The sequence below is a fragment of the Amia ocellicauda genome, chromosome 21 (genome assembly GCF_036373705.1).
Source record: "Amia ocellicauda isolate fAmiCal2 chromosome 21, fAmiCal2.hap1, whole genome shotgun sequence".
NCBI classification, from domain to species: domain Eukaryota; kingdom Metazoa; phylum Chordata; class Actinopteri; order Amiiformes; family Amiidae; genus Amia; species Amia ocellicauda.
The window spans coordinates 15,264,586-15,336,674 of NC_089870.1; the positions used below are offsets into that span (position 1 = coordinate 15,264,586).

Here is a 72,089-nt window from a genome sequence, read left to right on the forward strand (position 1 = left end):
ATGCCAATAGATGTATATTTTTATTCTTTTGGTTCATTGTAGGCCTGTCTCTTATCAGCAGTACTTCTACCTGTAGTATCTTGATTAAAACACAATAAATCTGTAGTGTGGTGTTTATAGTGCTTCAATGTAATATTGCCTGTTGTGTGTCTTTGGGATATGTGACCTCTGTAGAGTGTGCTGGGAAGGCTGGAGCAGGTGTTGAAGGCCGCTGGGTCTCTGTTCATGCAACAACACTTACTTGGAGACATACAGGTTTTGGTTTTAATCACGGTAACAGCTAGTGACAGAACTAGTCCAGGGGTTAACAACTGGTTGCGAATCAGCCACGTGGTCATCAAGAACGCAAGGTCGACGTGTACCTAACATATGCTGCATGTTTTATGAATCATTGCATCCACTCTGCTGTTGTCCAGAGTGGGTGAGTGCTTGGTGTGCCTTTATCTTTTTACACTGTTCTTGTGAAACAAACGGTTGTCGTAGTGGACAAAAGTGCAGCCTCATCTTTGGACCATATAGCATACTTGTTTTTATGTGTGCCTGTCTGTCTGTTTTCCATCTCCAGAAAGGGTATACATTAGTTGCCATGTCTTATTTTTAAAAGTTTCAAAGAAAACCTCAGGATCAAGAGTAGCACTGGGGCCATTAGCGACATCCGGTTCTTAGCATCTTTCGATCAGCCGATAATCACTTGGCTGTGCCCGTTTTGGACACTTTAGTCTCCAACGCGCTTCTGCGTGTCGGACATTTTATCATATCACCATTAGAGCCTTGTAATCCGCTATCAAAGTATTTCAATTTGACTATAAGGAGATTTTTTATTAATGGTCCATGAGCCTAAAGGGGTAGATGGTGAATATGTCGGCTCGCCCGCCTTGGGATGTCCCTTTAATCCCAGAGTTTAACGGTCCTGGGAGCAAATGGGCTCTTCACTGAGCTAACTAGGTATTAACTTCCCAAAGAGAAGCAACATTAAAATGTTATTTTATTTTAACATATGTTAAAAGCCAGTAATCAGCTTACAGCTTTGTGTTTTTCCTCCTTTAGACATAACACAGTATTTGTATTTCCCAGCAATGTGGAAAGGATGTTTTTGTGTATTGCTTCCCCTCCTCATTTTCTATAATTTATATATATATATATATATATATATATATATATATATATATATATATATATGAGATTGAGGTCGGCAAGGTGACCCCAGTTTCCTGCTAAGAGAGACACAGAAGACACACAGCTTTGCCCAAGTAAAGTTTTATGAAAGCATTTTATTGCATTATTACACATTTCCAGTAATGCACAATACACATGAAGCTGGATGGGTTATGTATATAACAAATAAAGTGTAACAGTCAGGGATGCATCAAATAGTGAGATCCAAATAAAGACGACTAATTAATCGTCTTTAAATGAGCTGTTATCTGAGCTAAGTTACTGAAGAAGTAGAAAACTTTGCAATATAGCTATTACTAAAAACAAAACAAAAAAAATATTGTGTTTTGTTAGATCTTTAAGTTAATTAATATGGTTTTGCTTTCACAGTTTAAATACTAATAGACTACTATTACATAAACTATATATTGATATTGTATGGCTAATATGTACGCAGAGGACAAGGCCTGGCCTGAATACATGGAAACCAATGAATCCTAACTTTAAAACATGTAATGCGTGAATACAATGAATTAAGCAACGAATTCAGTTACTATTGGTCAATATGTTGAATCTTAGTGAACTAGTACCTCTGAAAGCTGAAAATCTGGACAAAATCCGACATAAAATCCCTAAAATACATTATACTAGCATTATATTTAATTTAAACATAATTTATAATCGATTTAGAAGTCAAAATTGTATTACTTCACTATTGTTCATACGGCTGATTTGTGAGAAATGCAGTATATATCGTGTTTCTAACCATCTGAAAGAAAGAAAAGTACGATTCCACGTTCTTAATCGGCGACTGATGTTTAGCAGACATTAGCAGAGCCTTATTATGTTATTTATTTCTAGCTTTACAAGTCTAAGTATACTTATTGCACATAAGTAACAGCGTTAGTTGGCCTATTATAGTCAGCAAATAAGTGGAAGAAAAAAGGTTGTTATAGATCCGTCAAAAGTAAGTAAAAGAAAACATTAACATGTGTTAGTATTATTATTTCTTGTCTTTTAATATGCATTAATCGTATATGTATTATTTTAGCAAAAACGACAACAATAACAGCGACAACACAACCATGGCAGGGAATGGAGTATGAATGTTTGTGTGCCCTATCAGACCTAGAAGTTGTCAAGCTGTTGGTATTATTATCAGTTTCGGATCTCCCTAAATCCGTGGATTTGTGTGAGCAGTCGGAGAAATTAAAATCACATGCTTTTTAGTGCGCTTACCCCAATCCCTTTAGACTTCGTCTTTAAAACATTTAAATCTGTTATTATGGGCACAAAACCCTTTTAATTTAATCTTTGACAAGATTATCAAATTCATTGATGATGCCACAAACTTAAATAACTAATGCAGAAAATATACAGTTGGCTAAGCCTGGATAAGCAGAGCCAAAGTGATATTGCTGAATTTATGGAGCATTGAGTCAGACGAATTTTATTAGTAGTAGTAGTAATATAATAATAATAATAATAATAATAATAATAATAATAATAATAATAATAATAATAATATTTCCGATTTCCATGTGATTGCGTCATGGGTCGTGGTACCAGTGTATATTATTATTATTATTATTATTATTATTATTATTATTATTATTATTATTATTATTAATAATAATAATAATAATAATAATAATATTATCCTATTGCCATGGATGTATTAAATAATTGAATGTATTTTCTTATTTTGAGAACCATTTCCATCCCATTCATGCCATACCCATCGGCAGGCCTGCATACATTCTGTGCATAGCCTACTCTGGTAATTGAATTGGTGAAAAATTACGATTAAGACCGTCTTTCTTCAAATGGGACAGTTTGATTTAATCAGAGTTCAGAGTTCAGTCCTGTGTGGAAGGTCTATGGGGTTGGTATTGAAAATGGGCAAAAAGCCATAACATTTGAGTCAAGTGATTACCTACAATTTAACTATTTAATCAAAATACGTGTCTGTTAATTGTTTAATTGACATGATGCAAAATATGCAAATGGTGAAATCCGAGATTATTGGTCAGATCTTTGATAGTTCCATGATTGGGATTCGTGCATAATGAAATGCTTAGTTTGCTAATGTACCCCACTGACCTATTATTATTCCAAAATAGGCTCAGCGTGTCAATAACACACCTGGGTGTATTTTCTGTAAACAGGTGTATGGTGGTCGTGTTACAGTCACATCTGATTCTCGATGTCCTATGTCACGTCAAAGGCTATTCACCCAATAACATTCTTAATATAAAGACTTTTAAACGTGAAATCTTCGCAGCAATTGGCAGTGGTGAAGCAAAAGAAAGCGTGGAAGAGAGAGAGGGCTATACAGCTCGTATGAAATTGTCCCAGGACCCCCCAGACCCGTTTTTCTTTTCTTTGTTTTGACTGACAGCCCGACAGTATGGCACACATTTGCAGACACGCTGAATGAATATTGCAGTCGAAATTTACACTTGAAAATGGTGTGTAGAAATAGTACACAAAATGTTTGTAATATTAAAAAACCGTTTTGTAGCTGTTTATTGCACGGTTTGTCTACGGTCCCTAATAAATGTATGAATAAATAATTTGAAAGCACAGCGAGGTTATTCTTATCCTGTATTGTGATTTATTAGCATGGCAATCTATAGATGGGGCCTGTGAAGCAGAATGTAGGTGTTAGAAATCACGGCTGTGTTTATTTACATCTATGGATCTATACATTTTAGCGTCTTAAAGGATTTGTCCCCGTGGCCTAAAAATGCAGAAACGGACAAAAAGGAAAAAGGGGCGCAGATTGAGGCTTATGGGGCCGATAAAGGCTGCCGGCTTTATTAGTCTTTAAGTTACTTTCTTGCACAATGTGTGTTGCATTGTTATTTTAAGCCGGTGGTCTCCAACCTTTTTGGGAAATTGGGGCAGAAAAGAGCTCCTTAAAAAACACTTTCATTACCCAAGCCGTCTCTGTATCGTTCTTCGTAAAGTGTATTTTTATCTATGTGTGTATTTATTTATCTTAGATCCTAACTGCGCATCTAAATTATTCTATGCAAATGTTATTAGCTTCAAAATTAATACAATTAAACAACATTGGAAGTATTTTACACTTTTATTATTAAAAATGTTCAATTCCGGTCTGCAGTCGTCTAGACTTTGGCTCATTGTACGTATTAAACAAAATACCCAATTAGGAGTATATTAAGTATTAGGATTGCCTATGAAGAGTGGTGAATGTATCCATTTAATGTTCCATTAAGCATCTTTCCTTCCTTGTAGCAGTTACAGTGCTTTTCCTGGTATTTTATTTGTCATAATGACATTGTTATGGAGTACTGTTGCCAGCTACACAGTGCACATTGTAATGCACATCAGCCTGCGTGTTCAATAAACCGAGTGCGTGGTGTTTCACGTTTGTCATGTGGTACAATTGTATTTCTTTGTGCTTGGTGCGCTTTTGCGCGTTTGGGGAAGCCTGGTTTGTATAATCGAGAGAGCAGTGCCTGAACTGAAACAAGGAGCACTTTAACTCCAGTGCCCATTGTTTAACATGGACAAATGCGGAGAGGGGATTAATTTGGCGTCTGCCATTCCCATATGTCCCTTGGTGCTGCGTGGCGCTTGATTAAAACGGAAAGAGTCTCACTGCAGGAATGAGTTTTCGGGTTTGGACGTGTAATCCCTGCACAGTGACTTGTGCACTTTTAAAACAACATCAAATTCAACCAGATTACCCGTGGCAGGGATTTATTAAACAGCCCGAAAATACAGGGTTCGTAGTACATTCTGTACATGTAGGTTAACTATCATGTTTATATCATTTTTTAAACTCAAATACAGTTCTGGGGGAAAAAATGAGACCACTCCAATTTCAGAAATGAATGTTAAGTGGGCTCTTGTTTTTTTCCGCAGCTGTATATGCGTTCAAATGAATTTACCACACATTGATTCACATTGGTTAGATTGGTTAGAAATCGCACCGGTCTCAAACCAGTCTTCCCAAATCAGACTATGACACAACTGTGATGAAGATGGGCTAGGATTATATAATTATTTAGATAATTAAGTCAAATACATAAATGAACGAAAATAATGATAATTTCCATTCTATGGGTTGATACCGATCGTCTGCAAAATGTGTGGTGCGGGATTTAAAATATATTATTCCAAACACTAAATCACAATAATGAAGCTTTTCAATGCAGTAGAACTAAAACAAACTGACGTGCATGCATTCAAAACATTTGCCCACATGGATCTGTGAAATGAAGAAATGGGTGGGACAAAAACTGAAAGTATATATGCAAGACAAACACACAACCTGTAAAATAGTAAACAGTTATATATACAGGGACATATCATATTATACTGCTGGAGAGAGAAGGACACAATCGTGGAGTTGACGATTGGAGAATTGCCCCAACATCCAACATCAGATTGATATATATAATTATTATGTTGAGTGCTGCAGGTGGTGTAATGATAAAACTATAATGGGCCTTTCTGATGAGGATTATATGATGTTTCAACATTTAACTCAGCTGGCATGTGTGATTGGTGTTAGCTTCATAACCCCCACCGCCTCCTACCTGCGATTAAAAACTTCAAACGTTTCGGCTGTGGTCTTCTGAAAAAGTTTACTTTGGAACCGTCAATATTTTATTGTTATTTATTTTAATTTAAAAAAATCTAGCACGGTGGAAGAGTTTATCTACAATGTCCAGTCTTCCAGGATTTAATCTCTCTCTCTCTCTCTCTCTCTCTCTCTCTCTCTCTCTCTCTCTCTCTATATATATATATATATATATATATATATATATATATATATGCGCGCTGTAGATGAGCCTTAACCAGACTTGAACCAATGTGGACTGTACGGGCTTGAAGGCCTGCCTCGGAGTAAAAAGTCCTTAATGTTTAGCTCGTCTCTCAGAGATCGCTGGGCAATAAACAATCCGGAAAACAACTAATAATTACATACAATTTAGTTAAACACATTGCATTTCATCATGCATACATTCCTAGCATAGTAATAATATTATTAGTAGTAATTTTAATAATTAAATGTCATTTTTCCAGATTTAGCACGGGTTTGAATATATATATATATATTTTTTGCAAGCCACAGCATGATTTGTAATGCAACACTGTTATTCCTCTTTCAATGCTCTGGACTTTATGCATTAGTAAGAATCGTAAAGTGATATTTTGTACGTGTTTTAATCATTATTATATGTTGTATTTATAATTCTGTAAGGGAGAATTTTTTTTTTGTCGAAAATAAATGTTTTATAATTTATTTTTCCCAATATTAGTGTATATCAGTAATGTAATAGTTTAATACATTTCATCATTTCACTACCAGCAATCTGGGGTGACACAGTTACAGACACCTATTTGATACTATGTGTGAATAAACATGATGCCCTTCAATCAAAAATAACATTCAATTGTTGAAAGGGGGGAAAAAACGCAATGCAGGAATACACGTTTCCTTGTCCAGATTCTCCAAGAGGTGTGAAGTTGATCACAGACCAAGTTAAAAAGCTGTGTATTCTTTGCTTAAACAACCAGGGGTGTTTACTTTAACACTTAAACAAGTCTCACATATAAGTTTGTAAAGATATCGTCAAATATCGCTGTGAAGTCAAATTGATGGTAATACACTTTTTACGCACAATAACTATAATATAGATCTACATATGGCCTCTATATCTATGATTTTGTTAATTCTAATATAGTTATGTGGAAATAAGTTTTCCACTCGGCGCGCTCTGTAACTCCGTAGAAGCGTTGCAGCAAAACTATCTTTAGTTCATAAAATTGAACCGAATGGGGGGAAAAAGGCATTTCAATTGCGGTGGATTAACAGAAAACCCTTCTTTTCAATGGGATGCTCTCTTCCTTATCTCTGTTTAAACTGTAGTGTAACCAATGGAGAGTTTCATCTGCCCGTCATTGTGTACAGCGGGGAATGTTTAAACCTATTTAATTTGGCTAATGTGGAGTTTTACTGGAGGTAAACAAAGCAACCATTTTCTTTGAGAAAGCAAACAGTGGGCTGAAATGGAAAGACTGGAAATAAAACAATTAATAAAATAATACTACTCTCACAATGAAGTGACCGTCTCTTCTCTCACACAAACACAAGTACAACTACATCAGATGTGAAAATGAATGTAAAGCATACAATGATTTTGATTCTGTAAAATCCGTCTATCCAGCGCAAGGCTTTTAAACGCACGCTTTTTACACAGCTGATAATGTGTTCAAATATGAACTTCAGTGTAGGCTGCAATGAAATTGAGTCGACATATATCAAAATGAATAATAAAACATGAACAATGCATATGGAGAAAAATGTGTCTGGCCATTTAAATTGGTCGACGTTTCTAAATCCCCTTCCTGAACATTTAAAATATAATAATAATTATTATTATTATTATGACCAAGGCACTTTACCTAAATTGTTCCAGTAAAAAAGTTGTATATATGGGTAATTATATGTGATATATTGTAACAATTGTAAGTCGCCCTGAATAAAGCCGTCTGCTCAGAAAATGTGTATTATTTTTACTGTGTAATTTATTATTAAATATTGACTAAAATGATATCTGAATAGTTTTTAGTTTTCTCACTACTTTCAAGTTAAACTAAATTCACAATACAGTAAGGGTAGATTTTTACCGTGTTTACGTCATCTACAGACAACCTGTAGTTGTGTTATTAAGTATTGTTTGACTGGACAAAATCCACTTGTTTAATTGCACCCTGCACTTAAACCCCAAACCGAATTTCAAATCCTAAAGACTGAGACGGTGCCTTGGGAGAAAAATAGTGATCTCCTTGTATAAATATTGTGTGTGTGTGTGTGTGTGTGTGTGTGTGTGTGTGTGTGTGTGTGTGTGTGTGTGTGTGTGTGTGTGTGTGTGTGTGTGTGTGTGTGTGTGTGTGTGTGTGTGTAGCAGCCCTATTCCATTAACTGACCGGGAGACACAATCCCTGGTGTCGTGCGGGTGGCGTGTCCCCGCAGCAGCCCCCTGATCCAGATCTGTCCAAATCGATACAGCGCTTGGCTTCGGCTGACCTTGTCATCCAGTTTATAATCCTTACAGTGTATAGTACAGACAGGACGGGGCAGGTCTGAATATAGTTATTGTGATCATTTAAAGGTGATATCTCGACGGGATCCTTCAAAATACCTGTCAGAAACGTTTACAAGGAAAGCTAAATTATTATTATTACTAGTAGTAGTAGTAGTAGTAGTAGTGTGCAAGGTGCAAACTATCTTGAAATAAAATTATACAGGCATGTTATACATGTTCTATCAGTGTAATTCACGTTTTAAATGTATATATTACAAAGTAGCTCGAGTTTTTTCTTTGTCATTTTACTTTTTTCCATTTCTCTTGGGAAATAAATAGATTTTAAACGACACGATCTTACACGTCAGTCATGTAGTGAACTGTGTGTGTATTATTATTATTATTAATATTATTATTATTGTGCATAATATTATTAATAGTTGTAGTAATAGATAGTAGCAGAAGTGATGTTATTCACCTCTAGTACACTATTCACCCATTGTGGAAGCTTGAAAAACAAAATCGGTTAAATCACATCTTTAGGTGCGTTCGGGGGGGTACTTATTTTAAAAGTGCAATATTTTTTTTCTTCAACTTCCCTGCAATATTTCATCTTCTAAAAAGTGGGTTAAAATTCGCAAGCTGTTTTCCACATGCGTTTGGGTATATATATATATAAAAGATTTGTCAGCTGAAATCCTACCAGCCATTGCATCCTCGACATACTCAATGAAAAATTCTGACCCCCCCCCGCTTCCCACACACACCCTTCTCTGTCCAAAGGAAGAATATAAAATCAAAGTTAAAAGATTCTCATTAGCCAAGTTCTTTAAATGTTTCGATTATTTCAAGCCAGTGTTTTAATTAGTGTGTTTCCTTTAGTAAGGACCCGAGTGAAAGGCAGATTATTGGCAATGTCAAGGATGCTAATTGAAAGTCCGACTTCTAACAATTACAGGAGAAGCTTGGAAACTAATTAAAGATCCGACTGCCACTGACTTCGCTTCATTCAGACAACTCACAATTACTCGGAGTCAAACCTTTTGAAATAACCGAGGAGCCGACAGTAAACCTTTTTTTTTTTTTCCTTTTCCCCCTTTATTTTCCTTATCCGATTTTAGTTCTGTTAAGTTCCCCCTTTATGTGGAAGGAGGCTCCAGGGTGCCTATTGTTCTCATTAACAGGGTAGGTTTTCCCCTCTTACAAATCGGATTGTATCCAAAAGCATAAAAACAGCTTCAAACTTTTAATGATCAGGCGTCTTTTCGGCATATCCATGTACTTTTTTTTTTTTTTTATAGACGAGTCAATCTTCAGATCAATCAACATCTTTAAATAAATGGAAGATAACCCAGATTTTAAACGAAGCAAATGTGTATTTATGTATATGTGTGTATTTGAATTCATAAACAAATCTAAAAAAACAACAACAAACTAGAAGGTTGAGCTCTTTTCCTATCAGAGGTTGAGGTAAACTTGTAAATATGTTTATATAGTAAGAAATGCGCACTCTCCGTTGCTAAAATAATTGCAAAGGTCAAATCTTTATTTGAAATACTTGCGCCAGAAACCCTGGGCCCCGGAGTTTGTGATGTATGAATTGCCCCGAAGAAACCCTGCCAGTGAAATATTGGGATTAGCCTTTCTAGGCTGGGATTAATACTGCTTTCCCATGCCACACATTCCTATTGCAACTTCCAAGGAGGGAAAGCCGGGAATCTATTCTTCAAGTTATGGTCTTAGTTTTCACCACATTAATTGGTGAATTCTTACATCAATAATAATTATAATGAATGATAATAATCATACATGCATAATACCTGTTTTTTTCTTCATGTAGTTGCGTGTTATTTAATCTATAGGGCTAGACCAAATCAAAACTTTGAAACAACCCGCGGATAGCAAATTACAAAGTTTTACCCTATCGCGCTTTGATTTCTGAATGGTTTAGTGGCTTCTAACAATAAATTCAATCACGATAAGGTACAGATTTAAACGTTACACTTTTGATTGGGTCTAGTCCCTAATTAATCAATTATAATCAGTATTCCAAGAGCGCCCAAAATGTAGAGTCCGGAAACGAGAGACAAACTGGGAAAAGTGAATGCTTAGTATTCGTGCGTTTCAAATTCATATTTAACAAGGTCAAGACTGTTTTTGTGTTAAAAAAAGCAAACAATTTAGGTATTTAAATTATTTGTTTGAAGGAAATGTAATTTTAATAAAGCCGAAAATTGCAAATGGACTGCCTCCAGCCCCCGGGTCTCTCAGCGGGGATTTTCACCGGACTGTGTGCACTCCTTTATTTATTAGAGGAAAGTCTGTCCAGGCCATTCCATGAATATAACAAGATGTTGGTTAATAATTTCCCTGCTGCTGTACTCAATGGAAGCCCGCCTTAGAGGCGCATTTGAACTTTTCATTTATGTCCCATTTTTCTCCAAATTAGAGAGAAACGACATTAATTAAAATAAGATGCACGGAGCGGTGAGACAGTGGAAGACAAAGCCTACTGTAGGAAAAGTGCCTTAACTAGGCTATATAACTATTTACAAATCAAACTAACTTTTAAGTCACTAAAACTGTAATTGTGGAAGACGCATCTTAAACAAACTTTTGAATCCAAGCTTTGAAAGACAATTTTCAGTTTAGCTAAAGGATGTGCTTTTATATTTCACCTTTTCACTCGCCAAAGCCACGACATTGAAATACATACCTGATTTTATATGCCTATACAAATATAAACTCTTAACCGTATCCTCTTAATAATAATAATAATAATAATAATAATAATAATAATAATACATTTTGATTTTACAAAACTAAAAAAATAAGTTTAGTTTTCCTTTTCCTGTTCAACGTTGAACTTTGATAACATGCGGAAAATGAAGTGGAGAAGGCAGTTTAGCGACTCTTCTTTCTTCAATTAACTAATTACAGGTTTGGGATTCTAGGAAGAGTCTTTTGTGAGCAGAATATTTCTGCATGAATTACCAACAGATTCGGGTTACACTGTATACAGCTACAGCCTCCCAGTCGAGAGAGGAATGTGCTTTACTTTTCCTAATAAAAATGCTGGCTGTGCGTTTGTGATATTGTAAAGAAACCTGGCACATACCGTGCAATTTGACTGTCAGCCCCTGCTTAGCACAGACGTGTAAAACTACACAAAGCATTTCTCCATCTCGCTTTTTAAGCGCTCCCAATTGACAGGATACCTGAGCCAAGTCATTTTCTTTTCTGCTCTTTCTTTTCCTTCTCTGCTGTATTCCGCTCCATTCTTTAGCTTTGCTTTTTCATTTTTTACTTTGTATTTTTTTTCATTCATAGATTTAATTCCTTGAAAAAACAAACAAAAAACGTCAAACATCTATATTAAGATTGATCAGTTTGTTACATTAAAAATCCACATTTTTAATACGTGTTTTTAAAATGAGATTGGTATGCAATTAACTTAAAGAAACTCACAATAACCAGATCTTTAGGGCTAATAATGTATAGAAAATGATCTGTGACATAATTTTGTGATGGTTGTTTGGGAGGGAAATTACTTTGTAACTGTCACAAGTTAAGTAGTCACACCTATATAGTTGTATGCATTTACAGAATACAATTGTCACGTTCAGTTATGATTTTTCCTTTTTAGACGAAATGTGGAATAATATGACCTCGACATCCCGAGGAGTTTAATAATAATAAACAAAGTCAGAGAAGCAGTCAAGCCTGTCCTTGTATATGTAATAAAGACCTGTCTTTAACATTATAGGCTAGTTAATCGTGTTACACTCCATCTCAAAACACCAGATAATTGTAGATAATTATTTTCCACTTTGAATCTTTATTTCTTTGCAGTGCCTGGGGCTATATTCAGGAAGAGCGGAAGACAACTGGATTTGTGCTAGAACGACTTTAATGTAGTCATACAGATGTGCGAAATTCAAGGCTGACGTTTATGCATATATATACTTATATATAATATTCTATCAACATTTGCAAACACACAAAAAAAATCCAGTTTTAATTAAATAGTCATCGCATCAAGGGTCAGATCAATTGACCTTTATTAGTGTCCACTGTTTCGGTGCACTGGCGGCTCACAGGACCACCACTCAAGCCGTACTAAGGTCCATGATATTATTCAAGATATTCACAGGAGAGGCGGCGGGAATGGAAAGTGGGTTTGCAATGAAGTTTTCTCCTCCATACACCGACCCTCTCCGGTTTTAGGTTTGGGGTAGTCGGGAGGATCTAATTTAATCATTATTATTTTTATTGTATTTTCTCATTATTAATACTTTTTTTTTTCCTTGTTCCAAAAGTTATAAACCTATTAAAATCACAGCAGAGCAGCCTCGCTGATGCAAAGGCGCTCACAAATTGCATACAATACAACAGATCACAGTTTCGAAGGCTAGCACAGATAAAAAACACATATGTACCATTTATATAAGACACACACTGATTGTCTCTTAAAAACTACATATTGATTCCTTATAAACATTATTATTAATTTTTTTTTCTTAAATAAAGTAGTGCATCCAGGTCGCCTCGGGGGCTCGCAGTCCACACACCGTCCTGATCAAAGGGTCTCTCGGTTGGCCAACCTGGAAGTAGGTCGGCAAGTTTGAAGGAGCTTAAGGAGCTGCCCATTCCAAGCACTTAACCAAGGATTGACTCTTGATTTATTTTTCTTCTCTCTCTCTCTCTCTCTCTCGGATAACGATTTGTTCCGTGGCATTGATCAAAGTTAGGAAGAGTTCACTCCGAGTTTTCCTTAAATTAACCAACAGGTGTCGTTTGCAGACAGACAGACACGCACAGACAGACAGACACACACGCACACACACGGGGAGGTGGTTGTCTGTTTGCGCCCTGCACGGTTAATGCAAAGAAAAAAAAAGTCCACGACCAGTATTGGGATGATCTAATACCTTTTTTTTTCTCCCCAGAGTGGGACCAAGAAGTGTGCGGGGAAAGGGGCCACGACTGAGACCGCATCCGCCATCCAACACCTGGCTATATCTCAGAATGGTCAGTCTTTTTTACGCGCATGTCTGTTGGAGGATGGCAGGACTATATGTTTTTTATTTGATTTGTATTGTTTATATTATTGTTCGCGTTTCATTTCACAAAACCTGGAATTTCCACGACGAGGTCTGATCTTTGTAATCCAAGCAATCAGCATTGAAGTTCAGCTTCCAGGAGGCCGCTTGGTCCTTATAATCCAAGCAATCCGCGGTCGAGTTGAACCCTATCCCCGAAGCCCCGTAGCCCTGGGCGGAGAGGGAAGCCGGGGATTGGTTGAGGTGGCTGGTCACCGCATTGGTGCTCATGGGGCTCAGTGTGGAGCCGGGCCCGGGCAGCTGGTGGTGCATGGGGGTGAGATAAGACCCACAGTCCATCCCGCCAAAGTAGGAAGTAGATCCGGCGTAGCCTTGGCTGTATCCTGACGCCTGAGTGTAGGTCATCGGGTAGGATCTTTGCATGCAGGAGGAAGAGGTAGACAGAGGGTCGGACAGTGGAGAGATGGAGGCCGGGCTCCAGATCGACACCGGCGCGCTGCTGCTTGAGATGGCCGGGACCGAGGTGCTGGAAGGCGGGGTGAACTGGCCGCTCGCCCCGCTCTCGGAGCTCGCCTCTCTGGCCGGAGAGCTCTTCTTCTTGGCCGGCCTGACCTTGTTCTGGCCTCCGTTCTGCTGCTGCTGCTGCTGCTGGCGACACTTCGCCCTCCTGTTCTTAAACCAGACCTGCAGAACAGGAGCAGCGGTTACACAATTGCAACAAATCAACCCAACACCAAATATTGGATCTACCAAAGAAAGTGAATAATGGGGAAGGGCATTGCTTCAATTAGTTGTAAACTAATTTTAATACGACATAACATTTTCTATCAATTAAAATGTGTCCTGTTAGATATCATGCTTAATTAGTACAATTAACAATACTATTAATAGTCACTCCTAGCAAATGTATACAAGCACCTGGGCAGATGATTTCCCTGGACAATTGTAGTGTCCTTTAGTTACTTTACAACAATGAACCTGTCCTGCAGTGCATTCGTTTTAAGACTAACACCGCAAGCATCTTCTGCTTTGAATTCACTTTTGTCGGGCAATCTCCAACCAGCTGGGAAAAGTCTCATCTAGAAGAGGAGGCCTCTCGGGTTTATTGTGAAAGCGGTCTAGGCCCCACATTAAAGGCTTTGCTAAATGCACAGAGGGTCTGCAGCCGGCCGGGGGTCGCTGCTCACCTGCACCCGCGACTCGGGCAGGTTGATCTTCAGCGCCACCTCCTCCCGCATGAAGATGTCCGGGTAGCGGGTCTTGGCGAACAGCGCTTCCAGGACGTCGAGCTGGGCGCGGGTGAAAGTAGTCCGCTCCCGTCTCTGCTTCCGAGGCGTTGCTGGAAAGAAAAATTAAACATTTATTATACATTCATATGTTGTTGTTTTTTAAAGTATAAAAACAAATTTAAAAAACTCCCCCACCCCCACTGATAGACAATTCCCAAGAAAATGAGATTATGATTATCTACTATTACTTTTATTTAAATGTCTACTAATTGTAAAATAAATAAATCGTTTTTGAATATAACAATGTCGCCACTGCCAGTTTCAGTCACTAAGTAATAATAATTGCGTTAAATAAGACCTGAACACAGAAGCGCTTCTTCAAACAAGGCGGCCCAGTTACATCATTAATTTCAAGCGATACATTATTAATATCCAGTGTTATCTAATCATGCTGAACATGTGTTACTGTAAAAAAAATGCTTTATAAATATATTTACAAACGACATTTTACTGTATAGTAAAATAACCAAACCAAAATGAAAGAAACTGCTAAAACAAACTTAAAGCGAACACCGTGAGCAAATAAAAGGTGTATATTTGCATTTCAGGCAAGAGCAAGACTCCGAAAGACAATGCAATTTAAAAAATAACGAAATCACAAATAAACAAACAAATAAACAAATAAACACCGCTCACCTGGGTAGCCCACCGACGGATGAAGGAGGTCCATCCCGGAGGTAGTTAGACTCAGTCCATTGACTGTGTAAGGTGGTTGCTTAAGATACGACATCATGCTAAAGTTGGGCTGGAGGGCAAAGTTGGCAAAAATGGTGAAAATTGAACAGCAGGCCCCTCGTAGTCCTTGGTCGGATTTTGTCCTTTCTGGCCCCGGCTGGATGGCACTTTATACCTGGTCCACAAACCTAAACACAAGGACAGAGGCTGTTGGTGAGCGGAATGGGCTGCACTGCTTTATATCTCTCGCCTACTGGTTTGATGGGCTCCTGTAGCAGCTAAACCTCAGTTAAGAATGAGCGTCGTCCTGCTCGTCCACTGCTCTTAAAGCGGCCCCGGACCCCCAGCTGTCCCCGTGAACTGAGCGAGACTCTGCCTGACAAACGTGCCCCCCACCCCCCCCTCAAAAAAAAAAAGCTACACCCCATAATTGCAACACGCCTTCTCGGAGAACAAAAACACATTCGTTCAAATGCACACACATTGGGCCACAATTTGCATAGGACCCCTAGGTTCGGACTGGCTAATTGTCTCCAGCATAGAGGGCTTGATTGGGGGCCATTTGCAGAGACAAAGGCCACTGTTGGCCAGATAAATAATGCTGATAACAAAAGCCCCGTTGGCGAGAAACAAAGACACAATGCAGTCTCCCCATTTTGTAGCCATTAAGCTAGCACAGCTTCTTCATTTTAATTATATCTGCGGGCTTTGTCTGCATAATGGCAATCGCTGTAAATTTAAATGGGACGTAATTAAAATGTGAAACACCAGCACTTTAGCAAAATAACCAGATTCTTGAGGAATTCTCCCCAAACTGCAATTTCACTCGAGATGAGAGTGGCATCGTTTAGTCTCTTAGCCATTTCCACCTAATTAATGTCCCCGGTAATTTGATTTTGAAGGTAAGAAACAGGTTTATTAGCCTATCGACAAGTGTTGATTATAAGTATCCAAAGTGACTTGCGTTAAACAAACAAGCAATCAACTTCCAATTACAAACTCAGCCTTTGCCTGCTGTCACAACATCTCCTTGCTCATTTAAGGCGTTAAAACCAACTTCAACTTATCCGTTTGAAAATGGCTTCAGGATACCAAACAACATCCTGGATTATACTAGAAGAATAAAGGTTTATACTTGGATGTACAATTACGATTGAAAATACGATTACTTCCCCACATTTTAAATAATGTGAAATATGCATTCAGTAATATGCATCACTGTAAGGTAATCGAATAAATACATCTAACTGTAGTCTGAAACAAAATATAGCTGGGTATTTAAGTGATAAAATGTACGTATTGTGCACAAGACCAATGCAGTAAATTCATTATCAACTTTAGTCAAACTTTTCAGGAACCACAGCAGTATTGGATAACAGCCCCTTGCGGCATTAATCAGCTTTCTGAAGTGGTACTAAGACAGATTTTTGTAATAATATTATCTGATCCCTCCCATGATATCATCACTTTTGTGTCTTACAAGTTTCCTGGAGCCACCGAGAGTCTCCAAAATGGCGACCATAAAATCTTCATCAAATGTTACGGAGAATGATTTTATACAAAAGTTTCGATAGAGGCTAAACGAAAATATTAATTTATACACTGTATATGTCATTATTAGTTTTGTACTATCCATACGACATCTATGTTCATATAATATAAATAGTATTTAATTATTGCATGTGAAATATATTTATACACTAATTAAATATATGTACCTGCCATAAAAAAAAGTTTACATTAAAAATATAACCCACAGTTTTATATGTATTTGCACGTGGGTAATAATTTGACCTTATGTTCTATAGAAAAACAAAACCGTAAAAAATACAAAAACAACAACAACAACAACAAAACGAGTCTCTAAAGGCAAAACATATTGAGAAACGGCAGATGGATAGGCTATAGTACATTTGAGATTGATCGTTTTCAGTTTTAAAACCACTTCTGAAGTTCAACGGAATATACAAACTTTTTTCCTTCAATATGCATACATATGTAATATTAGTAATGTATTTAATCAACTAATTCGATCAGTTTTCTTATTTGTAGATCGACTTCATCTCCCTGAAAAGTAGGGAAGTACTACTGGTGATTTATTTTATTATTCTAATTATTTTGAAATCTCCAGGCTTTTCAAATGTTTCCCAGTACCAACGTCCCACTATTTGATTCGCCCTGAATTCGTGCATCAAAGTCAACGGTTCCTACCTGTAGAGCTGCAGGGGTGAGGACTCAGACGTGTCTGTTCTGTGTCAATGGGACCACAATCGCACACTTTATATCCAACGGCTACCCGGCCCAATCTGTCACTTTTTTATTTTTTTTTATTCCACGGACCCCATCTACCAGTTGCTCCACACCCGTTCAATAATAATTACCCTGTCCGAGAATTAATTATAATAAATGTTTTTTTTTCTTGATCAATTAACGCGATAATCCGGGTGGCACGCGCTTCCTAATTACAGGACGCTAACCTCGACTCCGCGGCGCATTTGGGCTGATTAATTTTCTGCTTGATGAAAATGAAACAAAAAAGACATAGACTGGCATTCTGTGTATCAAACCCAGCCGATTGTCCGACGCTTTTTTTTTCTTTTTTTTTTTAAACAGGGCCTGGATTTCGGCAAATGCAGTTTTGCAAATGTAGTCTAGGCTGGAAGCGCTCAGTCTTAATGTTTAAAGCTTGATATATATTTGTTTACATATATAGCCTTTTGTATATATTCATATAGGCCTATATATCAATGCATTGCTGTGGCGAGAGAAAACTAATCTGCCTGCTGCCTTTACGGGTAAGACGGTTTAAGCTTTATTTAATTTATTTTTTTAAGCGTTTCTGAGAGACATAAAAAGTACAAATTCCGCAAGGCAATTTATAATTGTGTATTTAGGTAGGTAATTGTGTATATGTGAATAAACACACACACATATTTATGCATATATGTGTTTGTGTGTGGATGTGCATATGTTCCTAAATATAGATGGTGAAATAGATTATTTTGGTTACTATAAATGTCTACTACAAAATACATCTTATTGTACATTAGTGTTATGATGGGATTCCAGTACAGAAACTGGAACAGTTGAATTTCGTTTGTATCTACGTTTTATTTCCTTTGGGAGGGTAATGTAAAGCGCAGGCAAGCTCTGTTTGACTCCACTGACTTGGACGCTAGTGATCTGTATTGTATCTGTACTGATCAAGGCAAAATCTTTGAGAGAACCGTCTCAGTTTCAAACTCCATTTTATGTTTCTTTGTGGTTGTTTTTGTTGTTGTTGTTTTATAAACCCATACAGCCAGGACAACGCACACAACCCAAAGTGAGATATTCTGATACAAATATTAGTTCAAATACACAAAGTACTGGTCAGTATAAATAATAAATAACAACAACAATACAAATAAATTAAAAAAAAAAATGTAGGCCTAGCAACCGTGTTTTCTATTTTTCGATCACAATGCATTTCCAAAAGCTTTGCTAAAATTAAGAATATATAAATTGTGTGTGTGAAAATAAATAAATACATAAGTAATTATATAGTGTGTGTCCATTATGGTGACCAGGTTGGAAACCTGTGCATCAATAATTAGGATTATATTCTGTTTTCAGGCTGTGCGACAGCTCTGTCTGAGCGGCTCCGGCTCCAGCGCTCGGCCGGGCAGGGGAACAGGGGCGAGGAGAGGGTGCAAGGAGGGCACAGAGACTCCCATACACGCCTCCTCAATTACCGCTCTTTGTCTGCCTGCATTTCCATCACAAGTGGGGACATTCAGGGGAATTGGGAAGAAAATAAGTGCAGGAGAAAGTTGCGTCCTGAGTTAGTTTCAGAAGCCCTTACAAATTGTGGATAATAAGACTCGGGTCGTTCTGCAGCCTCTGTGTGCGAGCAAAGCGCAATTCTCCATTGAATTATAAAAATAAAAGCGTACATTTCAAACAGGTCAATAAAACTATAAAACGAAACAAAGCCATAAACAACAAACAAACAAACAAACAAACAACATAGGCGTAGGTGTGTGGGTTCCAATACAATATTGTATTCGAATGCAGTATTAAACGCGATGCTAAAAAATTGTTTTGTATATTGAATATTTTTGCTCAGCTGGAGCTTTTTGTAAATGTAACAGCACTGATTTCCAATTTTAAACACATAATCCAACCAGCTATCGGTGATTCAAACTTTTCCCTCTTCCTCTCAATACTTTATAAAAAACCGACTATGGTAAAAACGTCTTACTAGAGTACGAAGCAGTGCTATTTTGCCAAACAACAAGGATTAAAACGACAATAACGATCAACACAGATGACACTTACCTGATATGCTGGGATCGCGTTCGGCCAAAAAAAATATATATATATATTGCTGCCCCCCCTTGACAAATCTTGAGTGACGAAATCCTGTAAGAGAGAAAAAACAGCAGCAGAGGAAAAAAAAATCAGAAGAATTTAAGCGTCAACATTTTGTGCGCAAATGGAAGCAATGGCGAAAATCCTTGGGCAGAATTAAAATACATACGGCGGGGATGTGTTGGTCTTTTTTGGGGGGGGTGAAGTTGCCGACTTGCGTTTAGAGAGCGCGTCCTGTCCAATAAGAGAGGCTGGGAGGCTCAGAGCTGAGGTCTGCTTCTCTCTCGGGGAGATTTGCTGAGGAACAAATCTCACCAGCAACTTTTTGACGCAAACTCCCCAGCCAATGGCAGCGAGAGGGTGATTGACAACGTACCCAGTTCGGAGAAAGAGGGGGAAACATAATAACAGAGCACCAACACACAACGGGAGGGGGGTAACCACTCTGCGGCTGTACCACATCTCCTATACTCGAGGCTCAGGGTTGGAGGTGCCAAACGCATGAACTAGAACCCTAATGTGTGTTATTTTTTTAGGTGTCTCTTTTATTATGTCCTCCCTTTATTTGACTGTTCATTGAATCCAAATCCATTCAAACTTGGATCCTTAGACCATCAGCCACAGGCATTGTGCTTAACCCCCCCACCAACAAGTTGCCAAGGTTAAGATAATGCGTCTGACACCCCCAAAAGCACACGATTAATCAAGTCAGCTGATAACACCCTACCCTCCAAGCCCCGAGGACTCGGCAGGATTTGCAGCAAACCCGACTTGCTGAAAAGTGGTGCTTAAATGCTGAAGCTCGAGTTTCACGCATTTACATAGAGTGTGAACCACGCAGGGAGATGTCCGATGTAGGTGTTTGTTTGTTTGTTTGTTTGTTTGTTTGTTTGTTGTTGGTCGCAGCATCCCTGCAGATAGAGAGTTGCCCTTCAGAGACTCAAGACACCCAATAGAAAAATTGCATTCATGTAGTGATCCAAAACAAGGGGATTGACACAGGTTGGGAGATTAAGCGTCTAAAATGTATTTGCAGTTTTCAAAGCAAGGACTGAGAATTTCCAGAGAAGCGGAGTAGGAAAGGTAAGACTTTAAACTGCTTAAAAAAAAAAACTACAAAACCCTCACCGGCAGCGGGAGGTACTCGCTGGGGGTAGTTTAGTTTAATTTATGACTTTAACATTTTATAGATATAATAGAGTTTTATATATGTAACTTGCATTTGTGTGTATGTGTACAAACAACGAATATATTCACAACAATGGATATCAAGACTGGATTCTCAAACCTGAAACAGGAGGAAAAACAACTACTTGGGAACAGTGGGTGGAGTCTCCTTTTTCAGAAATCATTAGCCATTTGAAAGACACAGGTACGTTTTTGCTTCTTTTGATGGGGTACATTTTGAAAATGGATGCTTAAGAAAAGTGGGCTGCAAAATACAGTAATACAATTGTATGTGTTTTTAAACTTCATGTAGCCTATAAGTGCTGCATTATAACACTAGAGAGCGGTTGCTTTATATGGATGTTTAATAATTATAAAAATAATATTAAACTAAAATTGTAAACTTCGCACAAGGCTGGTCCTTTCAATTATAACAATAAGATGTAGGCTATTATATCCCAAAGTGACAAGAAATCCTTGGCTTTTAATTTTTATTTAATGTTGTGATTTATTATTATTATTATTATTATTATTATTATTATTATTATTATTATTATTATTATTATTATTGCGGCTGATACTACTATAAGTTTTAATAATGAACATTATACCATTGATTTATTTGTAACTCAGACAGAAATAAGCAGTTGTTTCCTCCTTACAAGACAATTCTACACTCCGTCTCTTTCACACATAAAAAAGGAATGAACCAGTGACTACAATTTCCTATAAAGTTGTTCATATGATTAGCAAATTCCTATTAATACACTGTGCAGGCTGTCTGGAGACAACGGCCATGTATTTTTGTTATAATAATAATAATAATAATAATAATAATAGGGTGGCCTTTTCCAAAACGAAAAAAAAAAACATGTTAAAGAGTTTTCTCCAATGGCCAAAGTTTTGAACTTGTCATATGAAACCATATTTGTGCAGTTAAAGATCCACTTCAGCCCCGGACTTAACCTGCAGTTCCGTGTAAAGCCCAGAGCATCCCTACCAAAACAATACTGCAAGGTTTTGTCACGGTTTGGTAAATGTCCTCTCTTAAGAAGCTTTGAGAAATCCAGACACACATCCCCCCTTCTCTCTTTCTCTCTCTTTCCCTCCCTCTCTCTCTGTGTCTCTCTCTCTCTTACACACACACACACACACACACACCTCAGACAGATTTGAATATAGATTTAGGTTTTAAACCCAAAGCCAGAAACCGGAGCTTAAACAAAATCCAGTCGCTTTGCTCAGGAAAAATCATACATCCTCAGCTCTTCGTCTATTATTATTATTATTATTATTATTATTATTATTATTATTATTATTGTATGAAAATCGATTAAAAGTTAACACTACTTCTTCGTAATTGTTGACAGAATCAGTAGGTAATATACAACAGGCACTCTGGATGAGTTTAAGTTTGGCGGAGACGCGTTATATTGCGCCAGTACGGATGCAAAGTTTGACTACGTGTAACTGAGCAGCTGATCCGGACGTGGCTCTCAACTTCTGTTGTTCAAGTCTATCCAAAACAAACAAACAAAAAAGGAAGAAGAAGAGCACTGAAGATCAAGGGTATGATTCTAATTATAAAACCATTGACCTTGTCCTGTAAGATATCAAACCATCAATCTGTCTGTCTGAAACTCTCTCCTCTTCTCTCTCACGTATCTGTGTATGTCTCATATTTCCCACCTGTATCAATTATGAAAAAACAATATTCAGTTATTTTGAAAGGTTGAAAATACATTAAAGGAAGGATAGAAAGAAGTATATATTTTTATTGATATGCATATGCATATATATATATATATATATATATATATATATATATATATATATATATTAACTTTCTAATTAAACCTTAGCCCACATACCCCTCTCTACAGGCCCTCAGGAGTCTCCCTTGCTTTTCTTTCTCTCGATTTCTTCACCGTTTTTCCCTCTATCCCTCACACCCCCCTCCTCCGTGCCCGCAGTTTCTTTGCGCTCGGGGACAGGTCGCGTTTTGTTAGGGATTAGCGAACAAGCTAATTGTTATTGGTGCTCTTTTCACAGCCTCGCAACTTTGTTTGCTGCAAACTCTTTCAAGACTGTCTTCCAATAAAGCCCCACACCCCAGTAGCCAGGGGACGAAAAGGGGGATTCATTTAAACAGAGAAACTACATGCACCATCTGCGTCTTAAAGTTTAAATGAAGAGAAAACGGGTGGAATGCCCCAGACCTTAATAATAGTGTATTTATATATTTACTATATGTATATGCATGTAATAATAATAATAATAATAATAATAATAATAATAATAATAATAATAGTATTTACTTACAATATAAACCTGGGCGTCACTAGTCAGTAAATAGCAATTGTATCTTATATCATCTATATATGTGTTTTAGTGTTTCTTTCTATTTATTTTGCTGATTTTCATTTTAAAATAGAAAGTAACAAAATATTATTTTCGCAGAGTGCAAAAATAAATAAATAAACAAACAATTAGATGCACAACCCCTGACCACAAATTCCTCCAAATACTTTATCCTGGACGTCTTAGGACCACAATATTCTGTAACCAGGTCTGTCTTCAGTCAAGTAAGAGCGCTGATGTAACCCGGTGCACCGCCTCTTATATCTAAATTGATAAATTATTCATTTTTAAATACCACACCGCCTCGGGGAATTTCTATATTTATGAAGGAGAAAACGCACATGCATGTCTCCGCCAGCGGCCATCAGCAGCCCCGCTGACTCAGAGCTAATTGAAGAAGTCGCTGTTGATCCCGGTCTATGGAGAAGCGAATCAAGGGTTAAGAGTCATGGGATCCCAGTTCATAGACGTGAAATCGCCCGGGTTATGGACCCAGGTCTCCCCCTCAGTCTGCGCATCATTGCGAGGTGTCAGCAATATTTAAGGCTGAGGCTTCTCTCTTCAGCACTACAGCAACCACACAATCAATACGAACAGCTGTTAAGGGCATTTAATATCACCTATAATATTTCAATCTTTCTGTCCACCAATGAGGAGGGGCCCCATAAAGACATTTACATAGGAATTATTTAATACTCAAAAGAAAAACTAAAACTTTTGGTCAAATTGATGTATCCGTGTCGTTTACTGTCTTTCATTTGATGCAATTCAGATATTGGTTTAATGGTAACATGCTAAAATGGGGAAGTGTGTGTTCGTTTTTAAACAACTGTCTCGACATTGTATAACAACACTCTAGGAAATGTGTAAAATAACATATTTATAAGCTAGTGATAATGTATCTAGATGTGCATGCATGTGGTAGGCTATGAATACAAATGCATGCAACTTGATGTATTTACTTAAGATATGCATATATTATATTTAATATAATTGAGCACCCAAAGAATGATATGGGGGTAACGGTATTTATTTATTTATTTATTTATTTATTTAGTGTGTGTGTGTGTGTGTGTGTGTGTCTATTGGTAAAAGAAATACGACACAGACCCCCACTAAAGAAAGATTACATCGAATTACCATCTTCCTTCAGCAGCAACTCTCAGGCCGACTAGTTTTACTGTTTGTTTTAAAATGATTATGCTGGGACAAGTCTCCTGTGGGATGATTTATTTGTCCCGTTTTATTTATATATGTATTTATTCATTCTTAAATTAATATGATATATATTTAAATGAATGCGTTATCATTAAGTCATATCATTCTTATTATTGTTATTATTTTATAAGTAAATATTAGTTTCAGCTTATTAAAGGTAAATACTTTAGGAGTCGGATATCACATTTTTGTATGTAGCTGATGAACCATCACTTACACTTACTGCACTTACTACATAAAATACAGTCACTGACAATGCCCACAATAACATGTCCACATCAGGACGGCAGATGCTAATTTATGTCAGTGGGACATTTAGATAGTGATGGATAAGTATTGAATGTGTCAATATTATCTTCCTGAAATTGTCCCCTGCTTTACGGGGGAAGCAATTTAAATGTGTTGCCATTGTTATTGTTGATGTAATATGAATTATTTTAGTTAACTGCAAAGTTGTGTGTCTTAAGCACGATCTCATCTACGCACAGCAATCTAACCCCCCACTATATACATTCAGTCGTCATGCCCTCACAGCAACAGCAATTATTCAGATGCTGATCTGGTTTTAATAAGAAAACACACCATATAAAGGAAACAGATTTTTTAAAAAACTCCTTCAATTAATTAAAAATCTGGGTTGCAGATCCTAAAAATGGTCTTGTATTAATGCAGAAATGTATGCCTCTAAAATATCAATATGGTTAGAATTTCAAATGGTAAAACTTAATTCATTGCATTCACAAAATAATAAAACGAGCAATGTGTAGGCATATCCGTAATAGTAGTGATAATAATAAACAAGTTCCAATAAAAATAACTATTATTATTATTAATAATAATAATATAATAATAATAATAATAATAATAATAATAATAATAATAATATACGTTGCTCATAGATCGTCCGAAACTTAATTGTAACGCGCTGGCCTGAGAATGAATGAATAATTCATGAATAAATGAATTAATTCATTAATTGAATTAATGAATTTATGTTACAGTTTCTGGAAAATTCAGAGAATAGTTACAAACTTGTGACTGCAGTTAGGCCTACATGAATCGTTCCTAAAACCGTAAACTGTGTAAGATAATAGTAGTCATGTAGTTTAACAGTCATTGTATTTTATTTTTACAGAATATTACACAATTTATTTTAAGAAACAAAGTAGAACGGGTAGTCTATGTGCCCCCCACCAACACGCTCAACAAAAACATTTCATCTGCACCAGCACAATCTGTTGCCTCTTTTTTTTTGTTGCGATATTGCAATAAATTAATTAATTATTAACAAAACAAAACAAACACACAAACAAAAAATGTCTTGATTGGGGAAATCGAGGTGTCGAGCTGCAGAAGAAAGCCTTTAATTGAAAGGCCAGTGTGTTTCAATGGCCCTTTGAGGACAGATTAAACACTCTTGAATCCCAGCTCACAATCAAAGAAAGCGAGAGAGGTCGAGGGGAGCCGGATTCATTCCAGCTTCACCTTTCCGCCAAAACCGAAAGAAATAACTTCGTTTTCCGTTCGTCACTGGCTTTCTCATTCACTCATCCTATATCTGACTGATTTAATCCTTCAGATTGCCGTTGTTTTATTCATATTTTTCACTGGCAGATCAACAACGCAGACTCGTTTCCTACTTATTTTCTTTGTATTTTCCCCTGAACATCAAACTGGATAAATATTGTTTCCTTAAGTGTAGACTTTAAACCTGTTGAACAACTACTCTTTAACTTCATGACACGAGAAACATTTTTGAAATGTTTATCCACGGTTGATTTACCGATTTGAAGGTATTTTTCCAGTTTCTGAATTAATTGTAAGACAACATGCTTGTGATTTTGGTAAAATATCCAGTGTGCTTGTGTCTAAAACAATTTCACTTTACAAGCAATGCCCTACATGTGGATTCATACAGTGTGATTCCATGGTACACATTTGAGCTAACCCACCAAGTTCAATAAAAGGAATTTAATTGTTTAACACTAAATATATATAAATAATATTGACACTTTGCAATTTTTGTACACTCTGTGTAGGATATGTTCTTTCTTTAGTATGCCAGCATGGTGCCTTTATAAAACACGACATATGGGCCACACTTTACAATAATGGGCCCAAATTCTTCATGGATTGATGTATGAATACCACAGGAATAAGACATGAATACTTTATGCAGTCCATCTGAGTTCTGCTGTTAATCACGTATATAATAAGGTTAGAGTTAGGGTTAGGGACAGGGTTACAGACTAGGTTTGGGGTCAGGGCTTATACACGTGACTAAAACTCAGTGGAAGTGCACGAGGCATTCATACATTATTCCTAAGGGATTCATGCATTAATTCATTAAGAATTGATGCCCATTAGTGTAAAGTGTTACCAAAATATGCTGTCCTTAATTACACTCTTATTTGTTTGTTTGTTTGTTTGTTCATTGTTTGTTTGTTAACCAAGAAACAAATCACTGAGATCAAGGTCTTATTTTCAAGGGTGAGTTGACAAGAAGTCAGAGCGCAGTTATTTCCCATAAAAAAAATAAACACCATCCTTAAGTATATTAAATTGACTGTGTGTGTGTGTGTGGTGTATACATATCTGGAGGAAGTAACAATTAAATACATAGAAAATAGAACTACAGACATATCCATTTATATTTTTTGTAATGAAGACACAATTACTGCATACAGGCATATCAGAACCGCCTCCATACTGCTGCCAGCATTTATATATTATACATATTTTATTACAGTTATTCTTTCCTGCAGGAGCTTCTCCACACTGTGAGGGAATATCTGGATGCAATATGAGGCAGGGCAGAGAGACCCCTCTGTAACGTATGCATTGCCCAGCACCTCAAACAACACAGCTAGTATCCTGGTTTCTCATTGAAAAGCCTATTTTAATACAAGGAACTCAAAGAAGGGGATATAAAATTGTTAAAAGTTTCCTTACAAGTTAAAAATAAATAACTATTCAACTATTGTCCTTATCAGAAACATAACTGTGTAATATGATTGTTAATTTGATAGCTATATATACAGCTCTGGAAAATAATTAGACCACTCCAAGTTCAGAAATCAATGTTAAGTGGTATCTTAATTTTTTCCAGAGCTGTATATGCTATTTGTCTTTGCTTTTACATTTTATTATTTGCGAATACTGTGCCAGGTTTTGCATCGACTTTTGTTGAAGTACACTCTTTCGGTACATTGCACAGTTTCCCATATTGCTTTCAAAAGAGGCAGGCATCAGATTTCAATTTAGTACTGCATTTGTGCAAATGGGAAATATGACAAATATTAAAACAAGGTATCCTGTAACAGTTGGAAGACATCATTTTAATCTGTAATGTGCTGAGTTTTAAAGCTGGGCATATTTGAACTGTCTCTCTTTCTTTGTTTTACCTGAAAGTACACATTCTGACTGTTTTGGCCCCTCTCTTTCTCTCCTTCCCCCTTTCATGTGTGGAATGGCCGCCACCCTGGAACACTTCAACATTTTAATTTAACTTAAAAGCTGACGAAAGGTTTTTGTGTTTATTAGCCTGTGTATTTATGCTGTGGATTAATTTCGCGCCGCTAATATTTTATGCTTATTAATCAGTATTGTAATTGTTTGTTTTGTGTTTGCACAGGGACCTCGCCACAAACAAATGGATTCAATTAAATATCTCTCCCCAGTCTAAATATCAATATGTGAACTCCAGCACAAAACGAGGCTTTGCAAATCTCACAACGGCAAACAATACGGTAGGAAATACTCCATTTACACAACCACAAGGTGAATTTAAACAGAACCAAGATGTGACTGATAGCTCAGCCTCAATATAGCAGGGCTGTTGGTAGTAGCACTGTGAGTGCTTATGGCTAAATGTGTCTCTTGTGTAATGAATGTAGTTGTTTTTAGGGTACATTCCTAATATTTACAAGCCTTCTCCACAATTATTTATCGATCATTTAAAAAAAAAAAAGAAGGGGTCTTTTTATAATATCATAGAAAGCAATATAATATTGAATTCAATTACAGCTCTTCCCTCCACATTTTGAAAGTTCCTCCATATTGTGCACAAAACACAACTGGAATAATAAACGCCTGTGAAGGGCTAAGCTGTGATGGTAACAGACCAGTTCGGCAACTTTGTGAAGCGGCACAAAGCATTCTTCATTGCAATGGCTTATTACACTTGAATTTAGCCGGCATGTCTTTGTGTTACATTATTAACTGGGACCTGCCTGAAATATTTTATTTTACTGATCATAAGTAGGAGTACATAGGATAAAATCTGATATATATGAATATACTCCTTAAACATTGTTTTACAGTCATGTCTTTTGTTTTGCATACAGCAGACATTTTGTCACCTTTTATATATATATATTTGTAAAAGCTCTGACTTGTATTCAATGTACTGTACATAAAAAAATAAAAGTAATTCAATGAAACCAGCACCCATTGCATCTGACGTCTGTTTCTTGAACCCAAAGTGTCTCCCGAAGATTTCAATCATTACCATGAGATATGCACACATGCAATTATAAATCAAATTATTTCAGAAGTGGCTTCTTTTCTATTTCCTGATCAGACAACCTGTGGGCTACTGGGTAATCAGTGTCTTTGCCCATCAGTCGCTTTGGCTCCATGATAGAGATCTAACCCAGCCCATTTTCCCTCTCCAGCTACTTGGAGCAGAAAATCACATTTCGACTCCCACGTTATTTCCCAGTTAAAAAGAACAGCTGGGCATTAGAACCGCCTGCCACAGGACACTTCAACCCAGCTTCTTGAACTGAACTCGTTGGACACACAGTCCCGCAGAACCTGCTGAACACAGAGAGGTTGTGCCCACTTTGGTTAAACCACACTGTGTATGTATGTGTGTGTGTGTGAGAGAGAGAGAGAAAGCCAAAGGTATGTGAATGAATGTACCAAGCATATCAGAAAACACAGGCCTGTCTGAATCCTTTCTTCCCCAGCGCCCCGTATTAACCGAAAGACAGACCCCTTTCCCCAGAGCTGTGCAGGAGCCGCGTCAGCCTGTGTGTGCGGCGCTGAGGTGTTCCCTCGCCGGAGTAAACCTGCACTGCAGATGGACCCTCTCTGTGAGGGAGTTCAAAGGCAGGAGGACTTACTGGGAGGATTTGTTAAGGCTTTTTAGGTAACGCTTGATTTGAATTGGATTGTAGGAAGCATTCATAACACCTTTGGAAATGCTACATTGTACGAGTATGTGTATAATCCTCCATAATAACTTTAGGAATGGGCACAGCTTGCACAGCTATGACTATTCATAAATTGCTCTTAAATGTCTTGTCGTACCTCTGGCCCCCAAAGCACTGTGGGTATTTCAGGAGCGTGTGTGATTTGCTCGTTTTTAATCAGTGCAGTAGACCTTTAACGTTACAACCAAATGAAATAGTTTACATTTTCTGGACTGACCTTTAGGTTTATACAAACCGCCTCCACGCATCGAAAAGAAAATGGTTTGTATGTAGAGATCTACAAATGACAAGTAAAAATTAAGATAAGCCCACATCCAATGCCACCTTTAAAACATATTTGTTTGATTTAATATTTTTTGTTTTCCTAGGTTTTATATTTGCAAACAAACTTGTTTCAATTCATTTTGAACTCTTTACTCAAATAAAGCCCACCTAAAATGACACTTCCTTCAGCACAGTGGCATAGTGGGTCTGTGTGTGTGTTTGTCCTCCATCCAAACCCCACCACGCCATGATTGACAGCTTGGCGATACCCCCAGATCCCTGCCTCGACATTTCAAAAGTAGCCCCTGTCAGCCGTGACACTGCCAATTCCTCTCAATTCTTTAATTTCGCTTTTTTTTTTCCTCCACCGCGGCCGACGTTTTGCCAGTCGGGCCTCCCCTGTGCCAATTGGATGTTCGGAGACAGTGGCCGTATGTGCATCGTTCCCAGCCCCGGGCCGGCGAGAGAGCACGGCTGGGAATCCCCCCCAGACCCGTCCGTCAAGCGGCCCCTCCCCGGCAATTAGGAGAGTAAACACGGGCTGCACCGGGGGAGGGGGGGCCAACTCCTAGGGTTACTGGAGCTGTCAACACCAGCAACTGGAGCTCGAGCAGCGAGGAACACAAAATTAAACACAGACAGAGACATCAGCCCATTCTTCTGGTATGTATGTCTCTCCATCTCTCTATTTATTGGGGCCGACTTGCCTGAGCCCGAGCCAAGTTTTGTATGATCTCTCTACCGGTGTTAAATGTGCACTGGTGTGCAGTCGGGCAGGGGCTGCTCTCGGGGCAGACACTCAGGAGCATCCTTGTTCTTTTCATAATTCATTAAATCTGAGCTTTGATATGATTATCAGAGCGTTTAAAAACACCAAAGTATCCAAAAATTGGGAAGATACTTCAGAAATGCACTTTCTTGCACTTCTTGATCAACTTTTTATTGTTCTCTTCCTTTCTTTCTTTCTATCTATATTCCTTTCTTTCTTAAATATATGAAATCTGAAAATCTGTCAGTTTTAAAATCCATTGAAATATCAGATTGTCTTGTTGATGAATTGTGCCAGGTCTGGGGATCTGGTCTCGTATGCTGTATGTCCTATCAATGTGCCATATACTGTGCCACATTCAGCTCGCATCAGTGTTGGTGCCACTGCCACACATGGGGCCCAGTTCAGTCACCCATATGCCACCCACATGCCTGCTTTTATTCTTTTGAAGAAAACAACACAGTGAAGTTGTTAAGAATCACAGATCTTCCCAGATGTAAATTAAACTCCGTTTCAGTATCTGGTTTTGGAATTTCCCATCCTCTTTAAACTTAGAAAACTTTAAGCGCTGGAAAACATTTTTATTGGCATATATTTTAGAAATCTGCTACAATGCCCCTCAACACCATCTCTCACTTTACATTTCACAGACTTCATGTCTCCCTCTGATCCGTCTGCCATCCCTAACTAAGCCACCCTTCCCTCGCCCTCTCTCTGTCCCCTCTCTCCTCTGCTCTCCTCCCCACACCTCTCTCCTCTCTCCTCTCTCCCCTGGTTGCTGGAGTGATGGGGCAGTCAGTGCTGGAATGCTGTGCCGGCTGTAGCCGCCGACTGGGGCTGGCGAGGGAACGGGCCCGCTCTCTCTGCCCAGGCAGGGAGGCTGGCTGGGGGAATGTGGAGACTGGGAGGGGCAGGAATTTGCCGGGCTGCCAGAGAAATGCCATGTGAAGGGCGATGAAGGGGGGGGGGGGGAGAGAGAGACAGAGAGAAAGAGAGAGGGAGGGAGGCGGTATGGTATAACGGCCAATTGAAACACACGGCCTGTCAGTTAGCTTGTCGGTGGTACCTGCTAATGAAGCCGCATGTTTGGGGGTCTCTCTCTCTCTGAGGCAGTGTGAGGAACCCTGCCGTACAGCCATACAGCAAGACAACAGTCTTATTGTTGGCGACTGTATTACAACAACAGGACTTGGTTTCCCTGTTGGGTCCTGGCTGTCTTGGCATCCCGAGGTTGTCCTGACCCTTCCAATCTGCAGATGTCAGGCAAACGCAGTGGTCTGGTAATAAGCCGTAACAAACACCAAGGGATACTAAAGCAAAGACCTGATTTGCATGTTACCTGTTGTACCAACTCAAGATTTGCATGTGAACAAGTCAGTTTCTTGTTTGATGTGTATCCTATCCTGTCTGATCTATCTTGAACTTGTGAGTCAGTCACCCAGCAGCAACCCTGGCCAGGGAGATTATTAAATGACTGTGGGATTTATTTGTCTTGTTTTTGTACAACACCCACCTCCCCCCACCTCGCTTTTCTCTTCCCCCTCTCCCTTTCCTATTCTCTCTCCTCCAAATCCATATCTGGAAACAAGATGCCTGGCAGGACTGTGTGGAGACGCCTGTTTTCAGCAGGTGGCTGTGTGATTTGCAGTTGGGAATATCTGATATTGCAGTACGGTGAGGTGTGTGTGCAGGCCAGAACAGCTGCCCCTTACAAAAGCTGCTAGCATTGTGCTCTGATAACAGCATAGTAAAGTGCAGTAAAGTATGGTGAAATCATGGTTAAAGTATGGTAAACATCACCATATATAGAAGCAATGGGAGCAATTTAAGGTTGAGTTAATGCTTACCTGTCATCACTGAGGCTGGCTCTCTCAGCACTGCCCCCAGTGGACACTAGGAAGCAGTGCAGGTCAGGGACACCTCTTGGCTGAAGGACCGTAATGAACGCAAGTGCCTAGGAAGAGATATGATGTTAATGCAACACATACCGTTGTTTATCTCGTAGCTATTTTCATCTCCATTTATAAACAGGGAAAGAAGACAACCTGATATATCATTCCTTTCTTTGCATAAGAAAAACACTGCTGGGCCTCTACCACACCCAGGGATGCCTAGTAGATCCAATTTATTCGGGTCTAAACACGGTGATTTCCACAGATCAAGCCGTTTCCAGCTTGCCCAGAGTCTGGCTGAAGTTTGTTCCCTGTAGCCAGGCAGATTTCGGTGCCTAACTCAGTGTAAAAATGCAATTGGACGTCAGCACATGTTTTGTTGTGTTGTTCTGTATGGTAAACAAGCCGCAGATATCCTTGACTGTGTTTGCAGTTATGTGCTGCCATGTGGCATATTTGCTGATAACAGGATTTACCGGAACTGCGAATTGTCAAGTGAAAGAGGTTAATTGTGATCACCGCTGGTAAAATGGGAACATACTATAATTATTAGGGGAAGTTGCTTTATTATTTAGTAACGGCAATTAGGCATAAACTGGGTCTGTTTTCTTTTGAATCTAAACTTCAATTGCGTATCAAATTGCATTAAATACTCTTTTGCAATGACATGAATTCATCCCAATACCAAAGGAATGCTGTGTTGTAGAAGTCCTTAATCTTTATTTATGTATTTAGTAGGGGGGTGGGGGGGATATGATACATTGAATAGCAAAACATTCATACTCCTCTGTGGTGGGCTATTGGACAACCACAACAACGGGGGTGGGTGGTAGATTTGACCAAAGTGGGTGGCAGTGAGAGAATTAGCACTTTGTCCATTTCAATTAAAATAAATTGATAGGTTTGGTGAAGCCAGAAGACACCAGAACTGTACATTATTGAAAGTGCTTCAGTTTTATCCATCAAGGATAAGTAATATTGTAAAAATAAATGTTTATTTTTCTTTAAGTTTTTTAATCATCTTCAGGCTGCACTGAGGGTTTTGTGCTTGCTACATGATTGTGCGGAAGCTCTCTCCTGATCAGATCTGCGGAGGGAGAGTTCTGCTTTGTGTCGACGGGGGAATGAGGTTTGAAACCAGGCTAGCAGGGGTTACGGGCCCTGTTCTAACCAGTCCCCTCGCAGGACACCTTTCCCAGGAGTCTGTGCGTGTCCCGGGTTATGTGGGGTGGGCAGACATGAGGCTGGCACTGACATGCAGCCATGGCAAGGCGAGCGAGGCAGGATTACCCTTCCATGTCACTGCTTTTCTCTCATCAAATAATGAAACGCAGAACAGCCACCAATCTGCTTATGTGGCGGCCCGGACACAAATTAATTTGGCTCCTTGGAAAGGTGCCACGGCGGGGAGAGCGGACGATGACATTGGTTGGGCAGGAAGTTGTGTATAGTCTCCATCTCTTCTTGAAGGGGGTTTCCCATCAGGACAGGTCCGGAGTAGAAGTGGGGAGTCGAGTTCAATGGGCAGGAGCTTGTCCAGCACAGAGAGAGAGAGAGAGAGAGGGGTGAATGGTGGCAGAGAGCAGGGTGGTGTCATATTTTTCAGAAAAGCTGGCCTAGCCATTAGGGTTGGCTCCCCTGGTGCTCCACAAAATTGTCCTGGAATTTCAACAGTACATCGCTTGATTTGCGTGTTCATGTGTTTGTTCATGGTGTCTTCTCAGAGTGACCCGCCAGTGTGAAAAGCCTGCGATTCGAGGTTAGGCCCAGTTTGATTCAGTGGGGATTTCATAAGGACGTGCCCCAATAGTGGAGACCCACTGACGGCGGGGTTTCTCCGGACACCAGACTGGACTATTGGTGGGGCTGCCGGGGGGTGGGAATGCAGGGGGCGGGGGGCGCTTGTTCTTGCCGGCAAGTCGTTAACCTCCCAGGGCTCTGGAGAAAGTCGTGCTGCTGTGTTCACTAAGACCAAGTATTAGTCTGTGGGGTTCACAGCTAGAGATCAACCCCCCGCGGATCGAGGGGTAACAAAACAATGCCGTGCTGGCGATTGGGGGTATTCAGAGTTGGGGGGGGGAGGGATTAAATGAAAAAAAAAAAAAAAGCAAAAGCAGTAATCATCAGCCTCCCATCATCTCAGTCTCTCAGCTGTAACCACTATCACACATTGCCTCCCTCCCTCGGTCTCTCGGCTCTAATCGCCGATCCACACGGCCTCGCTCTTCCTCGATCTGTCAAGTCGGACCGCTGGCCCATACGGCCGGCCTCCCTCTCACTCCTCCAGCTCTAACCCCCTCAATTGTCCGAGTGCCCCCCGGTCTAACTACTAGGCCGCACTGCCTCCCTCCTAGTGCCTGCAGTAAGCAAGTGCCTCAAACATTCATTTGCGTGATAAAGTGTTTGCTGTGACAGTCAGGCACTAGACGGAGAACAAATGCAGCGAGCGAGAGAAACGTTGCGTCTTTTCTGTTGTTTTTTTTTTCCTTTCTCGCTGACTGGTGGAGAATGTTTCAAATCCCCTCACAATGGCTCAGCTGTGTTTCTATGTGAACACGTGTGAGGGCCTTGTTTTTTTGTTGCATTTTTCTTGGCGCTCTCCTTTTTTTTTTTTTTTTTGGAGGTCCCTGTAAGGTAATGCGCTGTGAGAACGAGAGAATGAAAGGAGGGGAGAGAGCGTAAAGTTGGTCAGTCGGTGTTGCTGGGTCTTGTGATCGAGCCGGAGAAGTGACACTACAAACTGTTTTTTCTTTTCTTTTTTTTTTCTCTACCCCCTTTCTTTTTTTCTCTCCCTCCTGTGCCTCACGCTATTTTCCTAGTTCTTTATCCTTTTTAATTAGAAGGCAAATTCTGCAGCCTGGCGAGTGCTAATCCCTCACTGCCCAACAATGCACAGGCCTGCCTTTGAACAGCCGACCTGCACCCCCCCTACCTCTCCTCCTTTGGGGGAAGGGGCCTAGTTCCACCGCCACCCCCAACCACCGTCACACACGCACTTACGCACACACATCGACTGCCCGCCCTTCCCCTTTCCCCCACACACCCCATGTTACCCCCTCCACCGCTGTGCCAGTCTCTTCTGCCCCCCCCCGCCAACTTCCTCCACCTGACGCTAACTCCTTGAACTCACTCACTTCCCATTCACAAGGCTCCCTTTCTGTCCAGCCCCAGAGCCCCCATAATCACACTGAAATGTGAAAATGCACCCCCAGTTCTCAGTGCCGATGTCACACGCAAGTAGATTGTGTGTCAGAAGTAGCTTGTATTTTAAAGTTGCACACACACCACTTTTATACGTTTATAAAACACAAGCAGACCCCTAGACGTGCCAAACCGATAGTGTAACACCAAGTGTGTTTTATTTTTTGTAACGTACAGCTTACTGTGGGGAATAGATAAAAAGTACACGATGGAAAGTCCAAATACGCCACCAGTTATCCTGCAAACGTGAAGTAAATCAAAGTAATCACAGGCTGCTCACTCTCCCCCTACACACTTTCCGACTTAGAGAGAGTGGGGTGCAAATATGATTAGGACAACTTCTGGGCTTTAAATCCCTTTAAAGCTTGACTGGAAATTTCCCTCTTCAAGCTCGGATTTTTGCTTGATTTTGCCGTAATTGTGCATTTTGGGCAAGAGGTTTGTGGATAATTATTTCATTTATTAAGATACTTATTTTGAAAATGCGTTACTTTCTAAACTTTTTCTGCTGAGTAGCAGATCTGACAGCTTTTTCGTCTTGCTTGATGGAAAGCGAATGGTGTAAAGACATGGGGGGTACTGCGGCTCAAGCTAAGAACTGGGTTCATTGCGGTACATACACAAGACCATTGGCATTTTGGATTGGCATACAAAGACGCTCTCAACACACACCATAACTCGGTGGTGTCCAAAGACCCTGACGATGGGCACAGCGGAAGAGCTTCTCAACCTGACCTCGTGGGGGGTCAACATGTCTTCTCTGGACGCTTAGCTAGAACACACAGATCAATAGGAGGGGAACACTGACTGAGGACAGTGGACAAGTGTGAGAGCGCATGATGGGCACAGAGAGAGCGCTCCGGCACTGACTGCCTGTTTTCCAGTGCTAATTTACATTTATATTAATGTTCCATATTGTATGGAGTGGATCCCATTAGTTGTGGTGATTCTTCTTTAATGCACAGTTAGTGGATTTTAAAAAGCCCTGCCATTAGTTTTTTAAATAGGCAGTGAGAGAGAGAGAGAGAGAGAGAGAGAGAGAGAGAGAGAGAGAGAGTGAGCGAGCAATGGAGGGGGTGGTGGTGATGGAGGGACACATTCAAAATGCATTCGGTTACTGAGGCTAACATTTCCTTGCCTATAAGATGAGATATACACAAAACATTAGAGGACAGCACATAGCTCTTTCTCTCGGACTTGGGACTTTTTTTTCCTGTTAAAAATAAATATAGTTTACTTTACAATCCGTTTCAAGTGGCACAGAGTATCACAGGGTTTTCAAACATCTCCATGCCTTGTACAGAGATTATTATTATTATTATTATTATTATTAATGTTGTCATAATGAATAGTCACAGACTGAAGACCCAAAGGAAGGCTATTGTGATGAGGTGGTAGTTAACCCAGCTGTGCCCTTCAATGCCCATGTCTACCTGGCCAAACGAGAGGGGTTAGATTGGCAGCTTGTGTGGGGGTGGAAGGGAGAAGGGAGAGAGAGAGAGAGAGAGAGAGAGAGAGAGAGAGAGAGAGAGAGAGAGAGAGAGAGAGAGAGAGAAAGAGAAAGAAAATGAATACTTCTTCTAATCCCATTAGTGCTGCCCTACACTCTAAAGTGACCAGAGCGATCGTAGGCAATAGCTGAGGGCAGGACCCGATCACAACACACACTGCCGTCCACAGCCTTCCACCTGCTCCGTCCAGAGCAGAGACACCCACACTGCGCGCACAGGGCACAGCAAGGGGGGGGTGTCACTGTGGAGAATCGAGAGACATATTCACACGTATGATCACTCTGCTGTTTGGAAACTCTACACTCCTGCGGTTATCTACACAATCTACAATGCAGGCCTGTGCCCATTTCCGTACTCAGCCCCTTTGCCGCCCCCTCTCTCTCTCTCTGGCGCCCGTGCATTGTTGTGTTGAGAGCGCAGTGTCACCTCTGGCTTTCGGAGTGAAGTGGCAGTCCTGGCTTCCCTCTCTCTCTCTCTCTGCAGAACTGACGGAGGTTGTGTGAACTGCAGTGCCCCCGGTGGCTGCAGGGCCTGACTGCATCCGAGTCAGAACTTCCTGCTGGACAGTGCTCCCCTTTCAACGTGTGCAAAGCCACTCAGCGTCAGTCCTGCGTTGCGTTTTCTTGTGACCTCTCTGTGGCTGTGGATGAGGGCTGTTCTGCAGCTTTGTTCGAGCAAGGCTTAATTTCAAGAGAAACAATGATCCAAAATGCATTTTCTTCCACGCCTCCTTCCACATAATGGTCAGGGAGTATGTGCAGTTAGCTATGATAGCTTTATAGCATGGAACCAATTCTTCTGTCAGACCAACGGGAAAGACGCATATAACTCCTAGATTCCTGGAAAAGCCCCTCAGTACTGCTGCGTCCAGTTTATCACCCCCTCAGTGCCGTGGGGTTTTCTAGTGGTGTGGATGTGCGCAGTCAAGTGCTTGGATAGCACAGTAATCTAATGACGCCCTTCTCAGCGTGGGCTTGGATCCCCTGACACTGTGGACAGAGGAAAGGGCTGCCACTGCAAACCAGCTACCCGTGGGCGTATGGGTGCCACGTCCTCATGCCTGGCGCTCTAATTAGATTGTAAAATAAGATGATATTCCTGGGAGCCGCCTGCCTGCGCTGCTCATTACAATGCGCTCGCTCTCTCGCCACGCCTGCCTCATTTCCTCTCTCCCTGGGACAATGTTTTCTTAAAGGAATTCAAACAGAGACATATTGACATAATGAAAGATCTTTCAAAGGAAACACCATTACAAGAAATAACTTTGTTTAACCTCCAAATTAATCATTGCACAGCTAATTAGCGCTGATAGAGATGCCCGTATCATGGATACAGGAGCGTGGGGGGAGTTTTTTTTTTTAATTCACATTAAGATGAGCCGATCTGTCTCTCTCGCTTCCTGTCTTAATCATTTCTTCCCAGTGTTAGTCTTGCTTGGTGTCAATGTGACAGCGGAGAATGGAGTCTTCTGAGGTACTGATAGTGCTTCCTGGTAGGGGAACTTTAAATAACCTAAAGAGACTTGGAAATGGAGGGGATGTAGGCTGATACAGTCAATAATCCATTCAGTTTATTCACCGAGAGCTCAGGAGGAAAGAACTAGAAGACCCTGTGGTTCTTGGGGAGTTAGAATCACGGGTCTAGAGGGCTTTAATGCCCATTAATAATCTATTAATCAATCAATCTTACATACGTGTCCCAAGGGGGCTCCCATACTCATTAGCCTTGGCAAATAAAAAGGTCTGGATGATATTTTCTCAGCATGGCGAAGGTGAAAATGCTCGGGGGGGTGTGTAGGGAGAGTGTGGGGCAAAACAGTGCTTTCCTGGCAACAGAAGTTGAGCTCGTCCATTGAAGTTGAGCAAAAGGAAGCTGATGGACGCTTGACAAAATGGCGCGTATAAATACAAGGAGATCAGTGTGTGTGTAAGAGCCTCAGGACTTGTGTGAGTGTGTGTGGCAGGGTGTACAGTGCCCCATGTGGCGGGGGCGTGTGTGTGCAGGGTTGAGGGCACTGAGGGAGTGGGCTCGGGGGGCTGTCACTCAGCAGGCAGTGACGGGCGTCTCAGTGTAGCCCACGCAGATGGGAGAGCAGGGTGCCATGCTCCCCAGTGCACTGACTTCTCTTGTACAGTTTTGTTGTTTAAATGTTTTACAAACTTAATTGGCATTCCCAGGGGAGAGCTGCCAGCTGTCTGCCTGGTACCGGGGCGCTAATTACAGAGTTGAGCACGAGGGAAGTTGCGGGAAGTGGGGGGGGGGGTGGATTTGTGTGTACGTGTGTATGTGTGTGTGTGTGTGTGTGTGTGTGTGTGTGTGGGTGGTGGGGGATACAGCATGTGGGGTGACCAACCTTTATTTAGATTGTTTTCTGAACAGTTTTCCAATTTTTTTTCATACATTATCTGCATGAATGGAGCAGCAGCGATTCAGTAAGCGAGGAGTTCTCCTACAGTGACAGTCACGGCTGTGTCTGCTCCCTGCACCCTCACACTGAGCTAGCACACCCTGCAGGAGTGTGTGTGTGTGTGGGGGGGTGTCTCTGACCTGGGAGATGACCAGCTAAGTCTGTCCTTGTAATCAAATTGAAAAGTAATTCAGGAAGAGTGGGACGAAAGCCAGGAAGTGCTGTGACCTTCCAGGAATTGACATCAACAGCCCTGATCTACAGAGACAAGATCCAGCCTAGTGACCTGCAACTGACTGCCCTGTGTTTTTTCTGTTAAAAGGCCCGTGAGACTTCGGAGCATCGATGGTGACACCTGCAGCTATTTCTTTGTCTTAAGCACGAGCTCCCATTGTAGAGAGCTATCGGAACTGCTCTGAAGATAGACTTGTCTTGTCAGCGCCTTAGGTTAACTGCTCGTTTTAAGTGTCTTGTATCATTCAGAAATCAATTTGTCGACTGTACTGTGGCCTGTTGAGACCAGTCACCTATACGGCACATTAGTCTGATGTTGTGTAATTAGATCACTGCGATTCGGCTCATATTCAGCACTGTCTGTTCCTCTTGCACAGCACAGCCAGGGTTGGACAGTGCAGGAGATGTTTTAAGCACCTTGGACAGCACTTGGTGACCAGAGGAGGGGTTCAAACTAACCTCGAATATTTTAGAGAGGATGTTAATGTTAGCTGTTTGTAATTTCCCTGGGTAAGAACCAGACTGCTTCAATATATACAGCTTTCATCTGTGATGCAGCGCAGTTGATTTATTTATTTATTAGTCACAATTCTAATCAGTTATAATCCATTTATCTTCCATTAAGACTGGCACTGAGCTACAACCCATCTGCCATGTATACCCCACTGGATTCAGGCAACAGACCACTAATAAACAACCCTTGTCTTTAGACCCAAACAGGCTGTGGCTCCAGTGTCAACAGGAGACCGATGGATGGGGCTGGAGCTACAGGTGAGATGTCACAACGATTGTCCTTCTAGGCTCTTGTGAAAGATCATATCATATCGGGTGTAGGAGCTGTAATGTGTTCGAGCTCCCAGTCGCTCCCAGAGTGGACTTGTCACTGCAGCTTGGCCGAGGAGTGTCTTTTGCCCCTCGTCTCCTGTGCCACTCCAGCCCGATAGCCTGGTTTTCGGAGGGGGTGCAGCGTTGACACGAGGGCTTTCCTGCGAGGCGAGTGGTGAAACACAGGCCGTGTTGACTCTGTGCACGTTATTAAAGATGCATGGAGCCGCATAGTCACACAGGATAATCGCTGGCAGTTTGTATGAACCAGCAGGAAATGTAAAAGTTACCGGCTTTCAAGGGTAAACAGGGCCCGTCTTCTGGCAACACGGCGGCAGCTGAGCAATTTATAAACATTAGCTCGCGAACAAGGAGCCCATATTAATGACGGGATCTCTATTGGAGACCAGAGCGCATCCAGTGAGACTGTAGCAGCAAACCTTGGTTAGATTGATTATTAGACACGGGAGAACGTCGGGAGAATATGCATGTCCGCCGCCCCCAGTTTGTTAAGCAGCGGCAATCAGCGAGTCTCGCATTGTGCAGTTTGATTCGAGACCAGTGAGGAGGGGGTGTATTTAGGGTCAGGGTTGTGTGTAGATTTCGAATGAGGAAGTGCCACGCAGTGATGTAATCAAGGAAAGTCTTCGGGAAGGATGGAGTAAGAGACGCATATTGACAGGGTTAATAAGAGAAACCTTATGTTAAAGTTAATAGGATTAAGTAGACCTGTGTCAAATTGTAAAAAAATAAAAAAGGTTTTGATTAAGAGATGGATATCTCTATAAGGCAGACTCAGTCTAGTTAGCGTTAGGGGAAGGTACACAGAGGATCAATGGGTTTAGTGAAGAACCGCCAAGGAAAGTGTCAATTAATTCAGTACAAGCATAACTTATGTAAACGGGTTGTAGGACAGCAGTATTCTGTATAATATATTCTTTCTTCTGTACCCTCAACACTGCCTCCACACAGGACAGAATACATTATAAGAGGATCCCACAATTGGCACAGAGCAGTGCATTTCCATCAGAGTGGGCAGTCGGAGAGGGAGGGTCGGTCACAGACGTGTCAGAGGCAGGGATGGACACACATTCCCTCATGTGAGTCTCAAGTAGGAACAGAGCTATTCAAAGGTGGCAACGTCTTGAAATAACATCTTGATGATATAATGGGAATACTGGTGGGAATACTGGTCTTTCCCAACTCGGGTTTGTATGGGTCTGTGTGTTTATGGTTCAATTGCTCTGAGGGGAAATCCAGGAATGGGCTTAGCACTGCACCCCAGTCTAGCCCAGCTCAGCTCTCCTGGGTGCTGGACCAGAGAACGGGTGCGAGGATGAAAGTGAAAGTAAGTGCAACAGGCAAACTTGGGATGCCACTCCCCTGTTTAATTGCACCATGGCTTAATTGATAAATATTACATATGGCGTCAAAAATAAATAGATCAAGGCCAGACAGCCCCCAGCCAAAGACAGAGCTGAAAGGGACATGAGAGGGCAGTTGTGATTATTCAATGTGTTTTCTAATCCAGGGCAGTCCTGCAGAAAACTGTGAAAGAGCCCGTCTTTGTGCCGGGGGCTAATCGTGTTTTGGAAACCGCGATCGGACTAATCTCCTGGCCTGCCTCTAATGTCGAGCTGCTGATATCCTCAGCTGCGATAAATTAAGCTACTTATTAATCTAATTACGGTACATTCATCCCCCAAACTTTCATGTGACTTGAAAAGGCAGCACCCACCCCCCCCCCCAACCTCCCCACCACCACCAAACCTCCCTCCCAGACCGCATGGCCCCAGCCGTCCCAATTAGCCGCATTCTGGATCCCAGTTTTAACGAGCCGCAGGGCTTCAATCAGCCTGGCCAACCGGACAGCACCATGACAGCCACCCCCCCTGCCTCTCTCTCTCCCTCCTTGCCCTGCTCTCTTTCACTGGCTCCCCTTCTTCCCCTATCGAGTCTACTGTCTAACACCTTCCCTCACCCCTTCAAATGTAGTTTTGTTTGCCTTTCTGACCTCTTCCATTTCACTTTTGCACTGCCCCTCTCTTATCTTCTCCCACATCCATTTTCCTCTCTTCCCTTTCTGTCCCTGTCACTCTCCCTCCACCCTTTCCTACAGACTAATCTAATTGAACTCCCATCAACAACAACAACAACACTAATATCAACACCATCGACAACCGCACCAGCAATACCAGTGTGTTGTGAATCTCTCGGCTGGGACAGTGTGAGGGGGGCCCTGGCTCCTTTAAGAATGTGATTGCTTCACACTCTGCTGGACTCGCAGCTGTATCCCAGCCTTGATGAGGGAGGGAGGGAGGGAGGGGTGGAGGAGGAGGAGTGCTGAAGGGTGAGAGGGGGATGACAGGTTCATTCCCTTAGCAGATAGTGACCCTGAAGAGAGATGAAAGAGGCTCATGTCTTCACTTTAACAGGTCAAACCATGCTGCACTCATCCGTGAAGGCTCCCTAACCCTCTCTCTTTTTATCTCCACCCCCCCCCCACTCCTCTTTCATCTCTAAACTTCGGAGGCTGTGCATTGTGGGTACTGTGGGTTTAGAATGGGCATTCCATCCGGGATTCTCAAAGCCTGACACAATTCTGGCACAACCACAGAGCCCAGACATACCCTCTCCTGCTTTACACCTGATGTTCACCGGCACCGTACTCCACACCTCACTAGCGCCGCGTTTCCCTGCAGTCTGTGGTCATGTTCGAGCCTTTCTCTGTGGAATGTGTCCACTAGTTCATGGGCAGGCCTCTACTCTGAGGCCTGCAGGCTCAGCAGGCCTGCACCTCAACACCTCTGTCCTGAGACTAAACTTCAAGGATTTTCAAGACACTAAAGCAATGTGGATAAGTCACTTGCTTGGGCAGAATGGAGTGCGAATCCAATCCCATGGCTACACTTCACTGGGACAACCCTAGGTGGCTCATCTGGTGGCTTTCTGATCATTAATGCATACTTGGGGTTTAGCTGGACCATCTGCGCTTCATTTTAAATGTTTTCCCTCCACAGATGAAAATCCTGACGAATTTGAACCATTAACCTCAGTAACACTCCTAAAGGGACTCCAGTTATGTTGGCATGCATCGTTTTAGTTGCCTACAAAGTAAGCTGAAAGACCTATGGATCTCATATGATCATGCACAAAGGACTTGGATGTTATCTGTGCCTGGCCAATTACCCTGTGGATTTGCATGAAATAGGGTCTCATGGCCTTCACCGTCATCAGCATGTTTAGTTTAATATTAATGCGGTTCCGTAGGAATTCTGATTTTCCGCTACGATTCCACGTAATTCCTTCATAATCCCGTGGCAGACCTTTGGAATATGAGGCTTGTATAGCAGCATGCATTTCACGGAGGGATCTCAAGGACTGCTCACATTCAACTCCCTGCTGGACCAAAGTTCATCCACTCAAGATCACAAGTCCCACCTCAACACGGGAACGGCACAGAGGGGAAATGGGGGAAGAAGACGTTCCCCTCTGAATTTACCTTAGGAATCTGAGGTGAGCTGCTCTGGGGCCCATCTGTGACAGACCTAGCATTTACTGTCACACCCCTCTTGTTGCGAACGTCCAGATCACGGGACCGTGCACCCCCGTGTAGACTGATAATGCCAGGTGAGGCGCTGTGCGGTGCTGGTGTATCGGTGGCGGAGGATCCCCAGGCTCTGTGTGTAACAAGCATCTTTCTTCTAGATGTTGAAGAGCCGATCTGGGATGAAGCAGCAAGCTCCCCTCACAGCGCTGACAGAGACAGGGAGACGCAGGGCTGTTTGTTCCCAGAAACAAAGAGCAGCAGCCGCTATCAAACTCCCATTAGATACGGGGAATTGAGTGCGCCGGCTGCACGGTGCTCCAAACGGCGAGGTGATAACGCTAGGCAAAGGCAGGCCAGCGCGCTAATTGCATACCGAATATTTATAGAGCAGACAATTAGCAACTGGCTTTTATATGCAAAATAACAACAGCAGAAAAAAAAAGTAATTAAGATGCTCAAAACAGGACAGGGACATGCTGTCTGTTGTGCTGTGATTTGTTGCTAACAAACACAATAATTAGCCTGTCATTGTGGGATAATGCAGTCTGTGTCCTTTACAGAGTGCCATCCACACAAGGGCACGTACTAGCGGCTCCGTAACACCCATCTTGTCAGGTCAAAGGGCACCATGTGCTAGGTGCCTCTTGTTTTGACCAAACTGGTCCCAGTGGGCATGCTAGACAGTTGTGCAACACGTCGGTTCGGGATAGAGGGAACAGTTTATCCTGGCTGGCAGTCTGTTTGTGCTTTGCTGTGTCTCTGAAGGTGTTAGACTGCAGCCAGATGCAGGAATCAATTTGTTATTATTATTATTATTATTATTATTGTTATTAATTAATGTGCAGGGAAGCAATTTTACATGAGAAGCTCACTACGCAGCAGATGAAGTGGGGGAACTGAGGAATTACTTTGCCAATTAAATTAGGGGGAAATGTATGTGGCCAAATTGAGAAAGCCTGAATTGGCAGAGAGCCAGGGCATCAGGCTGTTTGCACGGGAAATGTGTGCGAATTAAATTTCAGTTTCGAATCTGCTACAGAAAAAGCGACGAGCAAGCAAACAAACACACCAACAAACAGAACAACGTTGACTTTGATTTGCTGAGGAACATCGACTCACCTGTCATGCACCACGTTCAAATGAAAGTGAGGGGCGTGTGGCTGTGCAGAACACGTTTGCAAGAGATGAAGGGCGTTCCTGGGGTGTCAGTGTGTCCTGATCACAGGGCTGGGGGTCTCTTGGATGGATGGCGTGGACACAGCGACGGACGATGCCAGTGAAATTGAATGCAGACACGTGGTGCAATTAGTGACTGGGATGTTTTAAATGGTAGATAAAATAATCAAGTGGCTTAGGAATAATCAATTTGCATCAGAAGGGAAAATAAAACTACCTTCCCTTTTTTCCCCAGCTTCCTCGCTGGCGCTGCATGCACACAACTCACTAGGACTGTATAAACCTCAGGTTCACTGAATCCACAGCACTGTTTAGCAGGATTAGGTGCAGAAGAGCTGATTTGATATTTGTGGCTGATAGTGCTTGTAAGTGTGCCTTTGTTCCCTTCCATTGTTACTAAGATTAAGAAAAACCCCTTCATCTTATTGCTTCAGTGTAATAATAACGCAGATAAAGAAACACTTTGATAGAATCATCTCTGTTAGCATTCAGCCTTCCCCGTGCAGATCTCCATCAGCTGTCAGATTTGAATTTGTTGCTTTTATACGACATTGCTCTTCTCACTGTTTCATTATTTACCAGTACAATATTCTGCGTAATTTATTATTATGATTATTTTCTGTTACCTGTCAATCTATGCGTTTTACAAACGAGCTAATGCTTCTGGAAGCTGTTTTTTCTACCCGAATATGGATTTCTGATAAAGGCTGCAAATAGATGCAGCCCTGGAGAGAGACGTGCGTGTGCGCCTGCCTCTCCTTTAAGAGTTCTCTCGCAGTTTATCAGGATCCTGGTATCTGTGATTCATCCTGGCTGTGTAATCAAAAGGTAAAATGAAACATCTGTGTAACAGAGATAACCATCACACAGAACAGAGTACGATGCAGGTTTGAGATGAATCTCGCTGAATGGGTCTTTAGCCGGGAGTGTGACAGGCGCTGTGCGAGCTACAGACTCATCGGCCCCGTCCTAGCAGCGCGGAACGGTGTATTTTCTCCTTCTACTAAGGAGTGCCATTTTGGCCACTTTCCACCCCGAGGTGTGAGTGGGAAAGGTGTGAGTAGGATATGACATATGAAGCCAGAAACAGAAGTACAGCTGAACTTTCTATTGAGCTCATACATGCAGAGGTAAGAGGGGCAAGGTTCTCCACTCTGGTCCTGCAGACCCATGCTCTCCATTACTTAGTTGACCTATTCATGTGCCTGATCAGAGTTTTATGTTTTAATTATTTCAAACAGTTGGAGGTTTCCAGTTCAATATAAAAGCATGTAAGAAACTCAAATTCTCCGACTCCGACGTGCAAGCTAAACTTATTCAAAAAGTCAAATTGCACCTTGAAGGATTTAATGAGGAACTGAGAGCTCGGTTGGAACACAACCCTGCAGGACGGGGCAGGCTGAGACCCAATGCAATAGAGGTTCTGGTCGTGAGCAGAAGGCACTCAGTGGCACTAAGTCTTTGTGGATCATGACTGAGCTGCTCAAAGAGAATCAGATTTAGAAATGTGTATAAAATGAGCCAGACATGGTAAATGCATCCATATCCATATGAAAATAGGGGTGGGGAGATCTATTGGATTAATTAACTACCAGAAAACTACATTAAGGGTTTAATGACTACTCAAGAAGAAAGATAATATGAGGACAAGTGCTTCAATGGGTATATAAACCCATATAGGTTTAAGGAACAGCATCAGCCCCCAATCCTACACACACAGAGGTCAGTGGTTAGAACATCTGAAAGATACTTCAGCCAATCCATACAGATGTGTGTTGCTCTGGGTAGACTTTGGATTCGAACCACGCATCCAGGGACACTTCCATACCTGAGCCCACACTGGATAAAAACACAGGCCCTAAAGACTGCTTCTTGGGCAAGGGGGATTTGATTTCACTCCCGAGGGGCCGGGGGAATGATGTCACTCTAAGAGGCTAATTGTCACAATGAACCCTGGAACAGTGGTGGTCATAGCAGCCCACACAGACACAATGTAACTCAGCCACCTAACCCAGACACACACACAGCCTCCCAGATATCAACATTAACACACATGCACTCGTACACAGAAATGCTCACCCACTAATCTAGTCACTTGCACTGGCACACAAGAAACAAATAGAGTCTCAGACCAGCGTACACTCACAGACACACACACACACACACATACACACACTCCTTGCTACCCACTAGGAGTTGTCACGCGACATCAGAAGCCTGAAGTCATTTATTTTATTGTGTATCTTTCGTCTGTCTCTGTCTCTCTCTCTCTCCCTCTCCCTCTCACTCTCACGCTAATCTCTGCAGGTATTTTCCTCGGCGGTATTATTAGAATTCAGCGAATGCTCTCTATTGATGCATGTCAGAGCCCCATTCTTTCATCTCCAACATTTAATTTACCGTCCTGTTGTGCTGCTAATCCCGTGTCGTGCCATTTCCTCTTCTCCTCAGATTGCTCTCTCAAAGCCCCTTCTCTGGGAGATAAAGAGGAAGGTAATCGCCATTGTCCGCTACAGATACACCGCCCCCCCGCCCCCCCCCACTGCCCCAAATTAAAGGGCCGTCCTGCCCTCTCGCCCCCTTAATCACCAACTACGCCACTCCGAGAGGGGACCCCAGGGCTCACTTGCTTTCATCGCCAAATGAGCTTTCACTGGGCCACCACTGCCGCTGTCAGAAGGCCTTTCTGAGGGACCTGCCAGACATCGTCCCCCTGCTACTGCGCAGACTTATAGAATCTCCTGTCGCCAGCCCCCATGCATTCGTAACTGGCAGTCTGGACACACAGGCCGGTCGGCTGGCCACGGCGGACGGGGGATCTGTTTTGTTGCTCATTTTCTGTCACAACACCAGGAGGAGACCATGTGCTCTGGAGAACCTTTCTGAAGGTGCCACACTGGCCTCAGTTTCCCTAAGACCACAAGAAAGGCCTCTAATTGAAAGCAGGCTGTTCATTCCATCATGCGGCTCTGGTTGTAAGTGGCTTTTTGATCCCAGAAAGACGCTATGTACGCGGGGGACAGCTGCAGAAGAAGAATCGACTCTTCACTGCCCTACCGGGGTGTACCGTGTGGTTTTATTAGCACGTTTGGACGGATTTAGAGGGTGACGTCCATTTGACTCCATATAAGCCTCCTTTAGGATCTATTCCCCACAAACAACTGCTAAATGTAGTTGGACTAATTACAGAATATTTGCTCCAATTAATTTTTCTAGGGATCAGAAAAAACAGGCCCTGGAGGATTGGTGTCATGCCACCGAATATCCTCAGAGGGGATCAAGGTCAGCATTAGAAGGTGTAAAAGGGACTGGGATTTGGAGTACAATTAAGGGAACTGCGTTGGGTTATTTGAAACGAACACTGTGCACAAAAAGTACAAAGCATATTAGCCGCAGTCCCCCCCCATTGCTGATGGTCCCGATCCTTTCACCTCGCTGAGTAAAGCTGGCCCCGCTGTCAGCGTCTTGAGAAGGCAGGCGCTCGGTCAATGCACAGGCCAGGGTTGAAGCATGAGCGTCAACGGAGGGGTGGCGGACAATTGGAAAGCGCGTGAGGCCAGAGAGATGGTGAAATGGCATGCGATTACCTCATCATACTGGAATTAATAGCCAGCCAGGTCTCGGGAAGAAACAGTTAGAAACTTGAGCCACTGTACGGCCATGCTCTGAGTAAAACCTTCCCACCTTCTTCTTTTAAGGGCCCTGTTATAGATGTTTTCTTTCTGTTCTGTTATTTTTTTAGGTAGCTGTTTAATATACAAAGCAAATTAAGAGAAAACACCTTTCTAACAGGGCAGGAGAGATGATTGTCTGTGATTGTGTGTGCCTGTAATCCCAGGGCAACAGATTAAGATTCTCTTTGCACACCAGAAAAGCCATCGCAGGGTTTGCTGTGAGCTTAATTAGACATGTCCTGGAAGCGACAGGCTTAGGTGTAACTAATTAAGATCATAGTAAAGGTTGAAATGGCTTAAACTCCTCGGCAATGGGAGTCACGTCCCAGGGGGCAAGTGTACAATATTAGATGTTGGCTTACGCTTCTTCTTCATTTCCAGAGAAATTCACATTTGATCGATTGGGAGGTAGTGAGGTTTGCAGCTGACTCGTTTTCTTTCTTCTTGTTTTAATAGGTTTACTAATGACCTATAAGCATCTTGTGATAATGGGCTGAAGCCTTGACATTGATGAACTCCACTGGATCTAATGTGAGCTCACTTGTTCTTTCAAAGGGGACTATTAGCAGGGGTAGAAAAAGACAATCTGATGATCTTGGAAATTAGTGGATTTAATTGTATTTATTCATTCTGTGACCTTTCTCGTCCGTTTATACATGGCTGACTGAGCCTCAATAGCCAAAATAGTTTTCTGAAGTGAATTACACCTGATGAACGAGATCCTTCTTATTTTGCACTGCGAACGCTGTTTTTTCTAATGAACTAGCTCTTAGGGCAATAATGATTACTACTCCCTTGCTGGATTAATTCATTAATTGGCCCTTGACTGAACTACAGCTGTGATTACATTTCCCCCCCTCTTACTGCTCCATGTGAGCGCACACAGGACTGCCTCCGGTGGAGCTGATCCACTACCCTGGAACAAAATAGACATTCCCCTAGAAATACATCAATTCCCAAATTCATAAATCAATGATATCTGCAAATCCTACTAGAGTGATTTGAATATTTCTGCCACTCTTTGTGTCCTTAAAACTTCTCTTCCGCAGTGAAAGTGAATGAATCGGGCTCGGACTAAGACTAGGACTGGGTACGGCACCGATGCGGGTCATTTTCTCAGCTGATTAGTTGATTGGCGTCTTTGTCCAATGAGAGCTGGTGAAAGCACAGAAACGGGCTGAGCATTTGGAGAAAATGCAAATGGATCAATCGACCAACGAGACAAGCGCGAGGGGCGGAGTCAAGTGACCCCCTCTGGTCAGATTCCTTTCTGGCGTTCTGGTGTTGTTAGGGGAGCGACGCCGAGGGCCAGGGTAGGGAGCTCTGTGCGTGGTGAACACACGGACCACATGCTCTGTGTGAGGGCTGATCTAATCCACAGCTGCCCGCCCTGCCATCTGCGGGGCAGTGGGCACTGGCCTCCAGGCTCCGTCCTCCACCGAGCATTCAGCGGGAGTGAAAAGAGAGGAGGCTACGTTTGCGAAATCAGCTCAGATGCACGCAGGGGACAGTCGCTCTGTTTGGAGATAATGCTTGTTTATTCTGCAAGCGTACATGTGACTGGCCTAGGACAACTGGGGTTAATACTCTGTGGAGCCGCCCTTCACCTCGTGCAAAGGCCGTATCGAGCATCACATATTGTGTGGACAGGCTCAGCAGCCCCAGTCTGTGGGGATTGCTGTCCTGCCACAGAATCTGTTTGAAGGAGTCCTGGGACAAGGGTCAACTGCGATGTTTGCCCAAGATTACTCCCTGTAAACAGCAATCCAGAGCTGTTACAGTATAAAGCAAAGAGAGCATCTATGGGATGGTTATTGTACCCATACCCAACTGCAGTTGAGTGTTTCTGAGTAGGAGATTTCTTTGGAAGTATCTCTTTTCTCTTCGCTTGTGTTTCCTCAGCTGCTGAAGTATCCAGCCCCCAAACTGAGTCCACTGTACCACCGCCGTACAGGACTGTGCCCCCCCCTCCCGCTTTCCACCCGCCACTGTCTCCCCCTCACTTGCTTTTTACGTTCTCCAATTCTACTTCTCTTTATCCTCCACTCTCTTTATTTTTATTTCAACCCCTCCCTTCCTCTACACTTTCATCTTCTCTTCTGCATCTCTGGCTCTCTTTCTCTCCACCCATCTCCTCTTAATACCCCCTCTCTCCCCCCCCGCCCCTCGCTCTCTCTCTCTCTCTCTGTTGCTCTTACTCTCAATTCCAGAACCCTGACCAGGCGTCACCTTTAAATCTGTCTTTTCATATTCCTCTCAAAGCCCTTGTCAATGGGCAAGGCGACTCGCGAAAGGGATCTCTCAGCAAACAAGGGCTGAGAGAGAGAGAGCGAGAGACAGAGAGAGAGAGAGAGAGAGAGAGAGGGGGGGGGGACAGAGAGAGAGATACAGACACCATTCGAGGCAGATTAGCGGGCTGCAGATAATAACAAGCTCCCTTTTCCAATTCCTACAGCCCCCCCCCGCACCCTTAACCCCCCCACCCCGTCCTCCCTTCGCACTCTTTATTCATCATGTTTAAACACTACACTCTTTGGAATAGCGGACTGAGTGAGAGAGAGAAAGAGGGAAGAAATCAAAAAGGCATCAGTCTGGGAGTCCTATTTCTCTCACCCTGAGCATCTGGCTCTCAACCACATCGGCCCCCTTCACTGCTGAAGACATGACCCCAAGCCCTTTCTACACCCAGGGCCACCATCTCCCTTCCCCTGACACTCACGATGGCCTGCTTCTCCTTGGCCATCTCTCCTGGGCAAAGCTAGGTCCTTCTTTCACCGGAAGAGCAGGGATTCCAGGTCAGGGATTGGTAGAAGCTGGTAAAAGTGTTTACTGGCCATCCTTAGATTAGGGTTAGACTTGTCACCTGTAACTGTGGTGGGCAGGATTCCTGGTCAAACATTGGACAGGCTTCTGTAAGGTAAGGGGAGAGATTACTTTTATACAGAGATCCAACTCAACATATAGACCCATAGACCCAAGGTATAGATCTTGTCAAAGGATAGATATACTCTGAGACACAGAGGGACTCTACAGTATGACAGTGTTCAAACAGTTGGGGATTTTAGACACACAGACGTCATGAAGAGAGTCTGTCCGATCAGCTGAGAGGGTCTCTCACAGTCACTATGTTAGAGACATCATGAAACAATGGATGTTGGGTGAACCTTGTGAACGAGTCAAGATCAAGGTGAGGTGTGGTGTTGGGTCAGAACAGAAGGGAGATCCTGGCCATCAGAGGCAGTGGAGCGGGCCGGTACGCAAATCTAATGATATTCGTCCACAATTACCCGCTTCCTTTGCTGCATTAAAAGAAATATTCAAATGGTAATCGGTGAACCATGAATCATAAGCCAAGGTAAGCCATGTAATACTGGTAAGACGGTAAGTAGTATTTTATTGGTGAGGAGTGAAATCCTGTTTACCATTCATGGGATGAATTGCCAACGGTAATACCATTAACTACCACCCCAGGTCTGAAATGCCATTTAATTGCCAATAGCGGCCCATTGTGTGCAATGGTAAACACAGGCCGACGGGGATTCGGGGAGGTGTCAGTGTATAAACGTGTGTGGAGTGAAGGCCCCTCAGCCCGGCTCTAACCGCTCGGAGAGGGATTTGCACACACAGAGCCGAGCCCCAAAGCTCCGGAGCAACTAGCTTAACTAAAGTCTTTAAGAAAGTAAATGCAGACTAACTCTCCCTCTTAATACCAGATTTGTTCAACAACGCGATTTAGGGCGCGTCTATTCAGGACCCTTTGGAAGAGCCGGGGTCTTAAGGCTCAAGGCTTGTACCTCGCGTTTATTGTGGCTGTTTGGGTTTGTCTCAAATCTCCTTGCGGAGTGTTGTGGCTCCTAATACCAGCTAATGGGGTGCAGGAGGGAGAGAGCGTCCCCTCGTCTGCATTGAGGACCCGTGGAAAGTATAAGCCGTCTGGGATAATGCCTGAGCCACTTTTTTTTTTTTTTTTTTAAATACACCCCCACCCCCCCGTTCCCCTTTTCCACCCCAATCACCGTGTCCATTCTCCTTCATTCTCCTGCCCCCCCTGTGTCCCAACTCTCCAAGAATACCCCCCACCCCCCGGCCCCCCTATCGCCCGTGTCCCAGAGAGGACTAAATTGAATGTGAAATGTGTGGCGGTTCACAGTGCCAGCTATTGTGTTGGGGGAGCCTGTGCTCCGAGTCCCGTCTCCGTACTGCGGGACTGATTTAGTTTGACAGCCGATCAGGAGGAGGCAAGGAAAACGTTTTCTTTTGCCTCTTTCTTTTTTGAAAAAATGAATGAGAGCCTTTTTCATCCCCCCCTTCTCCGGTCTTCTTTTCACCCAGAAATAAAACAGGCCCAAGCTGGCCAGACCCACAGCCTGGCTCCCCAGAGACGAGACAGGAGGACAGGGCGCTCTCTCTCTCAGTCTATTTCTTTTTTAATCTCTCTCTCCCTCTTTCTCTCTAGAATGAAGTTTCCTGAAAAGACAGGAAGAAGGTGAAGGGGTATCCGGTCTTTAAAGCTGTCTGTAACAATTATATCTCACTGCCACTTTATAACAAAAATTGACCATTTGTTTTTTTTGGGCAATTTTGAAAAAACATATAATAATAATTAATAATAATTGTTGTTTTAATTATTATTCCTTTGTTCTTTTTTGTACACTAAGTGTCTGTAGATCAGTACTCCTCTGTTTGTACATGCGGTGTGGCGATGCCTGCTGTTTGTCAGAATCGCTTGGCTATCTTGTTTGTGATCAGTGCCACTTGCCTGTCCTAGCCGTCTGCAGGATGCAATGGTCTTAATTACTCCTCGGCAGTTAGATAAGCACACGCTCACTCGCACGCACACACACACACACACACACCCTCACCCACGCAGGCGTACACTGATCATATTGTCATTCAGAGTTGAGTACTCTCAAACGGCCCTCATTAACTCCAGGAAGAGACCTCAATTAGCTTGAATGCGTACAGACGGACAGGCTGTTTACTGTGTTTGATGCAGCAGGGCTCTCGGCAATGGCCTTTTGTATCTCTCAGCCTGCACCTCTACCATCTCTGTATCAGAACCCCCCCCCCCCCGACACACGCACACACACACTGCTATCATGTCTTCCTCTCCGAACCCACTGTGGTCCTCCAGATCAGCAGGTTACACTACGAGGTACCAGAAGTGGGCAGGACACAGGCTTTCTCAGCCAATTTGGCTCATGGTTCTGAAAACCTCTTACATTAGTTCACAGAGATGATGTCATCAGCTGTGAGCTACCCTGAGCTAGCTACTAGATCTCCATGTTCTCTCTTTGTGATGTTGGAAGTGACTCTTCAACAGCTGTTGAGCACCCCCCCACACACCCACGCCAATCCCTGTGAGTTCGTTTTTAATAAAGCGCCTTTTCATTCAAATAAGGTCTTCCAGCATCTTTCTTATTTCTTGGTTCTTTTTCTACCTGCTGGGAATCACCTTTGTCTCTAACCTAATGTCCACAAAATGCAACTCATCTTTAGCAGTACCTCACAGCACCAATGTTCATAATTATAGACGGGTTAGAAGGTTAGTATAAGAGTATTGGGCATCCTAATTAGTTTTTGGGGGGGTGGGGATTGGATTTCTGTGTAAAGAGATACTTGGTGTAGAGTTAGTCAGACGTCTGATCTCAGCCTTCTTAAACAGCCCACAACAAAGCAGTAGGGTGACGGCCAGGAGAGGGTTAGAGAAAATATTTTCTTGTTGTTGAGTCAGAGGCTAAAGTCCTCCTTTCACAATCATCAAAAGGGATTTTGTTTTTCTCTCAGTATTTTTCTATCCATAGCCCTGATTAGCGGCGGCGCTGCCAGCAGTGGCTGTGTGTTTCACATTTGATTCAGCTCTTTTCTGTTATTTTCCCATTACTGTAAAAAAACAAACAAACAAACCAACAAACAAAAAACAAGAGTGAGGTTTATCATGGGCTGTCAAGCAAAGGGCAGTTTTTCGACATAGCTGGTGAAAAAAGAGAAACACAACACGTAGGTATGAAATCCCTTGTGTCATTATAGGAACCTTTTATCTTTCAATGCTGAAGGAAGGAATTCTTGTTGTTTGAATTTCAAGAGGGGACTCTTCCTTGCATGACAAATGATGCAGAGCTGCACTACGGAGTCAAATACTTCATTAGTCCTGTTAGGCTGGAAATGTTGTATTTGGTGCAATTGTGCTAGTGTTTTGGGGGCTGATTTTATGTCAGTGTGCTCGTGTGTCATCACCTTTTGCTCTCTCTGTGTGCGTGTGTGCGTGTGTGTGTGTGCGTGTGTGTGTGTGCGTGTGTGTGTGATTGTGTGTGCGTGTGTTCTGTCAGTGGAACATTACCCAGTACACTCCACTGGCTCAGCCTGCCAGTTATTAGGCGGTTCCTTCTCCCCAGATGCTGTCTCCTTATTTAATGCAAATCACTATAATTTAGATTCCAACACATTTCCATTGTCGCACATTACCTAATCAATGTGAAGTGCCGTGTAAAAATATTGCCTTCCTGTAATAGTTGTTTTGACCGAGTCAAGTGGCGCTCCTAGAATTCTAATCCGGACCTGAGATTCAATTATGGCTGCGCCACTGAGCACAGAAATCCCTGCAGGGCTGGAGGGAGTCTGTGTCTCCTCGGAGCCGGACACGCAGTGGGCTGTGTGGGGGGACAGGACAGACTGACCACACTCAGTATGCACAAGCTGACAGAGTTTCTGCAACCGGGCTGCGTGCAAGTAGAGAGCAGGGCCCGCAGGGGCCCATCAGGCCACTCTCTCTCTCTCTCTCTCTCTCTCTCCGCAACGAGTCAATGGCAGCATTCGACTGACTCCGGTCGTGCTCTGGGTAGCAAAGTGCTTTTAGGTCTGTGGAATTTGCCGGCAAAATTCAGAGCCGCAAAACCTCATTGTCACCTTTTTTTAATAAGCTCCTGATCACCGGGATGTTGTTTTTTCAACACGCCGCCTGATTTTAATAGGCATGGCTGTGTATGCAGGGCAGCACACGGGCAACATGCACCACTGTTCGGAGCAGCTGTGTTATATACCGTCTGCTGTAAGGGGACACATTATACTGTGGTTCTGTCGTCTAGTGAGTTGCCAGTAAAGTGTATATCATGCCGACCTAAACATGAAACCTCGATATGTGTTAGAGGTGCACATGCTGTGGCTTTCAAAGGTAGGACTGTGTCACAGTACAATGTGTAATATGGTAATGCCCTGCAGATGGTGTGAGTGCATATATTTGTCGATCAGACAACCAGAGATGGGATTTCACCAGTTACTTTTATACCTGCATATTTATCCGTACTATATATTGTATTTCTAATATGCTTGGAATGCAAATGCATCAGCTGGAGGTGGAGGAGAGTCCGTTTGAAGAGCAACTACAAATATCAAAATTTCCATTCCAATTCCTCTTCCTAAATGACAATATTCTTGCTCCAACTAAGGCATCATTAACTGAACTGTTTTAAATGGAAAGGCACACAAGATAAATGGGATATAGCCATGTTTCCGAGCTGACAAGGGAATAGGCGAGAGAGGAAATCGACAGAAACGGGGGAAAGCGCGCCGTGAATAAAGTTTATCGTCCTCTCCAGCCCAAGGACACCAGTGTACTCTTCCCCTGTCCCTCCTTCTCTCCCTCTCTTCCTGAAACAAAGCAGATGACTAATGACAACGGAAAACACACTTTCAAAAAAGGCAATTTAGCTTTTTTTTTTTTTCTCTCCTCTTCCAGAAGAACTTTGAAAATAAAGGAATTTTAATTACGGACGCAATTAGAAAAAGAAAAAAGAAAAAAAATGGAGAAAATACTCACGCACAGTAAACAAAGCTGAAACAATTATCTTCTGGTGACCAGTCTGTGTTTTTAGAACATTCGTTTAATCTTTTATTTACTGCAGAGAGAGAGAGAGAGAGAGAGAGAGAGGGGAGAGGGCTGAGAAAGGATAGAGAGAAAGGAGAACAGATAACTGATGCATAAATTTTAGTAATAACCCCCCCTCCCATTTTGATTTTGTATTAGGCAAGTTATGAAAAGGGAGGGATAATTTATTGGAGATTGCCAAGAAGCAGCCCCTAAAGACCCAAGCGTGTGTTAATAAGAGCCAGGGAACGAAATGACATTGTGAGCGTCAGTAGGCAAAACAAGATCCTGCGCTCTCGGATGGGAGATTTAAACTCACACAAACAAATCGGCAGCCTTTAAAGGAGGGATGCGAGTGCGTGTGGACAGCAGGCTTCGTCTCGCTGAAGGAACAAGCTTTGAATGGTCCCTCTCCCTGGTTTTAGAGACGGTGAGTGCAGTAGGAGATTGCAGGACTCTACTCCTTCAAATATCCGGTCATATTCGGCCCTGAGCTCCAATGACAACCCTGTCATCTTTCCCACCATGTCAACAATTTGGAGGGATGAGCCAGCTGTGACACACCTAACTCCCCATAATTCTGGCTTCAGGTCCCTGTCTCTCTTACTCTACCGTGGACAAAGTAAATGCTTTAACTTAGATACACCTGTCCCGGGTGCTGATGCAGGGAAGCGCATTATTGGGCTAGCGGAGCCCGATGTTTGTAGAGGAGCGTAGTGGTTGTGTTTCCATTGTGCCAGGCGGGGGGGAGTGTCTCCTGTGTTAATGACAGTAGTGGAAGCTGTAATTGCTTCCCTCCCTGCTCAATAAGGATGAATATCAGCACACAATACAACCCAATCTCCCCAGACCACGCACTGCCACGCGTATCAGCACAGGGCCGTCCGACTAAATGAGCCATTTTCAAGTTAATTATCTTCCAATGAGGCCATTTGTGTTTCAAAAATAAATAACCCTATTAACCCCTCCTGCGCCGGGGCAGAGGAGAGAGTCTGAGACAGCAATTAGCTCGAGGAATGTGAGAGGTATGCAGGTTATTCGCTGTGACTGAGGATGCTGGGAGAAAAAGAGGCAGTCTGTGCTAGTTGTGTGACACGAGGGACTGGTAGTCTGTCCAGCTTAGTTATTGGCATAATCAATTAAGATGGCTAATTAATAAGAGAATGTTAGTGATGTGAAGAAAGCGAAAGCGGGTGCATGGTCATTTGATTCAGTGTTGTGTGCTAGGTGTGTTTGTGTATTGTCTGTTTGCCAATCACTGGGGATAGGAGCTGAACTTCAGCACATTGCGTACTGCTTACCTGCTTTGGCAGACAGGAATCAAGACGCATCCCATTCAGTCCTCCAGCAGTGACTCTGTATTTATCATAGCTAAGATCCCAGACCTAAACAAAACAGAAAAAGACACAAGATGACCAAACTGATTCCTGTGTCTTGAAACCCAATATTCAGTGCACACTATATATGTACAAATGCGTGTATAAATAGGGAGTGAGAGATTCACGACAATAAATGATGGCACATAAATGTGTGAAAAATTCCATAGGATTAATTTTCTGTGAGACACCCCCCCCCCTCCCCTCCGCCTTCAGCTGTGCAGCTCGGTGCTGACCCCCCCCCCCCAGACCCAGAGGAATACTGTCTTTGTCATCCTGTGGTTTGGGGGTGAAGAATAAGAGAAGTTTAATCCCCATTGTCCAGGAGGGCTGGGGGGGTTGGCGGCTGTAAAATGATCCAACCGGCCCACTAATCCCCCCTAGCACCCCCCCCCCCCCCCCGAGTCTCCCCCTCCACCACCCCTATCCCTCAGTCCTGTCAGCTGGACCACAATGCACACCCTCTAGAAAGGAAAATGGGGGTAAAAAAAAAAAAAAAGTTACAACAACAAAACGAAAGAAAGAATGAAAGACGGAAAGAAAGAAAGAAAGAAAGAGAGGGGATAGAAGATGGGGAGAGCTTAGGGGGGAGTGGCAGGAACACAGGGCTCCGTCCCCCCCAACCCCCCCCGGGCCTGGACCCTGCTGCTGATGCTCTTTTGTGGGATCCCCTGGCAACTGATATATTCTGCAGCCTTCCTTTCTCCGGCGAGCCCCCCGTTTCTGGGCTCCGAGTGCAGCAAAACAAGCCCGTCTGTGCATAATGCAAACACACAGCGGCCATTTGCACGTACACATGCAGGGCCAGTAACGCTAAACCACTGTCTGCTGGCCACGGGTGTCCTCAGCACCTCCATGTGTCATAAGGGAAGATGACGGCTGGGGCATGGCACCGATTAGACAAGCGCGCCAGTGTGGTGCAGGACTGGGCCGTGGTGGATGGGATGGGCCTGGAATAGGGGCACAATTGGGACCGTAAGCATGGTCTTTTAAGGATTCTACGTGCTGCCATTATGATGGCACTGTCAAATAGGAATCGTGGATCGCATGTGGTGGACACAATACAGATGCCAGTCCAGGGAACAGATGAGGATCGTACTCATTGTCCCATCAAACCAGGCTGTGATGTTCTTCACATTCCCAACTGATCCTTCACACATGGATGGATACATCAGCTGTTCGTTTTGTCATGATCGAGCTGTGTTCAGTACTGAGCTTTAGCACTGAAGCCTAATGGTCCTACGTGACAGTAAACACCAACATCCCACAGTCTTGGGCCTTTGGATTGGGAACTATCATCAATAGGGTTAATCCCCCATAGGGTCAATCATGGGGAGATTTTGCGTTCCATAAAGGGTCAAGGGGGTTTGGATGATTTTAGTGTGTGTGGGGGTTTTGTTTTGTTTGTTTTCTTGCCATGCCCTGCTGGCACACCCTCTTCACACCACACCCCACTGCTGAACGCCACAGCCTGTCTGTCCACATGCCTTCTCCCCCCAAATCAGTGCGCTCAGCTGAAGCCACAGAGCTGCGGGCCCCTGGGACTCAGAGCCCAGCCTGGGCCCTCGCTGACTGGATTCAGCGAGGGTCAACACAGAGGCCGCTGGAGGAGGGTCTTTCCTGAGAATGGCCCCTGCCAGCATGCCCCTGGTGGAGGAGACAGACATCAAGTTTATTTGATAAAGAAAGAGAGAGAGAGAGAGAGAGAGAGAGAGAGAGAGAGAGAGAGAGAGACAGCCGTTTAAAATTCTGTTTCCTGCAAGTGAAGAGGCTAATCCTGCCCCCATAATTCCCTCCAGCCAAAGCAACCCCCCTCCTTCTCTCTTTCTCTCTCTCCCTCCCTCTCTCTCTCCCTCTCTCTCTCCCTCTCTCTCTCCCTGCACGCTCCCTGAGTGACAGCACAATGCACAGGCCCTCGCATGCTTATCTAACTCTAGCAGATGGTCGACTTGGATCAATGCACACACGCCACGATCAATGGCTGTGATAAAGAGCGCCGGGGATGGTACTCCTCTCCCTGCGCCGAGGAGCCTGGCGCTGCCCGATTGTCTCTCAGACTGCGGCTGCACTGGCGCCGCGCGATAGGCCCACCGCCGCTACAGGCAGGCGGGTGAGGAACGGGTGCCCGCTGCCTGCCCTCCACCAACACTGCCCATCTGAGCCCTCCGCCACTGAGGCCTCGGCGCTGCTCCGTCTCTCTCTCTCTCTCTCCTTTCACTCCATCACTCCGTCTCTCAGCATCTATTCCTCTCCCATCTCCCTCGCTCCATCTCCTAACTGCTCCTAATCCTCCCCTTCTCCTTTTCTATTCCACCCCCCCACTTCTCATCCTTTCTCTGTTTTTTCCGTGCTTATCACTGGATCATTTCTGCATCTTTCTTTCTTTCCTTCTACCCCCCCCCCCTCGGAGTTCCTATCATACTATCTCTCTTGTCCATCTCGCTCAGCTGCTCTCTTTCTCTCTATCAGGAGATGATCCCTTTGTCGTCGTTCTCTGTTTCTTGCGCTGTCTGCCCTCGGGGGGTTAGTGGCCGTGGGGCCTGCGTTTCAGGGCCAACGGTGGTTTGCCTGTGGGTCCCAGAGGGGGCTGTCTGGTCTGGTCTGGCAGGTGAATGGGCTCTAGATGAAGGCAGTTCAAGTCAGTGATGGCTCCAGATCATTAAGAGTGATTACCATGTGAGCTTTTTCGTGGCAGTGCCCTTTCTATTCTGTTTACTTAATACATTCATACACAGAGGCTCTGTAAATAAACATATGATTTCACAACCAACTGTATGAAGGTTAACCATAGTAAATCGTCATGGTAGTTAATTTGTCCCCCTAGTTTGAACATGCTTATACTATGTTATTCCATGTTTATCATTGTGTGCCATGTTTGAACACAATTTCATTCTTTTTCACTGCACTTTTACTATAGTAAACTATGTTGCTCTGATACAGTCTGTAGACCTGGGCCTACCAAGTGCAACGACCATGAAGGTTTGGGTGGAAAAATGGGAAATCCACTTAATCACATAAGTCACATTATTAACATACTTTGATCTCCTCAAGACTCTCCAGAGGAAACCACCAAAAGGGCAAGATTACGTCTAGGAAACACAAGATCCCAGCAGACGACAAGGCGGCCATCACAACATTCATCGCCTACTGGTGTGTGTTTGTCTTGTGTTGTAAGGGACTGGTTGGCATTCAAACTGGGACAGGACTCAAACTGGGCCAGCTTTTTAAACTGGGTTAACGTCCAATATATACCGACAAACTGGAGCAGTGTTCAAACTGGGAGAGGAGTCCTGCCAGTGCGAGGGTGAAATTGGGCCATTGTTCATGCGGCGATGGAGATTGAAGAGTTCTGGCAGGGGTCTGGGAGTGGGGCGAGGGAGAGAGCCAAGCAGACTGCGATTCGCTCGGTCTCAGTGCCACGGTGCCCTGATCCGGCACAAAAATTGCCGCAGCAGCAGGGCGGGCATGGGTGTGTGCAATCTGTATCTATCTATCTCTCTCTCTCTCTGTATATATGTTTTTTATTGCTCTATATTTCTATGTGTGACTCTGAGTGATGGGAGTAAGTGAATTTAATTCAGTGAAGTTTGCCGAAGATTAACCCGGTCCCTTTCTGTTTTTTAATTGGGTGGCGGTGATGTAATGCGGGACATAATAGGTTGTTAAGCCGCCTCGGTCCTGATGGAAATATTGCTGTGATACGGACACCTCTGCTATTTATACCTCCCCAAATCCTCATGAATATTCACTGGAGGGAGAGATACGAAGAGAGCGCCTGGAAGAGGAGTTTGACAGCTCCCCGCTTCGCTGGCGCGCTCCTCCTTTCCGGCCAAATCCCAGCTAGGCGCTCCCTTTAAGAGCAGCCCCTGTCACCCTCATTTTCCCGCTTGCACATTCCTCGCCTCTCTTCATTTTACACACTCTTCCCCCAGTGTGGCCCGCGTTCTGCTCGGGTTGTTGTTTTCCCAGGGCGCCGTGCTGTCGTGACACTGCTGACGCTCTGGAAAGGTGCTGAACCCAAGGAAATGGATGAATGAGGATTGAGAACGTTGTGTGGCGTCCAGAGTCTGATGACAGCTCCCCAGATGACAGATTTTGTATTATTATTATTATTATTATTATAATGATCAGAATCCATTATGGCCTACCTGCAATACACAAAGCCATCGAGACTATTATGACATGGTTGTTTGAGTATGATGACATGGACTAGAAGTTACTGCAACAATGGGCCCTGTTGTTCCCTTTTATATTGGGCTTCGAAGGATGAGTAGTGGTGCCTAGAGGTGTGTGTGTGTGTGCGTTTGATTCTGTGGGTTTGTGTCCTGTGTGTGCGCAGTTATATGCTGTGTTCAGTGCTCAGGTGTGTGATTCTGTGTGTGTGTGTACAGGTCAGTGGGGAGTTGGGGAGAAGGGTGAAAAGCCAGTCTGGAACCCGAGCTTAATCCCCGTTTGGAGTGAAGTGAAGCACAGCGGATTAGCCAGCCTCTCCTACCACCCACCCACAGCACTACCCAGCCCCCACTGCCCCGCCACTCCCCGCCACCTCCGTCACAGTTTCAAAACTCCCCCAGGTGTATCCGTCGCAGTCCCAAACCGACCTCCTCTTAAGTCTTACAGTAAGTGTAACTCAAACGTTTGTTCAGTGATTGGATCCGCAACTTGTGCCTCCAGCACAATACCAGCCCCCTCACCCTCCATAGTGGAAAAACAGGCTGTTCTACTTCTCCACATCTTAATACAGGTGTTGAAGTAACATACCTGCATGTTTTTCTAATCCACAACTGACATCCTGACATTTTTTGGGGTATACAATTGTAGTCAGTCTGACTCCACCCACTTCTCATTCATTCACGGTGTGAATTTAACTGTCGCTTTTTGTGTTCGTACATAGAGTTAGGTCCATAAATATTTGGACAGTGACACAATTGTCATAATTTTGGCTCTGTACGCCACCACAATGGATTTGAAAGGAAACAATCAAGATTTGCTTTAGACTTTTGAAAGTGTAGACTTTCATCTTTGAGTGTAGTTACATCCAAATTGGGTGAACGGTGTCCATCTAATGAGATTTGAAGCATTTGGCTGAATCCGAGCAGATAATATAGCCCTAAACACTTCAGAATTCATCCTGCTGTGTTTGTCAGCAGTCACATCATCAGTAAATACAGGGGAACTAGTTCCCTTGGCAGCCATACCTGCCCATGCCATAACATGCTTCACAGATGAGGTGGTATGCTTTGGATCATGAGCAGTTCCTTCCCTTTTCCATACTCTTCTCTTCCCATCATTCTGGTACAAGTTCATCTTTGTCTCATCCGTCCACAGGATGTTGTTCCAGAACTGTACAGGGTTCTTTAGATGTTTTTTGGCAAACTCTAATCTGGTCTTCCTGTTTTTGGGTCATCCACCACAGTTGTTTTCCGTGGTCTTTCCGGGCCTTTTGGTGTTCCTGAGCTCACCATGCAGTGCATTCTTTCTTTCTAAGAATGTACCAAATAGTTGATTTGGCCACAACTAATGTTTTTGCTCTCTCTCTCTGACTGGTTTGTTTTGATTTCTAAGGCAAAACTGAAGGCAAAACGCCCCAAGAACAAGCAGGAACTAAAGACAGCTGCAGTGCAGGCCTGGCAGAGCATCACCAGGGAAGAAACACAGCATCTGGTGATGTCTATGGGTTCCAGACTTCAGGCAGTCATTGACTGCAAAGGATTTGCAACCAAGTATTGAAACTCACAATATAATTTATGATTATGTTAGTTTGTCCAAATACTTGTGAGCCCCTAAAATTGGGGGAACCACATATAAAAATGGGTGTAATTCCTACACTGTTCACCCACTTTGGATGTAACTCCTGTTAAAGTCTACACTTAAAGCACATCTTGATTGTTTCCTTTCAAATCCATCATGGTGGCAGACAGAGCCAAAATGATGACAACTGTGACACTGTCCAAATATTTATGGACCTAACTGTATGTGTGTATGTAGAAATGTGCTGCATTGTCCCTGTCAGTGTCTGATCATGTTCTGCTGTTTATGTGTGTGTGTGTTAACGGTTGGGTGTCATATTTGTCTTTCAGATTACTCACTCACCTGTACTCCACCAGATAGAGGCGAAACCCTTTTCTTCCCTTCAAGGATCACTGACGGGGTGGGGCGGACCTTCCTGTGGCAACCGGGAGCTCTGAGTGGAGGAGAGAGATTATTTTCAGAGCCGTTCCCAACAGGAGAGCCAGTCTGCCTGCATCCTGGTCCTGGCTGAGAAGACTTGTAAGGCATGGCAGTTTCTATGTCTGTGTTGATCTACGTTTTGGTTGCCAGCATGACCCATAATCCCATAACACCCGGAGGCAGTAAATGTTACAAAACCTGCCTGGATTTTTTAAATGTTCCACCGAAGGGTGGAAATGACCCAGACACAGGCGTCTGCCAGGAGCTGTCTTTGATTTCTGGACCAGTGTGAGTGGAGGAGAGGAGAGCAAAAGAGAAAGGAGGGGAAATGAAAGGGGGAGAAGAAAGAGATAGAAAAGAGAAGGAAGGAGGCAAGAAAAGGATGGAAGGGGAAGAAAGAAAGGAGGACCTGAGAAGAAGAAAAAAAGAGCAAATGGCGGGTAGTGGAGAGAGCGGCAGCGAGGGCTGTGCGGACCCGGCTCTCAGACAGGCCGGGGTTGGCTAGACTGAGGCCCATTCAGCCATTGTCACATGAGCCGGGAGAATGGAGCAGCAGCACAGTCCCCCTAATCCTGCTTAATTTGAGTGCAAAGAAATTCACATGTGCCACTAAGAACATTTACCGAGTACACTGCCTCCATTTTCCCCCGAAATAAAACACAGCTTAACCACTAAGCTTTATTGATCTCACAACTTGATAGTGTGATTAAGGAGAGAGCTAGTCCCTCAGAAACAGTACGCACTTATAGATTACAGGCTACGCTACACTGCTTTTAATTGGGAATCCATTAGCTGGCCACAGATTCTTGGCAGGGAGTCTCTCGCTCTTAAACACAGATACCTCTCTTTTTTATTATGTGCATTGGGGTAAGCCGGTCTGTTTTCAGGCAGCTCATCACGGTAACGAGATATTCTCTCTCCCAGCCGCAGCCACACTTATTATTAAAGAGCGCTCGATGCGTATTTGTTCCTGACAGAGCCAGGGGGCGGCGAAGAGACCGGGAAAGCTCAGAAGCAGGGACCAGGGCAGGCCCGTCCAGCTGGACCGGCACCCCCCAGTGCCTGGACACAGTTCAGAGGGGGCGCTCCGTCAGTGTGCTCTCTATTGGTGGAACAGGGCCTTAATCAATATCCATTGACTGGCAAGTGAAATGCCTGTAAATGATCCAAATTTGCCCAATACAGAATGTGAAGGCTTCCATTTCGTATATGACAGAAGGGTTCAGTAACTTGGGAACCAGGATCAGGTTAGTAATTAGGATAAGTAAGGGCTGCACTGTAGTGACACTAGAGAGTCAAAGAGGAAGATGGTCGATCCCAGCACCGCCCCATGTCACTTCATCAGCGTTGTCTCCACAGCCCTGCATATTCGAGTCAGTCCCGCTGGGCAGGTGAGGAGCTGTGTGGCTGTTTGCCGCAGCACTCAGATGATGTATGGATAAGGGAGGGGGGGTGGAGCGGAAGAAAGAATCAGGTCACACAAAAAAACAAACAGAAACGAAAAGAAAACACAGAACAGCACAGTGGCGGACTGAGGGAGCTGAGATTAGTCAGGGGAATTGCAGTCCTGAAAGGTTTGGATTGGGACCAAAAACGAGAATTAAGCAGCAGCCCCAATTCAGAGCTGACTCAACCCCCCACCCTCACAACTCCCCCTCTCTCTCCACTCCAGCCTCCGCACCGTCTCCACACCATGTGCCTCCCACACATGACTGTGCAGCCCACCAGCCACCCCCGGCCCCCCGTCTCCCGGCACACGGCGCAGGACTGGGCTCCGAGTGGGGTGATCCACCGCAGAGAGAGAGTGGCACCAGAGGGAGAGGAGTGAGTCACTGCCCCAGGATAGTGAGAGAGAGGGGAAAAAAACACCATGGACTGATTAAGTGTGAGAGAGAGAAGGAAAATAATATTCAGTGCATGTTTTGAAATGTCCTACTATGGGGGGTTGATTATGTTTCCCACAGAGAAGTACGCAGAGAGCTAGGAAGGGCCTAGACTGTTGAGAGAGGTCTTAAGAACAGTGGGTAGACATCGGCAGCAGTAAAGAAAGAGAGAAAGAGGGATGTTGCGTTCAGCCTGCCGTGGTCCGGGCTGAGAGGGCCGTGTCAGGGAGGTAGGGCAGGTATTCTGCGTGGTTCACCCCCGTTGTGCCATGGAGCTGCTCGACAGTGATGGATGGCTTTACTCTTGGTGCCAATAATGCCCTCCTGGACAATAGCACCGGCCCCGTGCGCAGAGACAGGGGCGCTGTGAGGCCAATTTAATTTAAACCTGTGGAATCTGGCAGCGGCCGCGTTCTGCCTTCGTTCCGAACAGCCCTGCCTGCTTCCAGCCAGCCCTGCTTTGTTTGCGAGATCCCAGAGTTTTCCCCTTAATTAATTTAACAGAAACTAATTAAACTCTTGCTTTTGGAGGCCGGCTTCGCACCCCGTATGGTACAAAAGAAAGGTACGAAGGGGGCAAGAAATTAGAGGCCTTTGCCAGCTGACAGCCAGAGCTAAATAATATTAGCCCCTTGAGTCCAGCAGCCTGCTCTTATTAAAAACCCAGAGAATTGCACTTCTAACATTAAAACATCCGTCCACTGCTCAGGTTTTATTGTTAATAAGAGAGGTGGAAACTCCTTCAGCACAGGCCCTGAAGCCAACCCCACAGTTTTATTCATTCTGTGGTGCAGGCCATGAGATAGCTTATTGTTATGCCTGAAAGGCAATAATGCATTTGGCACCGACTCCACTTTTCATCTGAAGTGCGGTTTGGTTTCAGAACGCCTTTTGTGCAAACTTTAGTTTTTCCGTCCTTCGTTTCTTTTAGTGGTTTCTAAAGACTTATTAGTTTTTCTTTAGCACATGCTGCTAATCAGATTAGGGCTTTTGTTTTAATTGACTGGGGGGCGCATCTAGCTGCTTCAGTCACCTCTTCAGCCGATAGCTCTTCTGAAGGACTGGACTGCTTCTAAAATCAGAACTGAACCGGAAACTGGATTCAACCCACTGGGCGTGTGGATAGCTGGGGTGGGTAGTTGGTAGTCAGTAGTCCATAACTCTTAAGAGTGGTTTGAAACCATTATGTGAGAACTGGGATCATTCTCTCTATGAAATGGATTTAGTGCAGAACCTGACATACACCTGTGTTTCAAGGTTATGTTTACTAGTCCTGATCAAATGGAAAACTGTTTTCCATCCCATTTGTTCTTGGAATAACTTGATAACCTTTGCCTGATCAATCAGTTTTAGCTTCTCAGTAATCAGTTATGAAATACATGAATGATCTTATATGACTTAATTCCAATTTTTTTTTATCTTCTCTTTGTTATCTGATACACAACTAACAAAAAACTCCCCGGTGAGGTTTACATGTATGAAGCAGACCAACTCACACAAAGCCTTTCTGATGACTCTTGATGAAAGACACTAGAGAGAGGCTTCCCTTCTACCATCTCATTTTCTGCCTGTTTTTCCATGGCTTGCTCCCTCACAAATCCAATCTGTTAAGACCATAAACAATCAGCGGGAAGACATTGCTTCAGAAGCCAGCCAAACACTTATCAAAACCCACCAGTTCAAAACAAACAAAAATGAGAAACCTCAACTCTACTAGGATGGGAGCCTTCCAGCCACCAAAACAAGACCTCTACTAATCCTCTAGTCATATAATAAATTGATAACCTCTGGGCTATCTGCCTCTCCTATCTAACATCTTGCTGTTCCGACTTCTCGTGGCAGTGACGGTGGCAGTGGAGGGCCGGGGCAGGACAGTGATTGGCACTTTTCTGGGCAGCTCACCACCAATCACTGAGGATTGCTCTTGAGAATGAGTGACACTTGTGATTAAGTGCTTTGTCTGCTTAACTGGAGATTCTTAAATAAATCAACTTCCTGTCACAGCACTGGCTTACTCAGGGAGGGCTGACAGTGACGGCTGGGGAGCAGGAGTGGAGTGGCGAAGAGCAGGATTGTTCAGCATGACTGGTATCGATGGTGAAATTCAATGGGATTAATGTTCCCAGCGTCCTAATATATTCACCTTCGTTAATTTTAGTGACATGTGAAGAGAAAGGAAGCACCACACATCTTTTACACAAACCTACATGCTTTCATTTGAAAATTGTGCATCACTTTAGGTTCAACACAAGGCTCTTCTCCGTAAGGAATTACACACATGTAGAAATCAGGACATGACCTCTGAAGAGAACAATGGTTTGTTGGTGGTCAGGCAGTTTCTTCCACTGCTCTATAGGAATTGATGAGTTAGTCCACATTACATGGACACAGGTTCCCAGTCCACCACTGTAGACCAACGTGTTGAGGTATGACACCCGTTTTTCAATGTGTGTGAGGTCAGGGGCAGTGTGTCCACCCCTGTGCCATGTCAACTGTTATTGTCTGTGTCCGTTGTGTACCCCGCCAGCCTCCGCCCAGTTCACAGCACACTGACACTCATGGGGACAACTTCCCAACTCGGTTCATAATGCCACCGCCCTGTGCCACATATGCCATTGTCCCCCACCACTCAAACCAAACTTGCCTCTCCCATTCATTTCCCCGGCACTTAAACAGTTAAGTAAATAAATCAGTCCAATTTGCCGGCTAATGGGAAGTTGGAGATTGGGGGGGTCAGTGTCTTTGAACTGCAGTGCCGGGTCAGACTGCCAAGGCAGATATTTGCGCAGTAAATATTTTAATCCCTAACTAATCACTTGGGTGAGCCCTGTGCAGGGAGGGCCGGTGCAGTGGCAAGGCACATTCCTACAGTCAATGACGCCTTTGTTCAGGGGATTGTGGGAAGAGTCAAACAGGGTGACCTTCCGCACCAGTCCCAAACGGCCCCTCTCTCTCGCTCCTTACCCAATTCCACCACTGCGCTTTCGAGCAACGCACACACACACACACTTTACCAACACCATAACAAAGTTCAAACTCAGTGGCCTGGCTGTTCCAACCACTATTCTAGAATGGCATTCCTGTTGTCCCATGACTCCTACTCTCGCACAGTCCTGAAGGTCCAAGCTGACTCTCCAGGTGCTGTGGCCATGACATCCCCATTCAAAGGTGAGCTAAAGGCCTTGATTTATCAGCCAACATAACCACTTGTGCAGGTCGGACTTTAACTTTCAGCATGACATAATTCCTGTTCGGTTGTGCAGAATACTAACAGAGTGACAAAACACTGTAGCATACTGTAAATATCCTGCTTAACATTTATGGGTTTAACACATACAGTAAGTTATTTTTAGTAGTATTCTGTAATTTACATGGACCCATGTTTGCTCAGACCTTCACGCACATACCCAGGAGCATGCACATTAAAACACACACACACACACACACAGTGAAACATTATGGCATCTCTGCACCCCCATCCACCCACAGGCGTTAACACTCGCACATCCATCTTATTTTCTCATTTGCCTTTTTTTTCTCTCCCCTTTAATCGGCGTATGGTGGCATCAGCGCTCAGGCAGCGTGCAGAGAAGTAAAACTGAACCACGTCAAAACATTTCCAAGCGTAAAAGAACAGATGGAAAGCGTGATGGAGAAATTAATAGGCACTGCTGCCTAAATGGCTGGTGAGGGCAGGGGGAGACACAGACACAGAGAAGGCAGAGAGAAGAGGAGAGAGCCCAGCGCAGGCTCCATTCAGCCCCACTTCACTGCAATCCACTCCGCCAGATCACAACCCGCTAACTGATAGAGAAACTAATTAAGGGAAGGCTGTTCAAATAGATATGCTTCTAAAGGAGATTTAAAGAGTGGAACTGATTGTGCATGTCTGATTCCACAGCTTCAGAGCCGTCACCCCAGGGCTTGGCTTTCAAAGCTGGGTGACTTGCACACACAGAGACGCTCCATTAACAAAGTTCAGCCGCTCAGAGAGCACACTGCGTTCCCTGCTGCAAGTTTACCCAGGAAATGAAATGCATTCCTCCCTATTTGCATTAAATAAAACGGAATGAAAACACCAAAATCCCAACGGTTGGTTTTGATTCCGACTTCTGATTAAACAACTGGGGCTTCGTCGTCGCACCCGACTCGGTACCGGCAACCGCTGCCGAGGTGTGAGCTGCGAAGCCTCGCCTGTACTCCCGCACTCACAGAGCCGGTAATTAACGCCAGGGCTCAGATGATCCCAGAGACCAGAAGTGGGGAGGCAGAGATCTGAGTGAAACAGCAGAGGCCTGACATTTCATGGACCTTGCCTATTAAATCAATGGGCTTGATCTTCTCCAGCCTCTGGTTGGATTCTATACAATTTCTCAAATGTAGAAATCCATTTGAGCTTGAACAGAAACATCCCCTCTTGACTTTATTTTAGCTTGTATTCCTATTAGCAGACCACACCTGGGACTCTTTTTATCCACTGATGGTGTATTAGGGTAGTGCAACATCAGGGCATGGGATTCAATAGGGGCAGCTTTTCTGTGTAATCTTAGCCTACACAACTTGACCTGTTATATTCTACAGGCACAGATGTACTTGTGTGGAACTGCGATGACTGGACCCCACTCATGTTCAGCTTTATACTTGACAAAACGTGGCAGACCAAATGCATTCTGGGTATGTAATAGGCAGAGACAACTACGGGCACAGAAATTTCTGTCAATGATGTGTGCCTAATATTTGCCACAAAAGTAAAAAGTCAGTTTCAGCAGGATTTGAAAGCTACCTTAACTATAATGTGTTCTCTGTTCCTCTTCTTGCAACTGCCATTGTTGTTTGTCTTGGTCACTTTGTTCACAAACTCTGTCTACAACGTCTGCTAGAATATAGGTTCCTTATGTTGATTTTCCAGTCTTGTAAGATTGACCAATTCCAAGCATCAGTGGGGGCCTTACAAACTGACCACAGCTCAAGAAATTAATTCCCCCATCACTGGTTAGAGGAGTTACAGGAAACTCTGACACTACCAGCTGTGCCCATGCTGATCGCATTGGGAGAGTCTCCCTTTACATGCAATACTTACCAAGTGGTTTTGTGTTTGATGGGTGTGGACAAACTGCGGGGAGGTGGGGCAGGAGGCGAGACCAGGAATGGGGAATGGTAACAGTGAAAGACTCTGGACAGGAGATACAGATCAACACAGGGAGGATGAAGAAATTAAGGGATGAGATTGGAAGGTAGAGTGGGAGAGAGAGAGAGAGAGAGAGAGAGAGAGGGAGAGCTAGCAGCAGAATGGAGATTCCCAGCTCACAGTGCTGTGTGTGTGAGAGAAAGGGAGAGAGAGAGAGAGAAGGAGATTGAGATCTCTGCTGTGCGCACAGTGACAGTCGCAGGGGCAGATCACAGGCTCATCATGTCTGCTTGATTTGTGAAAATCCTTCATCATCAAATCTCAAATTTGCTACATGTTTACCTTTATCAGATCTGAAAAACGAGCAGTTCTTGCTTTGCCACGGCATCGCCAAGGGGCCAATTACCCAATCCTCCGACAGCACCGGGGCTTTGCTGCGCCGCCTCAGCCTTTCATTCTCCTGCCAGCTCCCTCCTTATCCCGGCACAGCCATCACAACATCTGCCACTGAATATGCAATGAGCTTGTCAAGGAAAACTTAACACACAAAGCTAATATTTGCTAACATCAAACCAGCCTGCTCCCTCGCACAGC

The 72,089-nt window shown here is 43.4% G+C and overlaps 1 protein-coding gene across 3 annotated transcripts; it reads right to left on the reverse strand.

The window, feature by feature from the left end:
* Positions 1-12,117: 12,117 nt before the first annotated feature.
* On the reverse strand, positions 12,118-19,886 carry otx2b (orthodenticle homeobox 2b). Of its 3 annotated transcripts, XM_066694597.1 has the most exons (5): positions 19,775-19,886; positions 19,573-19,656; positions 15,214-15,440; positions 14,476-14,627; positions 12,118-13,972 (listed from the first exon to the last, which is right to left on the reverse strand). In XM_066694597.1, exons 3-5 carry the CDS (start codon positions 15,308-15,310, stop codon positions 13,352-13,354), a joined length of 870 nt encoding a protein of 289 aa, XP_066550694.1. In that variant the 5' UTR covers positions 15,311-15,440; positions 19,573-19,656; positions 19,775-19,886; the 3' UTR covers positions 12,118-13,351. The 3 variants fall into 3 exon arrangements, with proteins under 3 accessions (XP_066550694.1, XP_066550695.1, XP_066550696.1); XM_066694598.1 differs by having other exon boundaries at positions 19,573-19,886; XM_066694599.1 differs by lacking the exons at positions 19,573-19,656; positions 19,775-19,886 and adding an exon at positions 17,464-17,784.
* Between the last annotated feature and the right edge of the window lie 52,203 nt (positions 19,887-72,089).

Coding starts and splice junctions, on each gene's coding strand:
- otx2b (XM_066694597.1), bottom strand. CDS start 15,310: ATGATGTCGTATCTTAAGCAACCACCTTACACAGTCAATGGACTGAGT. Junction 14,628..15,213: donor TCCGTCGGTGGGCTACCCAG/GTGAGCGGTGTT, acceptor TTTTCTTTCCAG/CAACGCCTCGGAAGCAGAGA. Junction 13,973..14,475: donor TGCCCGAGTCGCGGGTGCAG/GTGAGCAGCGAC, acceptor CCTGTTCTGCAG/GTCTGGTTTAAGAACAGGAG.